The 54,549-nt window shown below is 56.7% G+C and overlaps 2 protein-coding genes across 18 annotated transcripts; one reads left to right on the top strand and one right to left on the bottom strand.

Moving 5' to 3' along the window:
- Positions 1-2,174: 2,174 nt before the first annotated feature.
- IQCE (IQ motif containing E) lies at positions 2,175-40,427 on the bottom strand. Of its 9 annotated transcripts, none has more exons than XM_072943418.1 (23): positions 40,263-40,427; positions 35,497-35,553; positions 34,283-34,328; positions 31,538-31,666; positions 30,918-31,052; positions 29,967-30,037; positions 25,695-25,808; positions 25,513-25,563; positions 23,012-23,082; positions 21,875-21,947; positions 21,571-21,650; positions 20,012-20,175; positions 18,388-18,443; positions 17,017-17,225; positions 15,827-15,931; positions 14,519-14,609; positions 10,799-10,981; positions 8,316-8,339; positions 6,118-6,228; positions 5,511-5,632; positions 4,730-4,857; positions 3,692-3,799; positions 2,175-2,434 (listed from the first exon to the last, which is right to left on the bottom strand). In XM_072943418.1, the coding sequence occupies exons 1-23, from the start codon at positions 40,422-40,424 to the stop codon at positions 2,298-2,300; spliced, it is 2,427 nt and encodes an 808-aa protein (XP_072799519.1). In that variant the 5' UTR covers positions 40,425-40,427; the 3' UTR covers positions 2,175-2,297. The 9 variants fall into 9 exon arrangements, with proteins under 9 accessions (XP_072799519.1, XP_072799520.1, XP_072799527.1 ...); XM_072943419.1 differs by having other exon boundaries at positions 21,601-21,650; positions 40,263-40,426; XM_072943426.1 differs by lacking the exon at positions 40,263-40,427 and adding an exon at positions 39,975-40,102.
- A 2,183-nt stretch (positions 40,428-42,610) lies between these two features.
- BRAT1 (BRCA1 associated ATM activator 1) lies at positions 42,611-54,170 on the top strand. 9 transcript variants are annotated; one of them, XM_072943409.1, is made up of 15 exons: positions 42,742-42,849; positions 43,406-43,590; positions 43,677-43,820; positions 46,643-46,797; positions 47,682-47,829; positions 48,327-48,699; positions 48,978-49,094; positions 50,128-50,219; positions 50,899-51,017; positions 51,092-51,278; positions 51,502-51,581; positions 52,252-52,354; positions 52,474-52,572; positions 52,735-52,910; positions 53,262-54,170. In XM_072943409.1, the coding sequence occupies exons 3-15, from the start codon at positions 43,694-43,696 to the stop codon at positions 53,958-53,960; spliced, it is 2,475 nt and encodes an 824-aa protein (XP_072799510.1). In that variant the 5' UTR covers positions 42,742-42,849; positions 43,406-43,590; positions 43,677-43,693; the 3' UTR covers positions 53,961-54,170. The 9 variants fall into 9 exon arrangements, with proteins under 9 accessions (XP_072799517.1, XP_072799513.1, XP_072799512.1 ...); XM_072943410.1 differs by having other exon boundaries at positions 42,792-42,849; positions 43,513-43,590; XM_072943416.1 differs by lacking the exon at positions 43,406-43,590 and having other exon boundaries at positions 42,611-42,849; positions 51,502-51,575.
- Positions 54,171-54,549: the final 379 nt, after the last annotated feature.

Below are 54,549 nucleotides of genomic sequence, written 5' to 3'. Positions count from 1 at the left end.
GTTTCTTGATTGATGTCTAAGTCCTCGTGCGTGAACCAGGAAGAGAAGCTTCAGACAGATGCACGAGGCCAAGCGGGGAGGGGAGCAGGCTGCGGGGTCCCCTCCCTCCAGTTGCCTCTTCACTCCCAAGCCGGTGCTGTGACCAGAGCAAAAGCGGGAAGCCCAGAAAAACGGGGTTTCTGCAGCATGAGCTGCAGCAGTTGGAGGAAACGGAAAGTCTCAGGTTTGCAGGGCGACCAAGACAAGGGCCTGCAAAGCAGCCGACAGCGACGAGCAGCACGGAGAGAAACGCTCGCCCTGCCGAAGAGTCACAGGTAAACCACGCGTGAGGCCAGGACGCTGCCCGGGACAAATGTGGGACCGCGGGTCCACCAGCGCCACCCGGGGCCACCCGGCGCGCTCGCACGTCAGCTCCCAGATGCGAGTTCGGGGGCGCTGGCAGACCCGGGGGGCTTGGCAAGGCTCCGCCTGGAGAGGCAGGTGGCAGGTCTGTGTGGCAGCGTCCTCTCCTCAGAACTTCCGAGCCACCCGGGAGCAGGCACTGCTTCCAAAACCACAGAAGGGGTCTGAATGGGCTGAGACAGGGTCTAAGGGAATTTAGATTTTATCCAGATCTTGCGGGTGAATGAGGCTTTCGGCAGAGGGTATTTCTTTCTTGAAACTGAGGCAAAGCTCTGTGGCACCCATGCTAGGAGAGCTGAGCTCGGGGGCCAGGCTTCTCCTAGTGCCACTGGTCTTCTTGTTGGGACGGTCTTCCTGAAGGGCCGTGGGGCCCGTCCAGCGGGGCAGCACCGGAGGCCAGCACAGGGGCAGGTGGGCCCTCTAGGCCCCAGGCCCGTCTCCTGCCCCTCCCTGTGCGGCTCCCACAGCCCTAAAACCCCAGCCCTAGGCCCCGGGCCCTGTAAGCACCCTGGGCACCTGGCATTCTCCAGGGGACAGCTCTGCGCAGTGTCTGAGGGTCACAGAGCCACAGTGAAGGGCGCCAACCACTGGACATCCGCTGAGGTCACGGCCCTGAGCTACGGCTTCAAGACTGCTTACTTTTTCTAGATCAACACCCGAGGAGCAGAGGCAGACCCATGTCTATATTTACAACGCTCTGGGGCATTTTCTTAGAAAACTCAGGTCCACGGGCAGACCTTGCCTTTCTCAGCTCTGCTGACGGCCAGGCCCCTGCAGTGACGCCAGACCTGGGGTGTACAGTGGTCTAGATGCCCTGAAGCTTGCACCCAGGCCTGAGGCTTTTCCTCTTCGTCCATCAGCAAAGCCTAATCTCACAAAGAACCAGAGCCCAGCTTCTGAAAAGACCTGTGTGCCACACCCCTGGGGCTGTGGCCCCTGGGAGCCGAGCCAGGGTCTGCACATGGCGAGGGGCAGCGGTGGGGGCAGTGTGTGTGTGTGCCGGCGGGACACTTCTCCGCCCTCCCTCCCTCCCTCCCTCTCCCCTGGCAGCCCCGTGGAGGCTGCCACACCTGCCTCTGGTCTTGGGGAACAGCTTTCCCTCTGCAGGTTTCAAAATCAGATGTGATGCTACTTCTGTGATTATAATTTGGTGGTTTTTTAATCCACCCAGTGACAAAACCTACCACCCAACTCCTTCCCAGGAACAGCAGCTCTTGGGGACGGGGTCCCAAGGGGATAGGGAAGATGACAGAAGACAGGTCCGTGTGGTGAGGGGCGGGAGTGGGGAGCCCGAGGAACAAGAACCCATTTGGGGACCCTGATGTCATCCAAGTCTCAGAAACTTCTGACATGGCAGCGTTTCGTCACAGGGATGAGGGGAACCCACCCCCTACCGCGGGCCTGCCTCCTCGCACACTCCTCCAAAAGGTTCGGCATGGCGTGTCCAGCCTGACCTGCTGCACTGAAGGCGGGGCAGATTCTGGCCGGCGGGGACGTCGAGGAGGATGAGGGGGGCGGTGTCAGCGTCAGCTCCACGTGGAGCAGCTCTTCCCAGTTGCGGCCAAAGCTGGCCAGTGAGGTGCCAGGAAGGCGTCTTTCCGGGGCTCCCTGGCTGCCCATCGATAGGGGGAGGTGCATCTGTCTGGCACTTAAGGCCACCATGTGAGCTGCCCCTGGGGAGGCGGGAACGAGGCAACCACCCCCAAGGGCACAATAAAGGCACCTGGGATCCTTAAACCCGCGAGGCAACAGGCAGAACAAGAGAGACCGGGAAGGCGTGCAGGCGCCAAGCAGGCACTGTTCTTTTCCTAACAAGACACACTACTTTCCAGTTTTAGGTATCCTGTCCTGTAGAACACGCCTGGTCCTCTCAACCTAACCTTCCCCTCAGAGCATCACCACGTGAGGGGCGGGGAGGCAGTTTTCCTCGTGGGCAGAGCTGGTGCCAAGACGACCTCGTCCGAGTCGTCCGAGTTCACTTCCTCCGCGGGTGGAGGCATGGCGGGCTGCAGCCCCGAGGGAGAGTGCTCCGCTGAAAGGAAGCAGAGACAGGAAGGGGGTCACCCCAGCGCTCAGGGCCGCCAGTCCAGGGCACAGACGTCCCGGATCAACTTCACGCCACGCCACCACGCCACCCTCACTGTATGCACCCACACCACCTCCACCGATAAGCTCAGCTGCAACATTTTGGTCATTTCCAAAAAGCAAAACACCTGCGAAAGGTGAAGACTGGGGCGGCTCAAGTCTTTGGCAGGAATTTTCCACGAGCCACCCTGGCAGCAGCGTCCAGGAGCCTGGGGCCCTGGGCGGCTGGCTGTGACTCGCGGGCAGATGCGGCCAGTGGCCGCCAGCTTCCTTGGGAGGACATGGGGGCTCGTGCACTGCACGCCCCCGCAGGTGGGGGAGGCGGGACAGACGAGCCAGCGCCCGGTGACACCCCCACTTCCACTCCTGCCATCACACACATCCAAACCCTTCAAATCCCGTGACAGATGCTGGACGGGGAGGCTGCCTGCAGATCACCGCCACCCTGAGTGCCACCTGGACAGCATGTGAGGAGGGGCAGGGCCCTGCCGGGCCATCGCTCCCAGCCCCAGGAGGGGGCCTTGCCCTTACTGCTTCATAGAGTGAAAAAATAACCAGCCACTGATCTGCGATTAAAAGGGAAGGAAATTGGGACTCAGCCGTGCTGCGGCTGCTCTGGGTCAGCTCTTCTTCTGTAACTTTCACGAAAATTATTAAAGTGGAAGCTTATGAAATTAAAAACATCAGTTTTCCAGGTTATTTTCTTTTTTCCTTAAAAGCACTTCCACAGTCAGGCCACACCAGGGCTTGATGTCCACTTTTCAGAGATGGTTTCTTTGGGTGAATGAGAGCTGGACGCTGGAGCCTGGTCTGAGGTGGATCTTTCTGGGCAGAGGCCGAGTGGCCGCTTTAAAATGACACACATTTAACAAGAGGAGAGAAAGGTGGCATGAACGACACTCTAGCCCCAATCAGAGTCTAGAGGTCATCAAACGTAGGTTCTGGTGACATCAGTGTGAAACAGGCTTTTGGAGGACAATGTGCAGCTATGGGGGCTGGAAGGTTCTGGGGCAGCCCCCTAGCTCTGTGAACTCCCTTATCTTCCCTGCACACCCTCTGCTGCCGATCTGTCTGCAAACAGAGGCTCTGGGGAGACCGTCCAGATTCAAAGTTACCAGCTCTCCCAGAGCTGGGGCAATGGGGTGAAGAGCCGGGGGCTTCTCCCAGACACGGAAGGGTGATGCCTTGGGACGCCTGCACTCACCGGGGCCGGGTGGCGGGGCTGCCGGCTTTCCTGGGCCCCTGGGTGCTTCGTGCTCGGGAGCTGGCCCCTCCGCCGGCTCCCCGCTGCTCCCCTCACTGTCTTCCTGACCTGAAATGACACACACAAGAAACTCCCATCTGCACGGAGACTCACCATACCCCCCGCCTTCCTATCCTCACATTTTTGGCCCAGAAAAACTGCTTCCTTCTGTAGTCTGTCGTTGGCATGAAGCGCCGTTCCCTCCCTGCACCTGTCCTCCTCCGATCTCATCTCTGCCACCCCAGACTCGGCCCTGGAAGCCCTTCATGGAAAGGTTCCCACGGGAGCCACGTGCGACGGCGGCCCACTGGCCGCCAATCACAGAGGAGACTCGGGCCTACGCTGCTCTGTCTGTGACAGACCTCAGAATGCCACCTGTGTGCCGTCTCTGGCCTTACAGAGATGGCCCAGAGCTTCCCAGTTACAGTGCGAGGCAGCAGCACCGAGGGACAGTCAGACTCGCAGGATGTGGGTCCTGAAAGTGGCTTCCAAGCGGCCTCACACACGAGGAGTGGAGGCCCCGAGGGGCCCGCATGTCCGGGGAGTGATGGAGCGGGGCCCAGGCCCCGGAGGGCGGCGGCGCCCCCGTCAGTGCCAGGACTTCTGCGCTGACGGGTTTCAGGTTGCAGCGAAGCAGGAAAGGAAGCACAAGTGAGCCTCACTTAAAACAACCACCAGGAGAAACACCGGCCCAGGGAGGAGCTGCCTCGCTCCGGTTAGACTGAGATAAAAATCAAAGCCATGAAGCTCCACCCGCGTGGCCCGTGGTGGTGGGAGCACCACTGTCACCGACCAGGAACCGGCTCCAGGTCAGGCTCCGGGGAGTCCTGTGGGGGCTGTCCCTTCCCGCTACAACCCGAGGCACCAGGGACGAAGCTGTGATGGGGAGACATCACTCGGCCTGCAGGTGGCTGCGCAGGCATGCCCCTTCACGCGTCCAGCTTCAGGGACGGTGGCAGCACTTTTGGCTTAAACCTCAGAAGGTCCGCAGCTCCTTACACGAAATCCGAAATGAAATGAAATCATCAGGAGAAGCTGCAGGGAGGGGTGAGGACAGGGGTTCGCTGTGCGGGGCCCAGGCAGATCTGTCCGCGCATGCTGCAGCAGTGGCTCTCTGACCGGCGGCACTGGGGAAAGCAGAGAAACCAGCTGAATCTGACGTCAGAGCAGGCCGGCCTCGTCTGCGGCCTGCTGCCAGGCGCACCCCCCGCCGGAGGCCCCTGCCGCACAGAGGTGCCCAGCATCCCTGCCCGAGCCCCGGGCCGCGTGCTCTCAGCCTCGCTGTAAATCCCACTCCTTGGCCGGGTCGGCGTACACGGGGGTCCGAGCTGCTGCGGCTGGACAGTCCTGGCTGGACCCTGGTGGCCCAGCAGGCACGGTGCCGTGGACGAGGAGTGCGGGATGCGGCGGGAAGGCCCCTGACAACACCCACGTCTCCCTGAGCACAGGTCACGCCACACTTCCTTCAGGAAGGGGCAGGGCATCGGGACAGGGGGCCGCCCAGCTGCGAACTGATGGTACCAGGACCACAAGGTACCCACGCCTTCCCTCCGTCTCTCCCAGCAGGAGGAAATGCTCCTAGAAAGGCCTCTTCCCGAGGCCCAGAATTGGCGGCCCACCCCTCCCCGGGAGCTGCGGGAGGAGCCTTCCACAAGGTGAGCTAGGTCCCAGGCCCGGCCCCACCCCCGTGCCTGGGCGCGATGTGCCTGGGCGGGTGGACAGCCCCTGTGCGCGCCCAGCACCGCCCTCAGGACAGAGGTGGCCTGCCGGGCGGACTTACCTGTGCCTGGCCCGTGCCAGGTGTGCCCGGAAGACGGACTGGATGGTGGTGATGGCCTCCTCTTGCCCCGGGTCACCCTCGGCCTGGACGACGGGGCTCAGAACGTGGGGCGGGGGGGAGTCCTGCGGCAGTGACAGTGGGGAAGGCGCCGCTGGAGACCTCTGCCACCTTCCTCCTCCAGGCCCTCAGCGCCAGGTGAGAGCACAGCTCCGAGTCAGGTGGTTCCCCTCGTTCCTAACTACTTCGGCGGAGTTTCCCGATTGCAGGTTAATTCTTAGACTCCAGAGATTCTTAAAGTGCATGTCTGGGTGTTTTCACGGGGGGGGGAGGGCTGCTACAGAACGCTCCTGTCTTTGCTGTGTTTTCAGCTTATGTCTCAACTGCGAGGCGGACGCGCTGCTGCTGCTCCTGCACTCAGAGCGGTCTGCAGCCTGAAGCCCAGGCCAGCTGTGACCCCTCGGGCAGCTCAGGCCGCACGCGCCTTGGGGCGGGGGGCGAGGCGGGACGCGAGGACCGCAGGGTGCCTGCCCTGTCTCGTGGGGATGTGTGAAGAGAAACGGGGGCAGAGCTCAGAAGGCGGGGTCTGTGTGCAGCCCCCGAGGGTTACCTGGCTGGGAGGGCTTGGCACGCTGGGGGGACGCGAGCCGCACGCTCTGCTCGATAGCAGCTTCGCCCGCGCTAGGTGCCCCCGGAAAGCCGCCTGCAGCACGGTAGCCGCCTGGCAGGAGAGGAGGGAGAGGTGGAGTCAGCTTCCCCGGAAGACGGCAGGCGCAGCTCACGGGAGGTTCCAGAGGGAAGACGCCTTCCCTTCCTCCTGCGTGATCACGGGCATACCCGAAGGAGCCCCCGTCTCCTCTGCTCACCCAGGATCTCCTACAGCGAGAAACACCAACCCTCCGGGGAGAGAAAGGCCCAGACGCCCGAGCCCACCGTAAACGATCTTGGAGGGTGAATGCATCACCCATTGAACGCGATTAGGCGGCTGCTAACGTTAACCCGCATCTCACACTCAGTTTGGTTCCCACGTAGAGACGGTTATTCCGTGTGGGAGCAGACTCTCCTGCTTCTGCTTTAGAAGGTGGACACCTTCTAGATCAAGCAGGGAGGAGCACGATCGCAAACTGTCGCCAAGGGGTTACTCATCCTTCGACCTTAATCTTGAATGTTTTCTTTAGAAATACACATGGATGCTGAGCAAGATCAATGCTCTGGATTTTCAATGATCCTGCCTCCAGCCCCGGTTAAAACTACCCCTGACGGGGGCCACTGGGGAGAACGGCCCTCTACCAGCACGCTGAGTCCCGGCACTCGGGCTTGCGTTCAGCGGCTCAGACGCTTCCACCATCACAGTCCCCCAAAGAAAACACCTTTGTTTTTCTTGAAGGCAAGTTGGGGGAAACGCCACAGCCTTGGGGGTGGGAAACAACAAAGGGAGGTGAAAGAACGTGGTTCATTAAGGACAAAGCAACCCGCTAAAAGCAGCTGAGTACTGCAACTAATGCACAACACCTGGCTGCCAGGGCAGCTTCTGCCTCCGCTGGCAGGCGAGGCTCACTGACCAGAGACCAACAAGCAAGACAGAAAGGGGACAGAGTGTCCACCTGGGTCACAGATGCTCCACACAGCCCTCTGAGGAACCCCCAACCATTCCCGCATTCAAACACTGAAGGTACCACGCTGGGAAAGGGACAGAGTGGTGGCAGAAAGATAGAGAGTGTCCCCAAGTCCACGGAACTTAATGTTCTCACGCGAGAGACAAGCAATTTTAAAAAAAAGGTCAAGTATCAGGCGGGGGTAAACGCCCTGAAGAGAAACAAGGCAGGGCGAGGGGCTGGAGAGTGACAGGGTGCGGGGCCCAGAGAAGGCCACGTCTCAGAGGAGACCTGGACACAGTGAGGGAGCAGGGCCAGCGAACATCGGGAGAAAGGGCCTTCTAGGCAGAGGGGGCAGCAAGCGCAAAGGCCCTGTGGCAGGAACAGCCTGGGTATTTTCAAGGACGCCAGAGATGCCTCCGGACCGAGCAGGGCTGGAGGGCTGGCCAGAGAGGGTCGCAGGTAGGACTTCAGGGAACAGCTCGGGTCTGCTCCAGGTGTGAGAGGAAGTTGCTGTGGAGTGATGTGATTTACCACTTACAAACGCGGCCCTGGTGTCTGCATGGGGAACGGGCCGTGGAGGTGGGGCAGAAGCAAAAGCAGGGCGGAGAGGGGGTGGTGAGACGGTCCCGGGGCTTATATCTGCGCCGCCCACAGCAGACCCCGTCGTCCGCTTCGAGTTCCAGTCACACCCCTGTTCTCTCTTCCTGAGCAAGACACACCCTGACGCTCACTGGGGCTTTGCTGGAGCGAATTCTTCCACCCAGGAGGCCCGTCCTCTGACTTCCCAGTCCAGTGAGTCCCTGCTGGTCTCCAGGGCCCCCTGCAGGGACGGTCCAGCGTGGGCAAGCAGCCCCTCGGCCGTGGGTGCGGCCCTGAGCCCACCTTCTGCCCTGGACTGGAGCTGCCTGTTTGTCTCAATGTCTCTCTGTGTCCTGAGGGCCCCCGGCTTGCTGGACACAGAACTGATGATCAGTAAAAGTGTGTTTAGAGAGTGAATGAGTGACTGCATTCTGAAAGTGTGAAATTATCCAAGTATTTATTCGGTGTTAATGTCACTCATGTGTTTTAACTCAATGTTGGGGTCTGCCCCGACCTCGTGAAAACAAGCACGTAAGGATGTTTCTTGAGGCCCGCCCCCGCCACCCCACAATCACCTGAAACAAAGTAAAAATACGCATTTTTTGAAATTGGTGAAGTAAAACTTGCTTACCTCACTCAGAACAGCCTTATTTTTCTGAAATAAAGAGATAAGTTATGAATTAACACGATGAATTTTTTTTTATAATACAGTGCTCATTTCTTGATTCTGTCCCTGCCACAGCCAACAGTGATGGAAAAGCAGAGTCGGGGGCCCCTCCCCACCTCCCACAGCCGAGGGGCTCCGTGCCTCCCTGACGCCTGTTCCGCAGCTGACGGAGCTGAGGGAGCCAGACACGCCTGCGACAGCGAGGAGGCAGTGGCCGTGATTAGGAAGGAGAGTCACAGTCGAAGACGAGGGTGTGTTGGGGGCGTCTGCGCTGCTCGGCCAGCTGTGTGGCAAACAAGTGACTCACGGGGACCAACTATGATGTGGGCGTCCTGGGCTCCAGATGAGGAAGCCGCTTCCCTCAGCTTGAGCTGCCCTAACCCGGGGTGACCTCTCTGGGTGCTCACAGAGCGGCTGGGCGCTGCCGGCTGGTGATGTTACGCAGGGGATCCGCAGGCAGGGGTCTGGGTCGCCGGCTCCCAAGCCTGAGCAGCCATCAAGACCGGCAGGGGATGTGAGAAGAAAGACCCAGCCGCACCCCCGACACACTGAAGCAGCACCACCAGGGTGGGCTCCGAGGATGTGTGCTCTTAGGGATGTGCGTGGAGCCCAGTCCTCCCGACGTGCAAGCCCCGAGCACAGGAGTCAGGAGGTCCCCAGGCTCCAGCCTGGAGGCCAGTGGGGGGAAAGGCCTTGGTGGTCTGATGGGAGCCGTGGGCTGGGGCAGGGCTCTTACGCGGAGCAGAAGGATGGCATTTGCGGAGGTCACACGTCCTGCCCGCCCCCACCCTGACCCCCGACGTTGTCTGAAGTGACCGAGTGAGGTAAGACCAGTGAAGGAGGCAGCGCTGGCAGCCACGACGCTACCCAGAGACCGAAGTTAGAGACACAGCAGGGGACCCCTGGTTTCACGTGAGTCTTACAGCGAGGCATCACCTACGAGTTCTTCCCCCAGATCGTTTTCGACCTGAATTGAGTCAAGCCTGTGGACCTAACTTCCCATTTACGGGGAGGGCAGGGGACAGGGAAGCACTGAAAGGGCACCAGGAGCCGTCTGATCCCAGGTGGGGGACAGGCTCCAGGACATCCTTAAAAGGGTAAGGGTAAACGACACTGAGGAGACCTCAGCAACTGAGTGTAGTGCTTTCAGCGGATTCGGGCCCGAGTCCAACCTTGGTTGGACCCTGGTTTGGAAATGACAGTTACGAATGGCGCCTTTGGACAGGTGGGAACTGGGACCACAAAGAGGATGCTAGATGGGACTGTGAAACTGTTCAGCCTCTCAGCTGCAGTCATGGCTCTGTGGTTAAGCAGCACACCTCATTTTCAGAAGATACACGCTGGCCTCATAACGCCTAAAACTTACTTTCGAATGGTTCTGGAAAAAATAGTCCGTATCGAGAAGAAACACGGCTAAGTGAACTGTTGCTGACTGGAGGTAGCAGACAGGAACTAGTACACGGCGGGAGGGTGTGTGTGTGTGAAGACACTGAGCTCTTTCAAAACTTTTCTGCATTTTGTAAGTTTGCTTAATAAAAGTCAGGAGGAAACAATGATTAAAACCCTCCACCGGCAGCCTTTGGAGCTAAGATCTTATAAAATCCAGACGAACAGAGAAGTCCAGTTCCTGTCTGTTTGATCAGCTGGGGAACAGGGCTGTGCTGTGCTTTACAGAACTGGGGAGCTCGTCCACAGCGTTCAGTCATTGCAGAGCAGGACGGTCATCAGCGAGCCGCCCCGGAGCTGAGAAAGGAAACCGCGCCTCCCTCCATGAGAGGACGCCGGCCGTCCCCCTCCTGGCCTATTGCCCGACGTCGCCCCAGGCACACAGGGAACCCAGTGCAAGCCCACAGCCCCTGCTGCCCCCTGCCCAAAGGTCCAAGACTCACGAGCGCAGCCCTCCTGTCCTGTCACCCACGTCATCCATGCCACCCACGCCATGGACCTCTGAGGAGCAGCCCCGAGGCCTGCAGTGCCAGGAAAACCCCTCAGCTTGGTCCCACGGTCCAGTGGGCTGCACCCGGAGCCGGTGTCCCCGGACTCAGCTCACTACGTGTGTGCCCAGCAGGGAGGGGACAGAGGCCTCCGGACAAGCCACTGCCTAGTCCCATCCAGCAAACGGAGCAGGCTGCTTCTCCAGGAGAGGGGAAGGGACCCCTTGGCTCCCCCTCCCCGGCTCAGCCCCCCTACGCAGCTCCGCCTTCACTCCCCCCCCCTCCCCCGCAAGGCTCCAGGTGTGGCTTCCTCGCTCCCCTCCGCCTAGGTCCGGTCCCTTCTCTGCGAACATTCTGCTCCCCTACATTTCCCCACATGTCAACCGCGTCTGGCACGGAGCCCGCCCAGGGAAGGGGCCCAGTAGGTATGGGCACATCAGCACGTGAACTACAAAGGCGCGGCCGCGGCTGGCAAAGCCAGCAGGGTCGCGTGGGCGCGGGCAGCTCGCTCACCTGGTACACCTGCCACCGGCTCTGCAGGAGCCGGGCGGCGGCGTCTCTCCTCCCTGCAGAGCAGGCGGAGGGCGGTCGGGAGGGGCCGCCCTCTCTCCAGTCACTGTCGGGCCCCGGCTCCGGCTCCGAGTCTGGCTGGGAGGGGCTGACGGCGGGGCTGGGGGGCCGGGGTTCTTCCTGCGTCTGCAGAAAAGCCAAGGTGTGACAGGCGTCAGAGCGGCAGCGGGGAGGGCCCCGGGCGGGGCGGCAGGACATCAGGGCCGCGCTTGACCTGACGCGGGGAAGCTTATCAGACTAGACTTTCTGATTTACAGGAAAACCTGTGTCCTCACCGCTCAGCGTGTCAGACGACAAAGAAGTCTCTGGAGAAACAACATGTTCGCTAGTGAACAGGGTGACGCTGGGTTTGGTCAGCCCGGGGGCTCCATCCGGCAGGGCTCCCCGCGGGAGGAGGGCGGTCGCCCGCCAAGTGTCCGGGAGGCGGCTGGCTCCCACAGCCGAAGCGCACTTCCCCAGCTCAGCACATCTGTGCGCTAGCGCAAGAATGACCTGCTTCTCCGGGGTCCTTTTTCGGTCTTTTATAGCCCAATGCTGGACTACACGAACGGGACTTCTGAGATGAAAGGCTTGGATTTTAAGGCAGAAAGAAGCAAGAACTGCTGCTGTGGCCATCAGGACATTACTGACTTCTGCCACTGAAGGGGCCAGATTCATTACCTACAGAGCACCTTCCCATAAGCATAAACACTTGGACGTGTCCTCACGTGGAGGGTGGAAGGCCAGCTCAGCGCAGACGCCCTTCTCAGTGGAGGAGGCCCCGTGAAGAGATGCCGTTGCAAGCGCTCTGAGTCCGTGCCCTGTGAGGCCGCGAAGCTGCAACCCCACGCCCGGCCCAGGAGGCCTGCCCTCCGACTAGGCACCGTGCCCCGAGCCAATCAGCCGCTGTCATCACTCTCCAGGCTGCTCCAAGTTACTTCTGCCAAGGTTCCCCACACAGCCTCTAAGACAAGCCTCGTCTCCCCTCCTCCCCGACCCAGCACAGCTCCAGCCCTCTGCTCCATGGAGGAGTCCATTCCGCGTGGCCTGTGCTGCTGTGAGCAAGAAGGCAAAACCCGTGACTTAGAAGATAAAGAAAGACAAATTTACTCAAAGAACTCCTGCCAGACAGCTGGAAGGATTTCAACTTTGATACATACAAAAATTCCTCGAAGCGCTATTAAAAACGGACCCATGTCACCTTGTTTAAACCTCTGATTACTCATCCACAGCCGAATGCTGGGAGCTGGTTCCCCTGTCTGGAGGAACACAGAATCTTCCCAATTAATTCCATTCTCTTTCCTTGAAATGGAAATGCTTTCCAAGCAGGGAAAAAACTCAAAACTAAACTTTGAAAATAAATATTGAGGGTAATTTTGACACCCAGCAAATCTCCTAACCCCGCCCCCAAACAGGGGAATGGCAGACACTAAGGCTGCAGCCCCTTGAGGAAAAGGACTCTCATCGGGGTCTCTGCCGGCCCGGCCCCCGGCTCCCATGAGCCAGGGGTAACGGAGCTCAGGGAAAGGAGGGGAGCCTGCTGCACGGGCTGGACCCTGTCCAGTCGGTCAGCGCCGGAGGCCCTCAGGACAAGAGGCTACACCCGGCTCCTCTCCCGGGCGGGATCTGTGTCCAGTGGATGCATAGGGAGGAGGTCAGGGCTGAGATGACCTTTCCTCCGTCTCCAGGTCAGCACCTTGATAAGACACCAGGACACACTTGTTTTCCTTCTGTTCTTGGTGTCTGCGGAAGGCCTGAGCGGCAGGAGGGAGGAGTCCGCGAGAGCCAGAGGGATTCCTCAGACAAAGCTGTTATGTCACTTCCGGGGGACGTGGAGAATATTTTTCTCCCTAAGGGAAACATAACTTTTGGGGGTGTGAGCCTGATAAATGAGCACAGCCATCCACGTTCCCTGGTGTTGGGTGCCTCCCAGGAGTCAGGGCTGCCTGAGGCGGACAAGTCATAAGTCGGTCAGCACCAGGAGCACCTCACTTGGAAAGGAGATTTTCACAGCACCCGGACAGGGACACGGCACCTCCAGAAGACACACAGTGCAGCTCCGCCCACGACACGCCCCGGCCGTCAGCGGGTCCCCTCAGCCTCCCGGCATCCCCCTGGGGCCACCAGCGCAGGCATTCGGGGAAGCAGGCGTCTCCTGAAAACGGACCATGGTGCAGAGTGGCCCGGTTCCTGGACGCAGGGACAGTGGTTCTATGGCACCCAGAACGTTATCCAGAGCACTGGAAGCTCCACCATGGAAATGCGCCCACGTGGATAACACAAGAAGTCTGCTTTAGCAAACGACAGCTTCAGAAGGGATGGAGGCGGACTCACACTGTCCAGTCCACCCTGGCCAGCAGGACACGCGGGATCGCGGGCACGGCACGAGCGCCGGGGGCTCCTGCTAGCACGCGCCAAGAGAGCCACCTTCTTTGGCCTATCGGTGGCGCTGTGGTGCTCCTCAGCGTCCCCAGATCCCCTGTCAGCTCTTCCTGAGCCGGAGATGCAGCACCTGCAGCGTCTTCGGCTAGAAGATTCCAGCTAAACAAGAAAGCCTTGGAAGGGGGGGCCAGTCCAGAGTAAAAAAAAAAAAAAACCCTTCTGTTTTCAGCTCTCAGCAGATAACTCCATGCTGAGCCTGGGACGCCTTCCTTCTGGTGGCCAGAGACAGTCCGGTCAGGATCCTGGCTCCCGAAGCAACAGAACTCTTGGCTAAAAGGTGTCCTAGGTGAAGCCCCGCCGCCCAAGGGGACTTGGCGTGTCACTCGAACCTTCAGTTGGGGCCGCAGAAGAGGGACGGCAGAGGGGCTGCGGCACTGACTGTCCCTCCCCGCGTGCCCCGGGCGGGCCGCCCCGCCAGCTGGCTCTCCCATTGCGCACGCACGCCCCACGGCTCTCCTGGAGCAGGCTGCAGCCGCGGGTTCCAATCCCTCAGTTACTGGTTTTCTGTATTAACAGATACAGGATCATACCTGCCATCTGGAGAATCCACTAATTGGGAAAAAAGGATTTGTGAGGAGGCACATTCTAGCCACCAGAAGTCTGAGTGCAGGTAGCACTGGGCCAGCGGGAACCAAAGGGCCCCCCGGGACCCGCTCGCCTTCGTGTCCGGAGAAGTGGAGGGAGCAAGGGGCCAGGGATGGGGGGAGGGGCTGCCCAGACCGACCGCCTACCTGCCCACAGGTCCTGCCGAGGGAACCACCACTCAGCAGTCCTTCAGTACCCAGAGCAGGTGCGGGGACGGGAGAAGCCACGCTCTCCCCGCCCGGCCTGTGTCAAAGGCAGACGCTGAAACCATCACTAAACACGCAGGGTTCCTCACTGAGGGTTCATGCCTCCCCTCCAGCCCTTCTCAAACTCTTTCTCACTTTCTAACGGACAACCCTTGTTGGATGTTTAAACTTTTCATACATTTCAAGTTTTGGTTAAGATCTTCACTCACCAACTTAACCATCTAAGACGCAAATACTCATTTGAAAAGTCCATTAATGGGCAATCAGTTAGTCCAGAACTCCAGGATTCAAGACACAATTGATAGAAATCGACGGTGATGATAAAAGGAAACTGGACTGTCAGTGCTGGAGTCAGGAAAAACTCTGGGTACGGAAACAGCCAGAACCGTCACGCGTCAGCTTAGAGTCCCACCATGCCTGGACAGGAGCTCAAACCGCAGCCACACCATACCTCAGGAGTCATTTCCACGCGGCCATCTTCCTCTTCATTCTTCATTTCTTCCAATTCTCGAAATTTCTTGGTGAGTGCTCGAATTTCTTCTCTAAAGTGGGACGGGAAAAAAGGACTCCTTACTGGTCGCCATGCTGTGTAAGACGGCTGTACGTGACAGGAGGGGTGGCAGCCTGTGATGTGGGCACCGGCCAGCACCCGACTGCCCTGGGGACCGCACCGGAGACCCCACTGGGCCCCACGCCTGGCACAAGTAGGTAGGAGCGGAACAAGCACCAATTGCTTGAATGATGAGTAAGAGTCACTGGGGGTCTTTAATGGAAGGAAACACGACTCTTGTCCTCGCCACAGATTTTAAAGGCAAAGCGAAGATAATTCTGTGCTGTGACCTGCCCCTACTGATTTACCTGAATTCTAGCCTTCTGACAAAATCTAGTCACATTTATTCTGAAAATAAAGTCTTTACTTCATCTCAGTAATTTGTTTCTCACTAACTACTCTGAGTGCTAAGTATTTCTGCTTAGATTTCTAATCTGCTGGTTTTGGGTGATTGAGATAAAATCCGTGTAACACAAAATTCATTACTTTAAAGTATGCAATTAAGTGGCTTTTAGTGTGGCCACAGTGTTGTTCAGCTATCAGTGGTATCTGATTCTAGAACATTTCCGTCATCCCGGAAGAAGCCCCTCACCCGTCACCCACTCCCTCCCCTCGCCTCCCCCGCAACCACTAATTCAGTCTGTCTCTACAAACGTGCCCCCTTTGGAAACTTGCGAATCACACAACATTCGGGCTTTCCTGTCTGATTCTCTCATTGAGCCTCATGTTTCTGAGGTTCGTTCACATTGTAGCAGGTGTTCAACTTCATTCCTCTGAATGGATACACTTGTTTCTTTATCTACTCCTCAGCTGACGGACATTTGGGCTGTTCCCACTTTTTGGCTGCCATAAACAGTGATAAACACAGGAGGGTGGGAGCTGACTGACAGCCGGGTGGAGCCCTGACCGGGGTATGGAACCTGGGCACGCTGAGCCTGCCCATGATGGACATGCAGGAGGATGTGGGCAGGGGAGTTGGCCGTGATGCCAAGGGGGCAAACGCTGGCCCAACCATGAGGAGCCTTTCCCCAAAGTCTGGATCTTTACTCTGGAGGGAACAGCAAACCACTGAGAGACGTCAGAGGAGGAGCAACGTGATGGGGCCTAGGCTTTGGAAGTCGCCCTTGGGGCTGGGCTCAGAGCAGATGGAGGGGCGGGGCAAGGGGCAGGGAGGGCCTGGAACTGTGTCTTCTGACTTAGTCCACTCACCTCAAAGCCTCCTCTCTCTCTTTTCTCTCCTTCTCAACCTCCTTCATGTTTTCCAGCTCCTTCTGCAGATCCGCCTTTGTCTGCAGGAGCTGCTTCACTTCCAAACTGAACAAGGAACCAGAGACATTTCAGCACCATTAAAACCTCTGCTCACCATTACCCAGGTCATCACAGAGCAGGAAAAGCTTTCAAGAAAATACGTGTGTAACCTCCGTACTCATGATGGGAGGGTGGAGAAAAGCCCTTCTTGGTAATGGCAGGGAGCCGGGAGCAGACCCGACTCCTGATGCCAGCTCATTCAGGTGTTTACTGGGCACCTGCTGTGTGCCAGCAACTGTCAGGTGCGGAGCCACTGGGTAGGTGCTGGCCCTGCTCTCACAGGCCTCACTGTCCTGGGGGAGAGGCATTCACCCAGCGGTCTCACAATTAGTGCCTACCTGTCCCTGAGATGAGTGCTGCCATAGGCCCGCCACCGACTGGGTGGTGGCACAGCCTGAGCTGAGGCTGGAGGACAAGGGGTACCAGGCGCCTCCAACCAAATGGCTTAGATGGGCTTCCTGAGCCGCAAGGGTGACACGTGGCTTTAAGACAGCCACTGCTTACTGTGGTGCTGACGTCAGTCAGCGCTCCATGAACAGGAGCTGTTCAAGCGACGGGCTAAGAGGTCAGAGATGCTAGCTACCGTTCAAAATGACAGCCTGTTTCTACAAGACCCCATCATTGCGTGGATGTTACACTTGGACTGGAGGTGAAAAAGCAGGTGGGGTGTGACACACTGTTCTGCTGTGACCAGAAGGCAGCAGAGACAGGTCCTTTTCAGATCTAACCGTGTGAACTAGTCACCAGGGGGTCTCACTGTGAGCAGAGCTGGAGTCAGGAGATCTGGGCCAGGCTGACATAACCAGCCCCAAGGTGGGCGGGGCCCGAGGGAGCACATCTCTCCAGCCCCCAGGTGGGTGGGGCCTGCCTCTGCCCAGCCCCCAGGTGGGTGGGGCCTGCATCTCTCCAGCCCCAGGTGAGTGGGGCCTGACAGCCTGCATCTCTCACAGCCCCTGGTGGGTGGGGCCTGCATCTCACAGCCCCTAGGTGGGCGGAGCCCGAGGACCCCCATCTCTCCAGCCCCAGGTGGGCGGGAGCAGGCCCTCTCCCCGAGGCCAGGCACCAGCGGTGCCGCACAACGGACAACGTACTCCTTTTCCTGCAGCTGGGTGTGCAGGGCATTCCGCTCGCCTTTCAGACTCTTCACCGCCCCCCGCAGACGCTCGCTCTCCTCCTGCCGGTCCTGCCGGTCTGGGCGCATCTGCCGGGGCCCCACGGAGCTGGACGTGGAGTGAGCAGGAGGGTTGGACCTGACCACCTCTGAGGCGTGGGATTTGAGGCTTTCCATCGAACTTATTTTCTGGAGGCAACAGACATCTGTTAGACGTTATTTCTTATTTCACTCTCCCAGAAAGGAGACCGTGGCCATCCCGAGCAAGGGACTGGGAAGAGCTCTGCGCAGGGCCTGAGGGCCTGGGACGCTGGCCGGGGGCAGCTCTGCTCCGCCAGAGTCCCGGGGGCAGAGGGCAGGGCGCCCACCAGCACTCCCTCCCGCCCCCGGAGCGGAGCGGGGAGCGCAGACCCGGCCTTAGAGAGCGAGGGCGAAGGGAGGTGAATCCATAAACCGCTTTTCTTTGCGCTCATCGATCCTCTTATCTCCCTAAACGTCTGGAACTTTCAGCCCTTCTGCTCTCCCGTCAGCCCTGCTCTGCCGGCCGTGGACACCAGCAGCTTCAGGTTCCCGCCGGGCAGCATCTCCGGGTGTGTGGAAAGGCGCTGCCCTGCCCGCTCCAGGACCTCTGGGGGCCTTTCTTTCCTAACAGGCTTTATTTTTAAACTACCCTCAACTAAACTTCTTAAGTCTTCTGCTTTGTAAACACGTGAAATTGTTATTTTTTATGTTCCTCTCTCTGTTTATTCTGCTCAGCCAGACAACTGACAGCTCTAACTTGATATCTGACCAGTACTCGAAAGACATCGGCCGTTCTGATCAACTTCAACAGCATCGCCCTGATTACACGTGCAAATTCACGGGGTCGGGGGCTGCGAGGAAATGTTAACTTCCTAACTTTTCTGGATGGCAAAGTGTGGATGCACAGTTTTCTGTGAGTTCAGACAGTAAACAAGTGGTGAGCGAAACCATCTGGTAAGTGACGGGCAGTAAAAAGCCCCCGGGGCAGGTGGATGTACGTCGGGCTGGGTTTCTGACAGGCTCTGGGATTCCATGCACCCACTACGGTTGCACACGGAAGTTGGAAATGGTGTGTGGGGTGAGCACACCTTGACACCTGTGACGCGAGGGACAGGAGTGACACGGCCGTTAGGTCTTGCCTGGACCCTAGGAGCCTCCTCTCGCCAGCGCATCCCGTGTGCCGTCCGGAGACAGACAGCCACTGTTTACACGCTCCATGAGACCTGTCTCCCTCCATAAGACCCCCATCTGTCCCCCGCATTCTGATGCCCCAGCACTCTCGCAGGGCGGCCCTGAGCAGGGAAGGTGACGTGACACGCCCACCACTCACTTTCTCCAGCTCTGCGATCCGCCGGAGCAGCCGGGGCTTACTCCACTCCACGTAACCTGAAGGCAAACGGGGTTGGACGGTCACTCTTCGTACAGCCCTCCCGAGGGGCCCCTTCACGAGGACCCCCCCAACCCCCTGTCTGGAGCGCAGCCTGACAGCTCCCCTCCACTGGCTGGCCCCTGCAAGGCGGGAGCTCCACACCCAGCAGATCTGTGGCAAAGGGCGGCTCCAGGGTGACACAGCCATCCCCTTCCCTGCAGTCATGGGCACTAATGGTCTCCCGATGCTCAGAGTGACCCCTCCCCTGACTCTGTCCCCAGCAGGCTAGGGCCCCACCAGCCCATCAAGATGGTCCTTCTGAAGCTCACTGGTGGGGTCACTCTGCCAAATCCAAAGCTCCAGTCTCAACCCTCATCCTCCTGGGCTCATCAGCACATCTTCCCCCCAACACTTCCTTCCCCTGGCCTTCCAGACGCCCCCAGCACCTCTGCCCTCTGGGCACCACTGTGTGATCCCTCCCCTCCGCTCTGCCCACTCACTACGGGGTCTGACTCTCACCAGGCCCTCTGGCCCCTGACGACCCGCAGCTTTCTCTCTCCTGCCGAGGCCCTGCCCTGACTCACTGATGCGTCTGACCCCCCTGGGCCCTGGAAGAGGACACCCGCAGACCCTCCCCGTTCCCCCTCGCTGCAGTCAAGGGCACCTCTGTCCTCTCAGGAGCTCAGACAAAAACTGCAGAGAGACTCCCCGTCTCACAGGCCACACCCAATCTCCGAATGCATGGAGCACCTGGCCATCTCTCAGCCCTCAGCGCCACCTGGTCTGGGCCACAGCAGCCCCTACAAGGACCATGAGGAAGCTTTTGTCTTCCCGGTCCCCCCTCCCCCACACAGCGTCCACCCAGCTCAGAAGAGGGGGTCCTTGAGAGACAAGTCAGACACTTCTCACCTCTGCTCAAACCCTCTGTCCTTTGAGTGACCATCAAGGCCCTGTTTCTCGCCTGCCCCCACTTCTGTCTTCATTGCCACGACTCCCACCGCTACCTGGCTGGGCACGGGGCCGCCTCACTGGCCTGCAAACCTGCCAGGCACACTCAGGGCCTCTGTGCCCGCTGCTCCCCAGCCTGGAGTGCCCTTCCCCCGCTGTGGGCGTGGCTGTCCCTCCCCACCAGGCCTGTGCTCAGCTGTTGCTGTGTCATGGGGCCTTCCCGGACCCCATCACAGGTGCACACCACAGCCCCTGACCCGCTGCCTCCTTCCCGTTACTATGCTTCACAGCACTATTCCCAGCTGACGCACGCGCATTTGACCTGCTGGCTTCTCCTCTGTCCGCTAGGACGCACCTCCTCGGGGATCCGCACATGTTCCTTCTACTCTACCTCCAGTGTCTAGAACAGTGCCTGGCACAAAGCACCACGTTTTGGAATACACTTTGAAGCAGTGTGGCCCAGTGGTCTGCATCTGCAGACAGTGAAACAGGCCTTGGTGGCTGGGAGGGAAGGAGGGAGGGAGGGCCGGGACCCTCTGGCAGGCACCACATCTTCCCGCTGGGGGCATGGGACATGGACCCTCTGCTGGCATCTACTCCCCCCGCCCCCACCTTGGTGGTTCTGGGAAGCAGGTACCCTTTATCTTGGAGATGGTGGGGGAGTTGCTCAGCATGCGGTCCAGGTCTTCCTTCAGGCTCTGGTTCTCCTCTGTGAGCTCCTGGACGCTGCGGGACAAGCTCAGGAAGGCACTGCTCATTTTTTTCTGCTTTTTAAGGCCGATTTTCTTCTCCACTGGAGGCCTAGGAGCAACAAGACCAAGTGGCCAAGGCTGAGTTCCTCAACTGGCTCAATCCACGTCCAGACTGAGGGGTAGGCGTGTGATGTCCTGGGGGCTCAGAGCAGTTTCTGCAGACTAATGTTTGCAGCTTAACAGGGAACACTAACTTTGAACTCCAGACGGGAAGCTGTTATCCCCCCCAACCCTCCTCATTAGCAAACCCGTGTAGCAAAATACTGCATCCAGCCATTAGTAGTCGGTTTTAAATAGTGCCACTAAAAAATGCATGGAAATTTCTTGTCTCTATTGTTCCAAACGTACCGAGATACTAGTTTTGATTTTGTCTCTTATTCCACAAAGTCTAAAATAGTCGCACCCCATTATTCATAGATTCCAAATCTGCAAATTCGCCTTCTCGCTAACATGTATTCGTAACCCCCAAATCGACAGCTGTGTGCCTCTGTGGTCACTCTGAGGCACGGGCAGAGGGGAGGTGTGTCTGAGCCCTGGGCGGGCACCTCTGGTCTCAGATCTTGTGCTGTCAGTAGGGTGGTTTTCGTGGTCTACCTGGTGCCTCACGTTTGTGCTCTCTGTTGGCGGTTTCACCATTTTAAATGGTCCTTGCAGTGCAGTTTGCAGTCACTAAAAGTAAGTGACTCAGGAGGAACCACACATGTGTGTTAGACCAGCTTTGTTCAGCCCGAGTCACAGTGCAGCTGGTCGTGCATGCAGCGTTGATGAACCAACAATGTACACGAAATACGGTGTCCGTCAACAGGAACACACACAACGGCAGGTTTCATGCTGCCTGGCTGACGGAAATGCTGTGACCACTCCGGGAGCAACGGGAATCGACTGTGACTCCTGCCTGGCCCTTTACAGAGTTTGCCAACCCCCATTCTAAACGACTAGGGGGAAACAGAAAAAGGGGAGAGCGTGCCTGGCAGTGTCCGTGCTCAGCAGTGTCAGCGACTCACTGCAGGGGCCGGGGCCACAACCAAATCTATGACAGTGGCCACTCCATCCTGAGTCTGTTAAAAGCGCAATGTCGTCTCGGAAAGGGCCAAGGGGTACAGGAAATCGACCAGATAAGGAAACTCTGCTGTCTCTCCTAGGAAACCTGCGTGGCAAGGTGAACTCATACTTGGTACTAAGTGCCTTCCTGGAAGGAAGGTCTGCTTTGAAATTAGGTCTGTTTCCTAATGCTCTGCTGGAAACGTTAAGCAGTTTGAGCGCGGAACACGCTGTCCGGCGTCAGCGCGTGGCTGTAGCGAGGCCACAGCTGCACCGTCCCAGGGGGAAGCATCGGCTCTAGCCATGAACACAGCAGGGCGCTGCTCCTAAGTTTTGGGCAGTGTCTGCGGTCTCCACGCAAGGCCTGCACCACTGAGGGCAGCTGACCGGGAAGGCAACCCACAAAACATGGCTCCCAAAGAGAGGCTCATACGTCTTCCCTGTCGTTTCAGAACTTGCCAGGAGAGTCTGGAGACGACGAGTCTGTAAACATCAAGGTAAAGTGCAGTAAATACAACACGAGACCAGCAGAGACCTTCCTCTGAGAACCCGGGGCTCAGTCCCAGCTTCTGCCCGGGCAGCAGGTAAGCGCTGTGTTCAAGCTGAGATGGACCAGAGGAGGTTCCCACGGCGCACGCAGCCAGGCCAGCACGCACCCTCCCGCACTCTCCCAGCCCGCACCCTGCTCTGGGCGAGAGGGCACACACCTCCTCGTAATACGTCTCCATGGCGACCCTCATCTCCTCCAAGTTGGTAGTCTTCATGTCAGTCTGCAGTTTGCTGAAAACCCAAGTTCAGAGTTAACGTGGCAGACTGCCAGCACTCCCAGGCACAGCAGGAGGAAGTGTGTTTCCCAGAACACCGGACAAGGACGGGCTTTGGAAGAGAGCCGGCTGGGTGGGTGGGGGGAGCCTGGGCCGGCCCTCAGCTGGCAGGAGGCCTTGCACAAGACGGATGAGGAGAGAACTCCCGCCCCCACAGGGCCCTTCCATGTGGGACCAGCCACTTTCCAGGCTGAGGTAACAGACTCCCAGGGGACAGTCTCTGCTTTAAGAGGCTGTCTTTAAAAACTGGAGTAACTATGGAGAAAGACCTCAGGGTTAGACAGGACAAGTCATCTTTGGGGAAGGTGGGGAGATGTTCTTGTCCTCAACTTTTCACAGACTTTAGGCACAAGGCTCTAACAGAGAAAGGAAAGTCAAGTCACCGAGTGCAGCAATCTGAACCAGAAAAGCCCAGCCAACAATAAATGCTTAAAGCCGACAATTTCAGCAGAGACAAAAGGGAGGGAGAGCTAGTGTATAAGAGGGTACACGGGGCAGTAGAAAGTGAAAACGTAGATTTCCTTAGATAAACTCAGACACAGCGGGGAAAGACTCTCCCTTGGTGACCCAACAGCAGGAAAGGAGTCTGTGTAGCAGCACTAGAAACAGCGCCAGGGTAGGTGGGGCACCGCACAGCAAAGACAGGCAGCCGGCGAGCGCGTGGCCGAGCGCTCACGGCTCGCATCGAGGTCCCTAAAGTTCACGCCGGAGTAAAACGTGGTCACAGAAGACGACGGAGGGAAAGCGTTTCTCCAGCGTAACAGGACAAGGAAGGATTAGGGAGAAGGAACACTGTTCCTTGGTGACGTCTGGAAGAGGGAGCAGAAAGGTGAAGCTGGGACAGGGACGTGGGCGGAGGATGGACGTGGGAAGCGCAGCTGCAGCTGCGGAGACGGCGAACGCGGGTGGTGAGAGCCGCAGGATGCGCGTGCACGTGCGTGTGCGCATGCGTGCGGCCCAGCCGGCCTCAGCCCACGCCCCGCCCCGCCCCGCCCCGCCCCGCCCGCCGCCTCCCCGTACTTGATGGTGCTGTCCTTCTCCTTGCACTGCTGCTCCAACTTGAGAATCCGCTGCTTCAGCCCGTTGATCACCTGCCAACGGGACACCACCGCGTCAAGCTGACCGTCCCTGCGGTCCCCCCCAACGCCCCCAAGACGCAGACCGCCCTGTCCGCAGGCTGGGTTGGGTGTCCCCTGCCGGCGGACAGGGCAGCATCCCCAGTCCTGCCCGTTCACTCGCCGGCGTCTCTTCCAGGCTCCAGGTGCAGCCAGGAGAGAGGGGGCCAGCCGTCCCGCCCACCAGAGCAGAGTGGAGAGTAAGCGGAGGTACGGGGGTGCCCCCACAAAGCTGCAGCCTTCCCCCTCCAGCCCACTCCACACTCGCACTGCGGACGGGGGACAGCACCTACACTGGGGTTTAGATACAAAACCCAGGAGCCGAGGCCCGTGACAACTCGGTCCACAGCACCGCGCGGGGAGGGAGCAGGGCTGGAGGCGGCCGGGCCGCGGGGCCCAGGCCAGGGCGGCCCTGAGGGCCCTCCCGCCCGGCTGCTTCCTGCTCCGTTAGTGCAGGCTCTGGGAGATAACACCCGTATATTCCCCAAAGAACACCCCGTTTTTTCTTCTTCAGCAGTCAAACAACTTTTTAATTGGATTTTAAGGTCGTTTTTCGTTATCCTAGTAATACTTGAATATATTTGCTTGTAAAAAGAATTATAGATGAAACTACAGCCTTTGACCTCACCCCTCTCAACTAAATGTCATTATCAACTTTGTGTATAGACCTTAGCTTACGCATGCACACACGTGTGCACAACCACAGAGATTCTGGCATTTGTACATCTGTTTACATAAGTGGGATCCTCCCACACATATCTTTCTGCAACCTGCATTTTTTTTTCCACTCAACAAACTGTCTTGCTACTCTGCCCAGCCAGTTCCTGCGGACTTATGTCCTCCTTCCAGGACAGGAACATACACGGTCCAGTTCCCCACCCTGCTGACAGATACTGATACGTTACCAGTTTGTGCTACTACAAGCCCCTTCAATGGAAACTCCCTGTGCGCACACGCAAGTGCTTCTCCAGGGCAGATGAGGACGAGCACAAGCGTTCCGTCACAGGGCAGAGGTCTGGCAAAGGGCAGCAGAGGGAAAACTGCCCCCACCCTTGCGATCTACAATGTCTACTTTTAACCCACTTTAATTTAAAAAAAAACACAGCATCAGAACAAAAATGCAAAAAGCCTTTTCTCTGTACAAGCATTCATTATTTATAGAATTCTACATCCTCACCAAATTAATCATATAGACATTTCTAAACGTAGCTGTGCTATTTTATATACATATATATATATATATATATATATATATTTAAAAATGTCTTTCGGAACATGTTTTGATACAGCGGTATTCCAATGTGACTGGCTTCACCTCAAGTTTCCCCCTAAACTGGACAGCTATAAATATCCTTGTGCAGATGGCTTCTTGTACTGGATTTCTTTCTTGAGACATAGTCCTAAAAAGAGCATTATTCAACCACCAGCAGGCACAGTGTCACAGATCGTCACTGCACACGGTCACATCGTCCCGGCCTTCACAGAGCTAACGGTCACTCACTGTGAGCCGTTTGGGTAAAGCTCTCAACCTCAGCTTCCTGATTTTAAAAATGGGAATTGACGTCCCCATGACAAAAAGTCCAATGTGCAAACTGTACAACTCTACAGCGTTTAAGAGTTCTGTTATTTAAAAACTACTTATTGTGGAAATACATCGATTGGTTCGCAAGCACTTAAGCATTTACTTTGTGCTGTTTCAGCAGAGAGCTAGGCTGTAATCCTTTATTCAGAGTAGACCGCTTTTATTCCTTATCGATTTGCAGGGATTCGTTGCATATTCTGGAGAAAAACTCCGCTGTGTTCATCAGCAGTGCCCGCCCTCTGCCCCCTCCCCCTTACACTGACCCACTTTCCTTTGTAGTCTTATGGGTTTTATTGTAAATTTTAAATTTATGTTCTCAAACCCATTAATCACATCATTAATGTGATTTTGTGTTCAACGATCTCAACGTTGAATCCCTGCCGGTTTTCTTTTAGCATTTTTGATTTCTTATAAACATGTGTTTCCTTGACTCATACGAGATTTATTGCGATACGTTTTTCTCCAACTGCTATAGTTTATTGCCACGGCATTATGGTACAGTGGTTCCACTTTCCATAATTTTGTTCCATTCAATCTGTGATGTATTATTACACAACACACAAGAGGGGTTCGTATGTGTTTTAAGGCCCTAATTATATTCCTGCTTTGTTTCCCTGTTTTAAATCAGTGTCATCTGTTAAGTCTGATGTGTTTTTTTTCAGTCCCCCTCTGTGATGACCCTTTCCTACAGCAGCCTTTGGGCCAATGGTAAGCCTACTAGCCTCCCCCCTGAGCCCCTCCTGAAACCTGCCACTCCTCTAAAGGCTGCTTCTAACACCAGATTTCAGAGGACAGGTTACCTGTTCTGCTGAGATTATACTCACCCAGCCAGTGTCAGGCCTTTTCTCTGCCAGAGTCCGAACAAAATCCGGGCCCTGCAGTGAGCAGATGGAGAAATGAAGACAAGGTGTGGTTTAGCGCCCCCTCGTGAGTCGGCCGAGGGCCCTGCATCCCCCCCACCCCCCCCACCAGCATCTGGACACCGCCGCGGAGGCCAGGAACCTACCCGGGACGGATCCAAGAGCTGTTCTATCTGCCGGTCCTTTCGGCTGTTTTCCTCTTCTAAGCGCCGAAGCTTTGTTCTCATCAGATCCACATCACTCTTCTGCATGTGTAATGACTGAAGGACAGAAGGACCACACGTACGGACACACACACCGTGCACACAGACACCCAGTGAGACACTGAGTTGAGAGGCGTTTTAAAAGCCGTCTAGTTCCCAATCAGGGCACTGTGTGTGCGGGGGCGGGGGGGGTGAGGGAGGTCTGGATGTCACCTGCCTCATTAGGGGCAGGACCACCCACACAGCTAGGAACTGCCACCCAAAGCGCCAACAGCACCCACCCCCGCCAGCCGCAAACGCTGCTCCACAAATCAGTCCTGTCAGCAGCGAGTCTGGAAGGTGCCAACACGACGTGTTCTCCACGTCCGCGTGGGAAAGCCCATGTTTCTGACACCACACCTCATCATAGTCTAATGTCCTTTTAAAATTCTTCTCAACTAAGGCTCAGTTAGTCCGAGCTATGGTTCCCGAACGCTTATCTGTGGATGAATTTTTCACCAGCCCGTGGTGAGTTTAGAAGAAAGACTATCAATTTTTCACAAAACGAAGTTTATTTAATGTTTACAACTCTCCTGTATTTTGAAATTGTGTCCTTCCTACTGTTTTGGACACATACAGTCCTTTTATGAAATGGTGATGGAAGGGTTAGGGTATTCCAAAGTTTTGTTTTCAATGTCCTCACTTGAAAAAGCCTTTTCCTTGTCTGTGAAGCCACACAACCTGAAAGTGTACGGTTAAGACCGTGCTCAGAAGCCTCATGGGGAAACGGCCGCACAGGTCGGCCAGTGCTACAGTTACCCCACTTCCAGCATCGGCCCGCACCCGAATTAGCCAGTTATCTTGGAGGCGTCCTTCTCCTTTCAAGGGGCTTGTGGTGCTCAGAAGAGTCTGAATGTCTGAACAAACCCAGCTGCCACCACTGAAAAGACAATTCAAAGTGTGCGTCCCACTGAGGGATGCCTGGAAAGCCAGCCACATGCCCACAGTTGGCAGGAGAGATGCCTGGCTCTTGATGAGTGTTCAGTGAGTAAGTCAGTTAATACACAGTCATTAGGAAAGAGAAGAAATCCGGTCATGGGAATTCTGCTTCCAGAAATACGGAGTACACTCACTTTTCCCTATTCCTCCTGCTCAGTACAGCTAAAAACCTCGGTCACTGCATGTAAAGCAAACACAAGAAGACTCGGAAAGGTGGAGAGGAGGAGGAAGACTAGCCGGGACCTCAGGATCCAGACAACGACAAGCAGGGGGCTCCTCCAGTTCTCCTTTGCCTCGCATGCCCTGGCCTGGCTGCTGCAGGGGCCCACGCTGGACAAGGCAGTGGGCAGGGACAGGAAAAGCCTCTGCTCTCTGGCAAAAAGGGGCAGCCTAACAAGGCAGAAAATGCACGTACAGTAACTGCTCCGGCCCAGGGAAAGAGCGCAGGAAACACTGCTGGGGAGCCTGGACCCCAGCCTGCCAGGCTGCAGCAAGGTGCCCACCCCTCCTCACTGGGGCTGGGGGTGGGGGAAGGTGTGTCAGAGGAGGCCAACTGGAGGGCCAGGACTCTCACCATCCAGTGGTGACCAGGTCACACACAAAGCAAGATTGGCGAGTTAGATACTAACATACCAATAATTACATTAAATGTAAACGATCCAAACAAACCAATCAGAAGACGGAGACTAGCAAAGCGGATGAAAAAGCGTGACCCATCCACATGCTGTCTGTAAGAAACTCGAAAGTAAAAGGATAGAGAGAGATGCCATTGAAACATTCATCAAAAAACATTCATCAAATCGTTAATCTGAACTAACATCAGACAAAGCAGAGAAGGGAAACTGACCGAACAGAATGGGACATTACGTAATGATTGTAAGGGTCCGGCCCCCAACAAGACAGCAGTCCTAAATGTGTGTCCACCAAGCAGAGCTGGAAAACACGTGAGGTGACACCCGACAGAGCTGACAGGGGAAACCAAGAAACCCACAATTACATTGGAGACATCAACACCCTTCTCCCAACAACTGATGGAGCAGCGGGACAGAAGGTCAGCAGGGGCACGAAAGAACTCAGACCACCAACAACCGACAGGCGCCAAGGGACATTCGTGGAATGCTCCACCCGGCCTCAGAATGCCCGTCTCTCCAAATGTCCACGGAGCCCACGTGTAGACAGACCACATCGTGGGCCACACAGCAAACCTCAACAAACGTCCAAGAAATGAGGTTATTGAGTGCATTCTGTGGAGTCAAACTAGAGGTCGACAACAAAAACGGGAAAATCTTTAACTCTTAGAAACCAAACAACACGATTCCAAACAATCACGGGTCCAAAAAATGCATTAAAAATGCATTAAAAAATACAACATATCACAGTGGGCAGTAGGCAGTAACACAGTCTGAGGGGGAGGAACTACAGACACAAGCGACAGCCAGGATGGACCTCACGAGAAAGAACGGAAGGAGACAAGCCCGAGGTCACACACCACACGACTCCATTTACATGACACTGTCAAGATGCCAACATTCCAGAGATGGAGGAAAATCAGTGGTTTCCAGGAGTGAGGGGTGGTGGGTGGGGAGGGAGGTGGGCGTGACATCAAGGGGCAGGATGAGGACATCTCTGGGGTGTCAGGGCCATCATGTGTCTTGACTGCAATGCTGGTTACACAGGTCTACACATGAGATGATGTGACCCAGAACTACATATGCACCCTGCACCCCGACATCAGTCTCCTGGTTTCGATATTGCACAATTGTCACGTGAGGCGTAACCACTGGAGGAGACGGGGTGAGGGTGCCAGGGCCTCTCTGCCCTAGCATCGTGACTTCCTGGGAGGCTGCCATTGTGTCACAGCGAGCGTATGACAGGCTGACCTCGGACTGCATGTTAGGCAGGGCACTACCGCCCTTTCGTGGGCTAGTCTACGAACCCTCACAACAACCCTGAGAAATGGTACTGTTATTATCATCCCTGTTTTTCAACAGGAAACCGACGCATCACTTGCTTGAGGAAAGCTACCCTGGACGCTCCAGATCCTGGAGCAACAGTGTTGAAAGTAAAACTCTCTTCTGTCGGGACTGAGAAGCTCAGGCTGACTTCGTTTGAATAAAGTCAGTACGATGCTACCCAGAGACTTGTTTCTGCCCCAGGAAAGCTCCTTCCGAGAGTGCTGCTGTGGGGATTAGTCGCAGTTTCAGGGACTCTGAGCTCACGCAGTACAGTCTCCGAACCCAGATAAGAATTCTCCTGTGGCACCCTGGGGAAAGTCACCCCACGTTCGCTGAACACCTCCCCAGACGGGGCTGCAGTGACCCCTTGGGCAAGACTTCCACTGCTACACATCCCTGGGCATGCTTGGACCCAGGAGAGGGCAGTGTCCCGCTGCTCAGGCGCGACGGTTGCCAGGCTCCTCACCGGGCCCTGGGCACGCTGGCCGCCAGCACCCTGCCGAACCCCTGCCGCCCAGACTGATCGCAGCCCTCGAGGTCCAGCTCGCCTGGTGGGGAAGGCAGGTCTGTGCACAGACCAGCGTGGCGGTGGGGGGAGCCCCAGCCGCTCCCCCAGCGGCACATGAGTATGTGCAGATATTAAAGAGCAGGCGGCAATCCTGGCGGTGGTGAAGGTGACGAGGGTGGTGATCATGAACTGCAGTGCCACGGGTGCTTCAGGGAGGGCAGCAGCAAGGGTCAGCGAGAAGAGCCTCAGCCCCGGGTGGCAGAGGGCCTCGCCAGAAAGCCCGGTTCTGCTACTGGTTGAACTCGGCTGGACGCCTAACCTCGCCGAGTCTCCGGGTCATCACCAGATGACAGCTGTAAGCTATCCAGGGGCTCCTGCAGAGCCCCACTGAGGTCGGGCGTGCGCAGTGCCGTTAACACCAAAGAATTACACACACGGGAGGTTTCTGGTAACAGCACCCCCAGTGACCTTATCACAACGCCGAGCCTCAGGGCGCACAAGGACTACCCCAGTCCTCTCCACCGTGCCGGACAGGCCGGGCGCAGGTGGGCTCCAACCACCGTCGGCCCCTCATGCCCGCCGCTGGTGCGAGGCCTTCCTCTAGCCAGTGTCGCCCAGCTCCTCAGACCCCAGGCCAGGCGTCAGACCCAGGTGTCCCTCCAAACCGCGTGTTCTTTCCCCACAGATAATCCCAGCACGGATGCTGACTTCCCAGCCACTGTCATTAGCAGGCTTTCCTGCTTAAAATCAACAAAGAAAAGCTGGAAACACTACCTTCTTCAGCTCGATGATCTCATCATACATGTCCTCCTTCTCTCTGTGGATGGGGGTCCCAGGAACGGAGCCTGCAGGGAGAAACACAGCCCTCTTACAGGGCCGTCTGAAAGGCAAGAGTTCTGGGCTATACCTTAAGGAAAACCTGCAAGTTAATAACATTATCCCTTTTTTTTTTTTAAAGGAGAATAAAAAAGAAAAGCAAAAGTATTTCCACATTTTTAAACTGATCGTGCTCTTTCCCCAAAAGTGAGGAAATCCAGAAAGATGAAGGAAGAGAAAATGAAACATGTGAACTCGGGGCTTAATTATAGTAAAGGAGTAAAGACGGGAGTCTAACGGGGAAGTGATATGATAAACAGCAAACATAATAAAAAAACAAACACACATGCGCTCACACTGACGAGCACGCCCGCGTCTAACGGACGGTGTGCGGGGCGCTCCGCGCCGTGTGATCCCTGAAGGGCCAGGACTCTGACACACAAGCCCAAAATGGCCCTGCCAGCGGCCGGTGCAGCAAGGGGATGTTGCGGGCACTGGGACACGCTGTCTCCACACTTCCCACGGGGCGGACAGGAAAAGCAGTGCCAGCCGAGGGAGGAAACACCCAGCTTAACACCAGACAGGAGGACAGAAACATGAAAACTAACCAACTCTTTCTGGTGAGATTTGGGCTTTTTAGTACTCTTTACAGTTTTTATCTCTAAGACTGCTTATCCAGTAAATTGAAATAGGACCCCAAGTGTCAGGAGGCAGGCACACTGAAGCCCCGGAAGATGTCCCCGCCCACATCAGGGGCGGGACGGACCTTCAGGGGCTACCGTCCTCAGCACACCCGCAGACTCCTACAGATGGAACCCCAGATCTCACTGTCACAGCTCACCCCCAAGCCCCAGAGCCCTTCCTCTCGCTCTTCCTCAGTGGCGGCCATGTCACCATCAACATGCTCACCGTGGCTGGCAGAACGCCTGAGATTTGACCTCCTCATTCTTATGGCTTCTGTCAGATAGTCGGGGGTGCTGCTGGGGGGGGTGGTCCACGCACGCTCCAAGGTGAGGTCTGATCTCAGGGCTTGGGTCAGACTTCCTGGTTTGAATGTGCACGGATTTAACAGAACAGGTACAAGCAGGTACAATAGGAGGCGTGGTCTCTATAATCAGTCTTCCGGATGAAGAACACTCAGGGCCACCAGCAGCGTGTGGCACACGTTCGACCACCAGCTCTCAAGACAGATAAAGCCCCGATCGGTCGCATCTGCCCATCTCGGTGGTCTGAATATTCCCTCCGCCCCCAGCTGAGCAGCCGGCTCCTGCAAGCCAGGAGGGGCGCCGTGGCACTCCCCGGGGCCCCACCCCGGGCGGGCGGCGGTGCCGGGCCAGCTGAGGCCCTCGCACGCAGACCACATGCGGACTACACTCTGCGCTGCGTGAAAGCAGAGGCACTGTGTCTCTGAGAACGTTCAGAACACTGTCATTCAGGCGAGCGGTATTTAGAGCTCTATCTCAAGTCCCCACCCGCCATTCTTAGCACTCCTCTCTGGGGCACGAAGGGCTTCTGCGGGGACCACATACCTTGCCTGGAGCTTCCCAGCCACAGCTTCTGGGGGGTCAAGGACACTCTGCTGCCGAGGGGCATGCTCGCTGCTGTCCTCAGAGCTCTCCAGGAGGCCACTTTGCTCGGCTTAGCATGATAAGGTGATTCTAAAAAGCCAACACATGGTTTTAGAGGCGCAAAGTATCGATCCCCCTTGACATACATGCTTTAGAAAGACAAAAATGGCAAAGCAAAACATTCGCAAGGACATAGTAACAAGCCCAGAAGAACACGTTCTGACAAAAATAAAAAACATGTTATAACACGTTATAAAGTGCAGCTCTGCTGCATATGTGTACTTACATCTGTTTTTAAAATCCTATTGTAAAGAAATAACATAGGGGAAATTTATTTTAAAATATGAATCCGGGGGAGGGGGAGGGTATAGGTCAGTGGTAGAGTGTGTGTTTAGCAGGCACCAGGTCCTGGGCTCCATCCCCAGCCCAAATAAATAACTAAACACATAAACCTAATTACCTCCCCCCAAAACAGAGACAAAAACAGAAAACAAAATAAAACATGGATCCAAAATTCTACCAATATTACATTACTTAATTTCCCATTCAACTTTTTCAGATATGTATGTATTTTTACAGAGTCGCAGTCATAGCGAACACACAATTTTATATCCTTTATACTTAACACTGTAAATACTTCTTTCATGTTGCCACAGAATATGCAAGTAATATTATTTAGAACTTAATATGTAAAATAGAAGAAATGAGAAAAAAGTATACTTTTCCAAGTCATTTTTTATTTTGTCATCAAAATGAGGGAGAGATTTTAAAATTATATTTTAATCTGGGATTTTACTCTTTAATTATGTAAAGTAGGGAAATTACGCAAATTTATGCATAACCAAGTTGTTCATAAAATGTACTTGTATTTCTTAAATACCAAAGAAATTTGTATCTGTAGAAGGTCCTGAGATTCTAAGTCTAATATATTTAATTTCTTGAAATTTCAAAGATTTTTCCACGGTTTCAGGATTTATGGAACGTTTTCCATTATTGTTCAGGACGAGGGAGTAAAGGCACATTGGACCCTGAGGCCCCTCCAGCCCCAGGACCACTGTGCTCCATTTCCAGGGTATTTGGAAGGCCTTCCAAACTTTAAACATGCATGTAAGTGCTCATTCATGAAAGCCAGTGATCAGAAAAAAGCCCACAAACGACATTTCCCTCCTAAATGGCTGGGATTCACCAATAAATAGTAAGAACCCTTCAGCGAAAGGTGGCCTATGGAGAAAGCCGGGAAGAGGGAAGAGGGGACGCAGCAGGAGGTGGACATCGGTGGTGGCTGACACGCCTGAGCACCAGTGAACCCGGGAAGCCCGGAAACATGGCCGCCGGCCCGCCCTCCTCAGGGGGCTCTGCCCACTGAAAAATCGCAGAACAGCGGGAGCTACAGACCCACAGGGACCGAGATTGGGAATTAAAGTAAAACACTAATTAAGTGAACAGGACAGACATGGCTCTGCTGCTCTGGCCCGGAAATCAGACAGGAGCACACCTACTGAGAGAGGATAGGGAAGGGGGCGGCGGGGGCCCGGGACAGGGCGGCCTGAGACCTGGGGAGCATGGCAGGGCCCTGAGAGAAGAGGCAGCTCAGCGGAGGGGACACAGTGCGTCGTGTCAGGTGAGCACTGTGCTGGGGGCCAGAACTTGTGCAGGGACGAGAGGTGCCCGGCGTGGCTGGGGTGAGCACGGCGAGGCCACTGAGTTACAGCACACCCCCTCCAGTTTTTAATGCTTTGGGGGGTCTGGCCACTCTAAATTACGTGAAAACACAATTCTGACATTCACAGAAATCAAGATAAAATTTGATTGTTAGTATTTTCAACGCTTGAAATGTTTGACTTCCAGGAAGAATAATGAAAGATGGTCTAACCTTAGGTACTTTCTCGACAAAAAAGACTTAAACAAAATGGTCTGAAACGAGGAGGTCTAACACACAACACCCACACTGTCACTTCACATCTGCTCTCAGTTTTCTCCAGGGAAGGAGAGCAAGACACCCAAAGCCCAAACTGCTGGATGATTTCTTCCCAATGTTCATATTTACTTGTAATAATAAGACACGCTTGCTTTCCTTTGCAGGAATTTATCTTCCTAATTATGTTTTCTGGGGCTAATATGAAAGCTCATTTGTGTTCTCTGAGTGTCATGCTTAGGACAGTACGCTGGAAATACATGTGTACATAAGAGACATACAGACACACGCACACACGCACTTAACAAGGTCGGGCCAGGCTGCAGGACTGCGGGCAGCAAGGGGAAGCCAACCCAGGGCCTGGTCTGTCCCAAAGACAGCGGGAAGCAGAGAACTCAGCCCAGCACCCGATGAGCTGCTCTGGGTCTCAGGGAACAAGTCCTGCCTTTCCTTCACTTTGGTGGCCTTGGGAAGAGCGAGGCGACTCCAAAAAGAGCACACAAAAGGCTGGAAGCACTGCGTCTTGTGGAGGGGCTCCCTGGGACAGTGACAACTCCGGACCTCAGCCCCTGCTGGGCCTCCTCCCACTGGGACACCTGGGGAAGGCGCTGACCCAGGAGCGTGCCCCCAAGGTCCCAACACAAAACGGAGCAAACCGGCAGGAAGGTCCTAAGTATTCAGAGAAGAAAACATTCCTGACCCTTCTCGCAGGACACCAGGAAGGACAGCTCCCGAGAACCAGCCTCTGAGTTAAACTGGGAATTCGAAAGGTGGGCCCTGGTCATACTCACTCAGGGATGTGGGCGGAGGCTTGTGGAAACTTCTCCTCCTTGCTTTCTGAAAGAAAGCAGAGACCGCGTAAAGCAGGCGGAGGCTTCCCCAGCAGCCAGCATGTCCCCGCCAGGGAGCACCGGCGTCCCCGGTGTGCTCAGAAGCGCCGGGCTGGTAGGCTAACCCGCCCAGACTAGGCAGAGCCTGAGCAAAGGGAGACAGAGTGCAGGGAGGCCCCGACACGGGCAGCGCAGCCCCAGCACAGACAGGTGTACCGACTGAGACCCGCACTGAGGGCGCCCACCGGCCGTCCCCACGCCGGGGCGGGACTTGGGGGTGAGGCAGAGGGCAGGGGCGGCAGGACTGGCCTGTCTGGGAGAGCGCTCCCCCGACAGCCGGGGTGCCCCTTCCATGCCTCCTTCCCCCATCCGTGTCGCACTGGACAGAGAGCCCTCTCACCCCCTGCCAGTGGGCGCACTGGACTGCTGCATGCAGGCCGAGCTTCCCCTGGGAGACTGGTTCGCATCCCTGCTCCTCCCGGGAGCATCGCGGGCCCCCGTCCTCAGTGGCGTGGAGGGAGGACTGAGCTCTGCAGAGCCCCTCATCTCAGCCAGCAGGCCCAGGAAGCCGCCCTGGAGTCCTGGGAGCAAGGGGAGGCTTGCTGGCGGATTTCCGCTGTGCTGCGCTGTGCGCTGGGGTGAGGCTAGAATTCCACCTGCTCCTGCTTCACTGCCCAGCACAGCTTTCCAAACAAACCCCAGGAGGCCGGGTTGGGGCACCAGTGTGCCTGTGACCCGGGCCCTGCCCACGCCCGCTGCCCAATCTCCGTCAGGCTGGCTCCCAGCCCCGGGGCCGTCGGCCAGGACTGGGCACAGTTCTGAGCCGCAGCTGCAAGGTCTCCTTTCTCACACCTCGGTCACTTCCACCTACGACACTGCCTACGTCACCGAGCTCTGCTCCGACCCCTGGCATGTCAGGGTTTGGGGGCTGGGGGTTGCAGGCCAAAGCCAAATGCAGGACAGGAACTTTCATTAGCTTCAGATGTACTCTGCTCATAACATTTTAAATTATAATCCCAGTTATTCAGATCCAGCTGAGGCCTTGGGACTTTTCAAACGCCGAGCAGCATTTGGAATTGGGGATCTGGCCCTCAGCGCAGCGTTTGTGGGGGAACCGTGTGTAAGGGGAAGTGGCCAGCCCTGCCCGGCGGCCACTGCCACCCCTGCGCACTCACCGCACTCAGCTTCTCAGGGTCAGAGTCAAAGGTGATCGCAGACAGACTGTCATCTCCCTGGAGGAACAGATCAGACAGTGAAACCTTCAGGCACCAGTTGGCTCCACAGTCACGCTCAGAGCAGAATCAGCCCCGCCGTGCTGCTGACGCAGGACCCCAAAACTCAGCTCAAGGAGACAGCATATTCAGAGCAGGCAGCGGCCAGTGTGTTCCATCGCGCCTGAAGGAACGAGTGGGGACACAAAACCAGACTGTGGGCCGGGCTGCTCCAGGCCTGTCAATCTAGCAACATCATTCCACACATGACAAAATATCCTTTTTAAAAATTTTTTAAATTAAGGTATAGTTGGTTTACAATATTGTGTTAGTTTCAGGTGAACAGCAAAGTGATTCAGTTACATGTTCATCTTCAGGTTCTCTTCCACTATAGGTTCTTCCACTACACTGAATGCAGTTCCCTGTGTGCTACGGGAGGACCTTGCTGATTATCTGTTTGTGTATCTGCTAACTCTTAATTGACCCCTCCCCCTCCATTTCATCTTTGCGTCAAAGCACAGGAATCTGCGACTGCACCCTGGTGAGGACAAATCGAAGTCCCACGCACACCCACCCACGCGGGCGCTGTCTGGGCATCCAGAGGGTCCTGCCTTCTGGCTCCAGGGAGCTGCCCTGGCCCGGTGAGCAAAATGGAATCTGCACTGTCTGACGTCAGTACTTGTGTGTCAGCGAGGGAAGGGAACCTTCCCAGGAGAGTCGTGTGTCTGTGTTAGGCCGCACTGTGACACGGACAGGGGCGGCCGTAATGTCGGACACCCTCCAGCATGCCTCCCAAACAAGGAGGGTCCAGATAAAGGTGCGGAGTGACTGCATTTGGGTTACGAGGGGACGGCAGTCCATTCCAAATAAACAAGACTCTAAAAAAACCAGCCACTGAATTAGATTTTTGACATCATTAAATAGGTGGTATTTTAAGGTATAAATAGCCAATGACAATTACAGAGAGCAGTTTTCATTTAACGAAGTACATGAGAACGGTGTGCAAAATCCAGGAAGCAAGGCAGGGAACTGCGAACAGATCACGTGGGAGACGAGGGAAGCAAGGTGGTAACTGAGCGCAGGCCCCTGGCCTCACAAAGGACGTGCCCGCCGGCCATGGAGGCCAACTGTTGAAACCACACAGAAAAGTAGCAAAACTTTCTTTTGTGAAGGCTTGTCACTATTTCTTTTTTGGGAGGAGGGGGTGTTAATTAACTTTATTTATTTTCTTCGAGTGGCGGTACTGGGGATTGAACCCAGGACCTCGTGCCTGCTAAGCATGTGCTCTACTGCTGAGCTACAACCACCCCTCCCCATACTATTTCTTGTTCTGAATAAAGTCCTGATAACTTCCAGAAGGAACCAAGGAAGTAAAATATAGTCAGTATCTGAAATCACAGAACAACCCAAGACCTACCCCTTCAGTCAGCAGAGTGAAAGAGGCCATACACAGTATGAAAAAAGCAAAGAAACACATTAAGGGCCAATTCATTCTCCCTTCTCCAAGCACCATCCGGCACCACCCCCTCCACCGTGGGACCTGCGCAGGCGTGTCACTCCAGGGAAACGGTGCTGCCCCTGCTGTGCAGTGGCCCAGACGTCCTCCCCAGGGGAAGAGGCGGGCGGACAGCTGTGCCTAGGGGACTGGCTATGTACCAGGGACTGGAGCGCTCCGCCCCTCCCTGATTCCACTGCCAGGTCGCAGACACCGTGAGCAGCCATCACGCGCCCCCGACCCCGCTCCATGACCACAGCAGCAGGAACGCCCACCGGCAGAGCTACCAAGAGCTTAAGAGCCGAAAGAGCAGAGGCGCCTTCCCAAGGTCGCGGTGGGCCCTGCCTATCAGGGAGGTGCCTGCGGGCACTGGGGTGCCCCCACTTGGAACGGGCTTGGGCAGACTCAGAAACAGCCCCCACGCTGCACCCAGATCAACCGGAGGGCACGAGCCCTGTGGCGCTGGGGCTGCCCAGACCCTGGCTGAATGACAAGCCACCCCGACCCAAGAGCAGGTCCCAGGAAGCCAGGCTTACAAGCACGGCGACACACATCCCAGGAGGTCCGGAGGACGCCGCTCAGGTCCAAGGCTGCGCTCTCGGGAGAGATGCGAGGGGGAAACCATGCACTAGTCCCTGGTTGCACGGGGCAAAAAGGTAACCCCTGAACCATGATAGTGTCCTCCACAACACAGACGCACACACATGCACACAGTGGTTCAGGGCAAAAGTCTGACTGGCCCAGGGGCCGAAACACCACCTCTGGCCAAAAAGTGGCTTCTGCTAACCCAAGAGTAACCCCTAAGTAGTCGGGCTAAAAGATTTAAAGAAAAAATCTGAGTGGGGAATCAGAGGCCACACCAACACACGATGCAGGGAAATCGACTTCACAGGGTTAGCTCAGCCATGTCACTCACCAAGTGAACGAACCCCCCAGCAAACCACACCAACTCCCCAGGGAGGCGCTGCTGTAACGTACGACCTAAATGTCCAGTCAACAAACAGCCGAGACACACAGAGAAACGGGCAAGCGTGATGACTACGTGGGGGAAGGGCAGGCAACGGAAGCCACTTCTGAAGCCTCAGACGATGGGCTTGGCGCACAAAGGCTTTAGAGCAGTGTCATTGTGAGGCTGGAGGAGGACTCAGGAGGCAGGAGGGCACGGTGGCTATAAGCAGGAGGTCCAGAGGGGGACCTGAGCAGCAGAGCAGGTGACACAGAACCCTAGAAGCTTTTATTATATTATATTATATTGCTCTAGAAACTGTGAGCCCTGTCGTAAGTGCTGGCTCACAAATACTGGTGACAGTGCCCAGGCTCCACGTAACGCCTGTGGGCCAGTAAGGCCAGCTTACAGCCATGGCATAGCGGGCTCCCCGGCACCACGGAAAGTGCTCCATGAAGTTCACGAGCAAGCCCAGAGGTGACTCTGTGCCAAGGGACTTGTGGGACTGGACAGACTGGACAGTGCCTGCCCTCAGGCGGTTCCTGCCTGCTTTAGAACAGCTCTGAACTTAGCAGAGAAACCACCAGTTAGCCTGGGCCAAGGGCTGCGAGTCTCCTAAATGCCCAGAGAGCCCTGCACCAGTCTCTTCCACAAGACTGAACTCGAGACCATGGCACGGGTGCTCAGCTTTTCCTTGCGTCCTCAGAGCCTAGCACATTTAACTAGAGCTTACATTGCATATTGACAGCAGCATTACTTCCAGCACAACCTGGAAAACAAAAGAGTAAAAGCAGGGAAGTGGACAGAAAAAAGAGGAGTATCCAGAGCTTAGAGTTTTAAAAATCATGTTTTTGAAAATACATGGGTATGGGAGGATGCCAACAATGAATTAAACGGCAAAGGTCACTAAACAATATAAATACGATCTCAGTTATTGAAAAGCACGTGGGAAAAAGAAGGAGGTATTGAAAAAAGACTGGAAGGAAATGCACCGAACAGTAACTGTGGTTTTCTGTAGGGAGTTAGATGGTGGGTAACTGATTTTCCAAATCTTCTCTAACGGGCATGAGTAACTTTCACAATCACTACGTGAGAGGTTACTTTTCAAAGATGAAGGAGCAGTAACTGAGGCCAGCGCAGACAGGCGGGCCTTCTAGATGAGGCAGGACTTGGCGCCCTGAGGGACAAGTAGGCAGAGTCAGCAGCTCTGGGTGGCCAGCAGCACTGAGCCTCTACTAGGGGTGAGCTTTGCGCAGCCCTGCTGGGTACTGCCATCTCCCGGAGAAGGAAGCAAAGCGAGCCAGTTCCCTCTGTCTGGAGCCCTCCAAAAGCTTCCCACTGTGGCCAGAATAAATTCAAACTCCAAGCGTGGCCTGCAGCTCTCACAGTCAGGCCCATGCCTCCCTTCCACTCACGTACTGTCCCCACAACGAGATCTCAACAAGCGTTCTTTCAGGCCTTGGAACCACTTCACTTTTCCACCTCAGGACCTTTGCACTTGCTGGTCCCGCTGCTCTGAGATCTTCTCAGATGGGAAGACTGCCTCCTTCTCATCAGTGACATTCAGGGTCAGAGTGGCTGTCCCCAGCACCCAATCTGGAGCAGCCTCCCCGACCCACCCCGGTTACATGCCTGCTTTATTTTCTCCAGGGCACTCTCCACTTTCCCACTTGATCTACATGATCTGCTTTTTGTCGTACTTTCCCCCTCAACCCCGCCCCCCGCCAGTGGAATGTAGTATACTCATCCAGTGATAGCTCCAGCAGATGGTTTGCGCGCCAGAAACACTTGATAAAGGAAGAGCTGAGAGCCGGCTTGCCCGGACCCGGGGGATGTAAGCCTGGGGGGCACCTCCTCCGGAAGGACTTCTCTGATCAGTGCTGGTCAGGGCCCTGCTCCCGGAGCCTGGGGCTTCCTCCCTCACACCCGGCACGGCTCGGGCCGGTCGCCCCGTCCGACGTCCCCTGCCCTGGAGGCACGGGGGGTGGGGCGGGCACTTACACAGTGAGCTCCGTCACCCCGCGGGCCGCGATCGCAGGCTCGGCACAGGCCCGGCCTCGCAGGCGCCGAGCGGCGAGGGCGCAGCGTCCGGGAGGGCTTCCTGGAAGTGGCGGCCAGTGCCAGGGCGAGCGGGGACTAGAGGCGGCTGGAGGCTGGGCGAGGGGCGGCGGCGCCGGACCAGCCGCACGCGGGCGGGGGCCGGAGGTCCGCTCTTGTGCGGTAACAATAATGGCAGCTGTCACCCGGCGAGGGGAGGCAGCGAGGGGCCCGCCCGCCCGCCGCGCTTACCGTCTCCGAGGCCGGCTCCCCGGTGCCCAGCGACATGGCGGCGGCGCTGCCCGATCGCCCCCGGCCGCTGCGGCGCGGCCGTCCGTTTCCCGGGCTCCGCCGGCCGCCCGCCTGCCGCAGCCTCCGGGCCAGCCCGCGCGCCCGCCGCGCCCCCGCTGCCATGGCAACCGCGCCGGCCGCCGAGTCCCGGATGTGGCCGCGTCGGGCCGACCGTGCGCGTGCGACGCGACCCCCGCGGGCCGACAGACCGCGCGCGCGGAGAGCGGGGCGGGGCTGGCGCGGCGCCGCCGGCTCCAGCGCTGCCCTGCGAGGCCGTGTGTCACCGGAGTCGGACACTAAAAACAAGTATTTATTAGGCTAACATTGAAAGGGACAAGGGGCTTGTGCAGTGTGCACAGGCTACGAGCTCTGAATGCCTGGCGTTCAGAAAACCATCTTAGGCCCAAGGGTTCTGATATAGCCACAGGACAATAAAAAATAATTGTTTGCTTTCACTGCACTCAGTGTGCATCATGACCATCTTTAGGAACGTTAAGCTGCAAAGTTCACTTAAGTTATTAGCAAGCATAATCTGCCCTTTGTCTTCAGAATGGCCTCCAAGGGCATCGACTCTGTCCTCTTACCCTGCTTTATTTTTCCCGCCCCTGACCTTTATTATCTACAAGAACATCCCACGACTAGAATGGAAGCTCTCTGGGTCAGGGTTTTGTTTCGTTCTCGGCTGTATCTCCGTCCCTTGGAACAAGGTCTGACACATAGCAAGTGCTCAGTCAATAGGTATTTGGCACCTGGCAAGTCATATAACTTCTCTGTGCCTGTGTCCTCAGATATAAAATGGAGAAAAGGGTTGTTGTGGGGCGCAAGCGAGTTGATATCTCTGAAGTGCTTAGTGCGGTTGCCCGGTCCAGAGTGAGCGCAGCGTGACAGTGTGCATACTGTTACTTGGTGAATGAGTCTGTACGTGGGGTAGCAAGGTGTAGAGGGAGGAACGCCTGGGAGGTTATTACTGTGCTACTTTTAGCACTACGATTACCTTCCATGTCCCTCTTTTCCTCAGTTTCCTCATCTGTACAACAAAGGGGGTGAACCAGATTGTAGCCCAAGGCTGTCTCCCTGCAAGCAGGGAAGACTGAGCTGGTGAGTGGTCAGCAGCCCAGGCTTAGCCTCACCGTCGTCACCTTGTCTGCAAAGTGGAGACAGTTTTCAGGGCTTTTGTTGGCACTGGAGGAGATAACAGAGATGAAATTCAGCATGGTGCCTGGCACATGATAGCACCTCAGAAAACAGAAGCTGCCGGGTGACGCTTTGCCACCGGTCCAATTACCTGAATGGTATTTAAAACAGTAAAATTTTATTTGTTCTGAAATTATCCACTTCGCTCACTGGCGCTCCTCTGCTCTGAGAAGCCGTGTCTCCTGAGCCGGGTCAGGTAGAGTCTGACCCCCAAGTTCTGGTTCCTCATTTTTCATCTTCTGTGATGCACCCTAAGAGAAAAGGACTCCCGTGCCCTCCTTTGAGCTCCCACCAGAATTGTTTCTAAGAGATGAGTGTTATCCGCCTCTCACCTGCTTAACAAATCCCATTCACTTCCCCAGGTCTTGTCCACGTGGCACAGGAGTGCTTTCACCACCGGAACTGCCTGTTTAGAAGTACCTCTTGCTCCTCTCCCACTCCCGGGGGCTCCTCAAAGTCCCTACCTCTCCTGCTTCTGTTGTTTCACTTACTTTCTCTTCTTTAATTACACATAGTTTCGGTTTCTGAATGTCCATGGTCCACTTACAATTTTTTGACTTTACGATGGTGCAAGAGTAATACACATTCAGTAGAAAGTGTACTTGGAATTTTGAAGTTTGGTTTTTTTCCCAGGCTGGCAGTGCGTGGTAGGTTACTCCCTCGTGATGCTAGCAGCGGCGTGACGGTGGGCAGTGGCGGGGAGCCGCAGATCCCAGTCCGCCGTGCCGTCATGAGGGGAAACAACTGTACACTCACAGCCATTCCGCTTTTCCCTTTCAGTACAGTAGTCCACCAGTTACACGACATATTGAACATTTTATTGTAAAGCAGGCTTTGAGTCAGATGATTTTGCCCAGCTGAGGGCTAATGTAATTGTTCTGAGCAAGTATAAGGTAGACTAAGCTAAGCTATGATGTTCAGTGGGTTAGGTGCATTAAATGGGATGAGACCCCACGGTAAGCCGAGGAAGACCTGTTCAGACAGAACACGTGTTCCACCCCGCAGGAACTTTCCTTCGCTGGCTCTAGTAGCCTTGGCGAGCTGGCTACGCCCCTTCGCGCACGGCCACGCCTTCCACCGGAAGCCCCGCCTTGGGCCGCAAAGCCTGCCGGACGCCCAAGCACGTACCATGAGCGTCCCGGTGGGGGTGATGGGTCCGGGCGACGGGCTTGGCGCTGGTCTGTCCCCCTCAGCCTGAGCTCGTTCCCCGCGCCTGGGCCCTCTGGGCTCCCAGACTGGCCTCTAGGGGCGCGTTCGCCGTTCCCCCGCCCGCCGTGTCCGTCCTCGCCCCGTCAGGCTCGGCAGGTGGCGCGGCCCGGGGCGGGGCGTGCGGCGGCTGACGAACGCGAGGCGGGTGAGGCGCGCGCGGGGGGAGGGGTTGTGGTCTCTGTGGCCAGGCCGGGGTTGGGGGTCGGGGTCAGGGCCGGGGAGCACGAGGACCCCGCGTGCGCGGCCTGGGCGCGACCTGGTGGGGGGCGGTCCGCAGGGAGGGCGCCCTCCTCCGCAAGGGCTCAGCCTGGCCGGAGATGGACAGACGGACGCCCCAGCCCGGGCAGGCCTGCTCCTGACTCCGGCACACAGACTCCCTGGCCAGCCCCACTCTCGCGAGAGCCCCTCTGACCACAGGACAGACGGGCTCCCGGGTCCCCTCCCAGGCCGGACACAAGTGACTTGCCGGCCGGGAGGCACCGGCAGTGAGTGGGCAGAGAGCCTTCTCCGCGCAGACTGCTGGCGGCAGGGTTTCACACCGACCCTTGCGTGGGGGAGGGGGCGGACGACAGACAGACACTTCCGGTCTGGACTGAGACGTCTGCCCCTCTACACGTGGCCGGCCCCAGAGCGTGCACGCACCGCTCCCTCTGGCCCACCTGCAGCCTACCCAGGCCAGCTTCATGCTGTCCTCCCTCCAGAGTCCAAGGCTGGCCGGCTTGGAGCTCCTGAGACCTCACGGTTTACTCCAGGCTCCCATCTCCGGCACCCTCACTGAGGGCTCTTGCTTGTTTTTGACAACCTCCAGTCCCACCTAAGCTGAGGCTTTACATCCATCCCAGCAGCTTGGAGTTTCTGTCTGAGAATCTCAGTCATCTGGCCTGAGGTGAAAGTTCTGGGGCCCAGGCAGGCATGGGGGCTGCCGCCGGTGACTAGGGCCTGTCAGTTCTGGCCCTGACATTTCCTTTGCAGAAACCCCCAGCCTCATCATGGACCCAGAGTGCTCCCGCCTCCTCCCGGCTCTCTGTGCTGTCCTGGTAGACCCCAGGCAGCCCGTGGCAGATGACACTTGTTTGGAGAAGCTGCTGGACTGGTTTAAAACAGTAACTGAAGCAGGTATGGGTGAGGGTGTCACTGTTGACTTTCCACAGAGGCCAGACAGTGCAGGGCTGCCCTGTCCTGGGGAAGGGCCGTCCATCTGGTGTCTTTCCTTCGTATCTTCAAGATTCCCCCTGGCTTTGGGGACATGGCAAACTGAGCCTGATGGGGCTTGGGCTGTAGGCCTCCTGTTTCTCTGGTCACGCTATGCGGCTGCCAAGGGCATGGACAAGCATATTTTGTTGTTTGCATTGCACTTTTTGTTTGTTTTAAGAAATCAGTTTTTCTTTCTGATTACGTAAGTAGTATGTATTCTTGAAGTAAAGTTTGGACAGCACAGAGGAGTAAAGATGAAAATTAAACCACCCCAAACATCTTTTATTTCCTTCCAGCATTTTTTCTTAGCACATCATAGAGAGATATTTTTCTTGTAAAAATGAGGTTGCACCGTAAGTACACCTTGCTGTCTTGCTTTTTCTTACCGTCGTGTGGGTATTTTCCCCGCGGACACATTGGCTTTATTGACTATGTCATTCGCTCTGTGAATGGATCTAAATTTTATAATCACTCCACTGCTGTTGACGTTTACGTTTCTAGTGGGACGGCATGGCTTTCCTTATATATTTGCTCATGTAGTGTTCTCTCGGCTGATGATTGCCGTAGGATAGATTACATGTCGTTAACTTCTGCTGCTTTTGGCTTTGGTTTACCCAGTTCTTTACTCCCGTTTTAGTTGAATAGCAGAGTCTGTCGTGTTTTCTAATAGACGCATTTGAGGCTACACATTTCTCTGAAAGTATCACTTTAGCTGCACCCTGCAAGTCTTACTGTGCAATGCTTTTGTTGTAATTTACTTTCAAATATATTTCATGCTTTTCACTGTGATATCTCTTCACCCACAAATTGCTTAAGAGAACATCTTTTAGATTTATGATATGGAGGTCACTATTGATTTCTAATTTATTTCATTAGAGTTAAAAAAATCTGTATTTTGATTCTTTTGTATCTGTTGAAGCTCTTCTTGTGGCATGGTGCGCAGACCATGTTTCACATGTTTTGTAGATTTCGCCATAGGATATTGCTTTTTGGTATTTAGTCTTCAGTTGTGGCCAGTTAGCCACATTTTAAAAATTATTTTTAAACAGCTTTCTCTGAGGAACGATTTATGTACCGTAGAACTGATCCGTTTAAAATGTGTAACTCAGCTGTTTTTAGTAAATTCACTCTGGATCCACCACCATCCCACAAACCAATTTTGTAACATTGTCGTCCCCCTTGGGAGAAACCTGGTACCCATTCACAGTGGTCTCTTTTCCTGTATCCGTTCCCCTCAGTGTTCTGCGTGATGAGAACGTCGTCTCCATCCTTGTTCCCGTTGTTAAAGCCTGCAATGTTCTTGCTAATTTGTTTGCTTCATTGTATTTGGGAGGTGTGTGGAAATCTTATACTAAGATTGCAAACTCAACAATTTTTCTTTGAAATTCTTTCCCCCCCTTTATATATTTTGAAGTTAGGTTGGGTATGTGTAGGCTTAGACTGTTATTTCTCTGGGGTTTGTTTCTGTGAGCAGCGACTTTCTTCCTAAAGCTCTGATAGTGTTTCTGTTTAAAAGTCAGTTTTGTCTGACATTCTTCTTGCTGTTCCCAGCTGTATCTTTTCACCCTTTACTCTGGCTTTCTGTGTTGTCAAGCTTCATTGTTTCTTATCAGCCTTATGTTGCCAGCCTTTGGTTTTTAATGTAATCTGAGCAGCTCTTTATTGTAACAGACAACTTGATCTGTTTCATTTGTTGAACTTACTGGTATGTTTGAACCTGTTTTCATGATATTCTTTTTTTTTTAAGTGATAGCAAATTTATTTAGAGAGATACACATTCCATAGGCAGAATGTGGACTATCTCAAAAAGTGAGAGCAGCTTCTTTTGTATTTTTAAAACCTTTCCCGTTCATTATTGTTGCTCCTTTTACCTCCTTTTCTGCCCTCCATTGGATCAATAAAACTTTTGTTGTTTCAGTCTTTCTTCCTCTGGTTTTAAAGTTATGCATTCCACTTAAGTTCTTTAGTGGTTACTCTTACACACAAACTGTATTTAAAAAGTCGAAAGTTAGTTAGAATCTCTATCCTCTGTTCCAACAACACAAGGGTCCCGAGCACTGTAACTCCAGTCCAGACAGTCTTCCATGGCTCGTTGTCTTTATTTTGATTCTGTCTTGTTCTAAGCTTCTTCAGAGTTACTTATTTTTAATTTTTAAAGTCAGTGCTTTTTTAGATTTGCCCACATGTTTACTGGTTTCTTTGCTCCTTGCTTTTTTCTTTTTCACTGTTCTTTTTCCTTCTTACTGAGCCATAGTCCTTTCTAAGGGCCTCTCTGTGGAAGCGCTCGGAGCCCTGCCCCGGGTCGCCGGCTCCCGCCGGCCCGTCTGTGGTTGCGCGCGGACGTGTCAGGTGCCGGGTCTGGAATCAGGGCCTGCTTGCTGTGCCCGTTGCTTTGGAGCTCAGTGTAAGAGAGAGGCGTCCATCGGAGAGGTGAAGCCTGCCTTCTGCTTTAATTTGCGTCTCTTTTACATGATGTGCAAGGCAGAGCGTCTTCGCAGGTTTCTGGTCATTTGTATTTCCTGTCCACGTCCCTTGCTTGTCGTTGAGGTGTCGGCTTGCGAGTTTGTCCCCTCGTTGAATTAAAGTCACCGTCCTTTGTTGCAGTTTTGCAAACATTTTCTCCCAGTTGGACTGCTCAGTTGAACCTGAGAGAAAGGGTGTCTGGGAGGTGACAGGAGAATGGTCCCCCAGGGAGGCAGGCACTGCGCCCCGGTGACACGCTGCCTGGCTGCGCCTGCCTCCAGGGCCCAGTCTCCTGTTGCTGCAGGAGAACCCTTGCCTGGTGGAGCTGCTGTTCCGCGTGCTGAAAGCCCACGACCCGCATCCCAGAGTCCTCTCCTTCTCACTCCGCCTCGCAGGGCTGTTTGCAGCCCAGGAAGACTGCTTCCAGTATCTTCAGGTGAGCCTGAGTCGTCCCTCTCAAGGCCTGCTGTGGCTTTAGAGGCTTGACAGGCTGCAGGCTGCCCTTCAGTCTGGCGGTTGGCCCCCTGTGTGCGGGGACGAGGGACACCTGCAGGTTCAGGCTCTGCGGGGCAGTGGCAGGGTGCCCTCCCATCCTGCATCCGTGGTGCTGGCTTGGCCTCCTGCCCCTTCACAGACTCCCGGGGGATCTGGCAGCCCCCGGGTTTGCTACTCACTGTTTTGAGACCTCTGTGGTGAACAAGAATCTTGGGCACATGACGGGAAATGAGGACAGTGCATGACTGTACCATGGATGTCCATAAGCCAGGGGGGGTTGACTGAAGAGTTAGTCACTGCCAGCTAGGGGTCAGCTTCATGGGGGCGGTGGGCTCATAGCTGGGTCGTAAGGGGTTTGAGCAGTGGTAAGTGCAGGGCAAGCCTGATACATGGGGCATGTTGGGGAATCTGGGGTGGGGGACACCTGGAGGAGGGCAGGGGCCCTGGAAGACCCCACTTCCCAAGTGAAGAGCCCAGTAGGCTGTGGGGACCTTTGGGGGTCCTTGAGCACAGGATGTCCTGGTGAGAGGGGGGCCTTTGGCACCGTAGTTGGTGGACCATTTGGAGGAGGGGTTTTTGAAGTGAACTGTGACAGTTGGTGAGCCTTTCTGTAAAACCCAATTCTCCAGAAGCTCTTTTCCCATCAGTTGGTTCTGGTGGCCACCTGACACCTCCCAGAAGCACAGCTGCCCACAGGCACTTTGTGTGGGCAGCTCACGAGAAAGGTCCCCCAGAGAAGTGCTCTGAACCAGCTCTGAACAACAGAAAAGCCATCTCTGATCTGCGGAACTTCCCCAGGTTACCCCTTCCTCCTCTGTTTCCCAGCAGGGGGAGTTGCTGCCCATGCTCTTCGGGGAGGCGGGGCCCCTCGGAGGGGCCGCCTGGACCGCCCCCACAGTGCGCAGTGGGTGGCTGCAGGGCCTGCGCTCCCTGGCCCAGCACCCCAGTGCCCTGCTCTTCCTTGCTGACTGTGGTGAGTGCCCCATCTGCCCCTCCTTCAGCCTCTGTCCTCACTCTGCCTGATGCTGTGTGACTTCAGGGAAATCGCTGCACCTTTCTGGGCCTCGTGCTCTAAACGTGAAAATGGCTGTGGTATCACAGGGCCGTTGTGGGGAACACTCAGGGTAACCAGGGGTTGGAGGCCCCTCAAGGGTGTGTGGTGCCCTGTGGCTCATTGGTCGGACCCAGCAGCTGGGGTGGCTTTGGAACTGACTGGAAAGAATCAAAAGTGGCCAGACTTCTAAAGCCCCTCGCACATGAACCCTCCGTTCTGGTTCCTTTGCCTCTGAGCAGAGGGGAGGCTGGGCCTCTCTCGGAGCCTCCGTGGTGCGTGGCATTTGAGCTCTGGCCGTGAGGTTCTGAAATCCAGTGCTTAAAGCCGCTCAGTGGTTTCAGCGTCCCTGCTGTCCACTGTGGACTCACTTCCAGCTGAACCTTGTTTCTTTCCCTGCCCCTTGTCCCCTCCCCCAGGTGCTGTTGACACCATCTTCTCCCTGCAGGGAGATTCCAGCCTGTTTGTGGCCTCAGCAGCTGGACAGCTCCTGGTGCACATCCTTGCCTTGGCGATGCAAAGCCCAGCCGAGGGACATCCCAGCCCCCAGGGGTGTGACTGGCCAGCGTGTGCCCAGAAGATTGTGTGTCACGTCGAAGACTCCCTGCACTCCACAGCCACCCCGCAGGTCACGCAGGCCCTGAACGTCCTGACCACCACGTTTGGGCACTGCCACGGCCCATGGACACAGGGCCTCTGGGTGCGGCTGAGCCCCCTCGTGGCCTGTCTGCTCGAGAAAGACCCCATCCCAGCCTCACACTCGCTCATGGATCTCCTCCTCAGTGTGGCCCGGTCAGGCCCCCGGGGTGCAGCTTTGGGGGGGGGTGCGGGCAGGACTGGGGGGGCTTGTTTTCCTCGGGAAGTTTTACACCTGGGGCCATGTCTCATCAGCTCCCCAAGAACGCTGCCTTGAGTAGAGGGAATGCCAGAGGATTTCAAAGCCTGCACAGCTGGGGTGGGCCTCCCGTCTCAGCCAAGCACGCCGGGCCACAGCAGTCCCGCTGGGCACCGGTGGGCTTTGGCGGGCTGGATGGAGGAATAACATTTTCTTCCTGGGTCCTCTCCTGCAGTTCTCCTGTGGGGAGTTCTGACTGTGGCCTGTGGGAGACTTTGGCACAGACTCTGAGCCATCTGAGCCCCATACAAGCAGGGCCTCTGGCTTTAGGGATCCTGAAACTGCAGGACTGGTAAGGATTGGGGTTCACCTTCCGTGAGGCAGGCAGAGAGGTCAGAGAACTTCAGGGGAGCTCCTGGAACCAGGGCTCAGTCAGGCGGCTGTCCAGGGCATGGCCAGGCAGTGCGTGGATGGTCACCAAGGCACTGGCACACATTGTGTCTTCTGTACTCTTAGTGGCAGAATAACTTTTTCATTGGCTCCGCAGAGATAGAAGGGACTCTTGGAGCAGCCCTGCTCAGTGTAGGGCTGGGTTCGTACCCAGGATCTGCTTAGCTGTCTTCTGACCCCTCCCTGGTGGCCTCAGCTTGTGGATCCTGGGCCTCCCAGGGCTGTGGGACAGCGGAGGGGGGCCCAGCAGGCAGGAGTGGTGGGACAGCTTCCCAGAGGGCAGGGTGTGTGTGCCCTTCCTGGAAGAGGGTGCGGGGTCCAGAGGGGTGAGAAGGGAGAGGGAGTCATTCCAGGGCTCCGTGTAGAGGACAGCCGGTCCTGTCGGCCCGGGCCAGGTGGCGTGGCCACGGGACCCGCTCGCTGGCGTGCTGCGGGTGTGGGGCAAGCCCGGATCTGGGCTCCAGGGTCTCCTGATGTTCAGTGAGAGGGAGTGGTCCGAAGGGGAAGGGAAGGGTTGGGCAGCCGACTTGGGAGGAGAGTTCTGGGCCAGCTTAGCCTCCCAGCCACCCCAGGCCCAAGCACGGCGGCGAGAGCGTGTTCCAGAGTCTAGGAAGGGATATCAGCCCTGGGGGTACTCCCGGGAGGTGGGGCAGCCCGACCCCTTGGCCAGGGCAGGCGCTGCCCATTGGAGTGGGTGTGGCCGGGCCTTACCGGGGCTCCTCCTGGGACCTGGGCCGTGCTTTCTAGCAGCTCCTGTGGAGTCCCTGTGCCAGTGATGTGAGTGCTGGTCAAGGTGCTTACAAGGAAACTGTTTCTCAGGGGAGTGTCCAGAGCCCCAGCCCCAGCCCCTTTGCCCCAGACCTGCTGGGGCTGTTAGGAGGGCAGCCAGGTCACCTGCAGGTGGGGGCAGCACTCACCATGTCCTCTGTTGCCAGTCCACAGGCACTGAAGACCCAGGCCTTTGGTGTCCTCCTCCAGCCCCTGGCCTGTGTCCTGAAAGCTGCTGCTCAGTCCCCTGGACCTCCAGGTAGGCTGCTTGGGGGAAGGGTGGGCAGGCACAGGAGGGCAGGACCCTGGAGTCCTGAGCACGTCCGTGGGGCCGGGGCAGGCTGATGGGCAGTGGGGTACCTGGCTCGCCGCCTCACGTAAGAATGAAGGTGGCGGAGGTGTAGGCTGTCGTTCCAGGTGTGAATGCCGCTCATGTCTTCATGGCCTGGAGTTACTGGGGCATCATCTGAGGTGGCTCCCAGAGAGGTCAACCTTTGTCCCCTACCCCAGGCCCTGGCAGTCGGTGGTGGTTCTCAACCCAGAACGGGCTCATGGGCCTGCCACTCGTCCTCCCAGACTGTCTGGGTTCTGTGCAGGGGGCTGGGTGTCCTCTCTTGTGCCTTGTCTCGCTTCACGAGGGTGGAGGAGTAGAGAAGGGACCCGGCTGTGCCTGGTGGCCCCGTGTGAGCATGGAGGCAGGCCTCCTAGCCAGTGGGAGCTGGCCTGGGAACACAAAGGACAGGACTCCGTTCACGAGCCTTGCAGACAGGTTCAGACTGCAGCTCCAGCCAGCTGGACGTCATCCTGGACGAGCCACCTGCTCGGAATCTCTGGTCCTGGTCCCAATCTCTGGTGTGGATCAGTGGCCGGTGGTTAGGCCTGCAGCAGCCACACAGGAGGTGCCCACTAACCAGGAGCTGTTTCTGGTCGGCCTCCAGGTTTTCCAGAAGGGGCCACAGGCGACTCGATGACAGTGGACACGTTTCTCTCCTCCAAGTCGGCTTGTGTGGGTCTCCTGTGCCAGGCCCTGGCCCACCTGGAGCTGCTGCAACTGCTGGTGGGTGTGGCCCTGGCCTGCGTCCACCCCGGCAGTGGGACTTGCGGCCGCACTGACTCTCCCTCCCCTCCCAGCCCCAGCGCCCCTCGCCCTGGCCCCAGGCGCCCCTGCTTCGGGCTGCGGTGGCAATACTGCGCTTCTGCAATGGCTCAGCAGCCCCCACCAGTGACGTGGGGGGCCACCTGTGTGCGGTCCTGGCGGGCTGTGTCCGGGTCCAGCGAGCGGCCCTGGATTTCCTGGGGACGCTGTCTCAGGGGACGGGTAAGTGAGGCTGCCTTCTCTTGTACAGCTCAGTCGGGTAAGCCCTACAGCTGCTCAGAGACGTTCCTGAGGCTGCTGTCCTCTCATGTCTCCTTGGGGGCGGGGCTGGCATTCAGCTGACCACTGGCTCCTGTCCCCTGCTTTCCTTGGATTGACATGCTCCTGGACTGAGGAGGCCCCAGAGTGGGAGGTTGGGTGCTTCATCCATCCACGTCTGTCTCAGGCCCCCAAGAGCTGGTGACGCAGGTGTTTGCCGTCCTCCTGGAGTACCTCACAAGCCCTGACTCCAGCCCCACGGTACAGGTGCAGGGTTCAGGGTGGAGGGTGGGGGCAAGGAGGGAGGCAGGGGCACCCCCACAGGCCTCTTGGGGCCAGGATTGCTTCTTAAAGTGAGTTTGGACAGGCTGGTGGCCCTGGGCCTGGCATTGGTGGAGATGGAGTGAGGGGGTGCTGGGCCATGGAGAGCAGGGAGGGGGTCCAGTCTTACAGGGAATTCTCCATGAGAGATGGAAACTAGAGCCAGGCGGGCCCTACACTTAGGGTCCAAACTCTCATTGACGTTTGCTGCGAGTTATCCATTTTCATGACACTGCGGTTGAGTTGTGCTCTGTGGGTGCAGAATTAGCACCATGTGCACTGAACAGCAGTGTGGAGGTTTGGACGACAGGCCTGGCGGATTCCTGGGACTTTAAGGAAAAGGTGCCCTGAGCAGTTTCTTGTGTTCTGGTGCAGAAATTTCATCTCACTGACAGTGGGAGGTCCTGACGGGAGCCACCCTCCTCCTCTCTCTCTTGGTCTTGGATCCTAGTCCTGCTGCTTCTAGAGGCTTCTGTCTCATCAGAACGAAGCCCAGCATTCCTCTCCCCACACCCCACTTTACCCCCAGGGCAGGGGCAGGAGCGCGGGGAGGTGGGCAGGGTGAGCAGGCCAGCTCAGCCCTCCTAGCCCTGCAGCCCTGCTCTGCCCGCTCCAGGTTCTGAAGAAGGCCTTCCAGGCCACACTCAGGTGGCTCCTGGGCTCCCCCAAGGCCCCTAGCTGCTGCGACCTGGACCCCCACACCCAGTTGTTCCTCAGAGGTAACCCTGGCCCCTCCAGGGTAAACTGAGGGAGGTGTGGGGCGGAGGCGTTGGGGGCTGGACAAAGGGCGGGTGGGTGTGACGGGCTCTGACACCCCCCCACCCTCCCCCTGCTGCAGAGCTGCTCCCTGTGCTGAGGAAACGGCTGTGCAGCCCCTGCTGGGAGGCCAGGGACTCGGGCCTCGAGTTCCTGACCCAAGTGACCAGACACTGGGGAGGTAAGCGAGGGCGCTGGGCAGGAGGGGAGGCTGGCCTGGCCTTAGTGCCCCGTTGTCCCCTAGTAGGCGGGAACTCGGGCCACCCAGGCTGCCCTCGGGGAGGGAGGGGAGGCTTGGGCTCAGCCCTTGGTCACCGCTGGTTGTGGCTGTTTGGACTTCCAGGGCAGGCCGCCTTCAGACATGCTCTCCTTGCTTCAGAGGTGCCTGAGCTCACCAGGCAGCTCCTGCGAGACCCTGAGAGTTACGTCCGCGCAAGTGCAGTGACTGCCACAGGGCAGCTGTCCAGCTGGGGGCTGTACACCACCCCCACCAGCCCAGAGCACCCAGAGGTCCAGCAGGTAGGAGGCGGGTCCTCTGGCTGTGCAGCTCACACCTGGCAACCGTCCTTATGCCCAGGGAGGGGTGGGTCTGCCGCCCAGGCGTGGGCGGTCTGGGGCCAGGGCTCTGTGGGGCATGTCTCCTGAATCTCCGGCTCAGCCTTCTGGCACCCTGTTGCTTGGACGTGGTTGCCCTGGTTTGGTGGATGAGCACACGGAGGGCCAAAGGGGATGTCCCCTAAAGGAGGCAGAGCAGTTTGGGCCCCAGACCTGCCCGGCAGGGGCTTCTCAGGGCACTCCTGCTGCGCCCCAGCATGCCAGCAGGCCTCTGCCTTCCCTGGCCCCTCCCACCCCCCCCACTCTGTCCTCCAGGAGAGCCTGTTCACGGAGCTTCTGCACATCCTCTCCACGGACTCAGAGGGCTTCCCCCGCAGGGCTGTCATGCAGGTCTTCACCCAGTGGCTGAAGGACGGCCACGCTGACGTGGCTGAGGACCTGGAGCAGTTCGTGGCCAGAGTGCTGCAGGTGGCGAGCCGGGACCTGGACTGGGAGGTGCGGGCCCAGGGCCTCGAGCTGGCGCTGGTGTTCCTGGAGCAGTTGCTGGGCCATCCTGGCTCCCGCTGTCCCTATGCTGTGGCCCTGCCCGAGGCAGCCGCGCCTGCCACGCTGGCCCAGGTCCTGCAGGCGCTCTGCCGGGTACAGCTCTTTGAGTTTGCCCTCCGTGCCTTATTTGACTGTGACCGACCTGTGGCCCAGAAGTCCTGTGACCTCCTGCTTTTCCTGAGGGCCAAGGCCACTCCCTGTGGTGGCCCACAGGAGGCGGGAGCCAGCCCCGACGTGGTCTCTGTGGAGGCTGCCCTGCAGAGGTGGCAGGCAGGCGAGCAGGGTCAGCCCCTGGGGGAGCTGGAGCCTGAGGCTGTCATGGCCGTGCTGAGGTCCATGGACCTGGAGGGCCTTCGGGGTACGCTGGCCAAGAGCAGTGACCACATAGAGAAGAGCCCTCAGTCGCTCCTGCAGGACCTGCTGGCCTCTGTGGGTGTCCTGGGGGAGAATGAGGCCGACTGTTACTGAGAAGCCTGGTGGCACCCTCCGTGGACCCTGCTGCTGCGCCGTGTCCCTTCCTCGCACTGCCATCCTGAGGGCTCTAGCCTGGCCTGACTGCACATGGGATCCTCCAGGCAAGCCAGGACCAGGCAACCCCACAAGGTCAAAGAATTCCATGTTTTGTTGTATTATTGAAGTGGCTTATTTTCTACTCAAAATAAATGTCATTTGACAGTGCCACTGAGTCGGCGTACTGACGTGGGATAGGTCCCAGGCCTGCTGGGGTTTGGAAAGGCATTTGGGGAGGGACCCTCTGCACAATGGCCACGTACTTCATGGGCCTAGGGGAGATGTTGCTCTGCTTGGACCTCACTGTGCCCCAGGGACACCCAAGGGTCAGAGAGCAAACAGTTCAGGCTGGAGAGTGGCCTTCGCCCCTGGCCCCTGATGGTAGTGACTCCAGGTCTAACCAAGCCAGGTTTTCAGTCTCTGAAGCCCCAGGGTCACCCTAACCTCATAGCAGTTTAGAGCTCACTGTCCCAAATGACGAGGCAGGTCAAGTTGGCCGTGGTACTGTCAGGGGAGTTGGGCTGCGGGCTGGTCCTCAAGGGACCAA

This window comes from Vicugna pacos, chromosome 18 (genome assembly GCF_048564905.1).
Source record: "Vicugna pacos chromosome 18, VicPac4, whole genome shotgun sequence".
Lineage (NCBI taxonomy): Eukaryota > Metazoa > Chordata > Mammalia > Artiodactyla > Camelidae > Vicugna > Vicugna pacos.
Note: the sequence above shows the minus strand (reverse complement) of the source record. Positions and strands in the feature narration are given on the sequence as shown.

Coding starts and splice junctions, on each gene's coding strand:
- BRAT1 (XM_072943412.1), top strand. CDS start 43,694: ATGGACCCAGAGTGCTCCCGCCTCCTCCCGGCTCTCTGTGCTGTCCTG. Junction 51,582..52,251: donor ACTCCAGCCCCACGGTACAG/GTGCAGGGTTCA, acceptor TGCCCGCTCCAG/GTTCTGAAGAAGGCCTTCCA. Junction 52,355..52,473: donor CACCCAGTTGTTCCTCAGAG/GTAACCCTGGCC, acceptor CCCCTGCTGCAG/AGCTGCTCCCTGTGCTGAGG.
- IQCE (XM_072943418.1), bottom strand. CDS start 40,424: ATGGCAGCGGGGGCGCGGCGGGCGCGCGGGCTGGCCCGGAGGCTGCGG. Junction 35,554..40,262: donor GGGAGCCGGCCTCGGAGACG/GTAAGCGCGGCG, acceptor CTGTTCCTCCAG/GGAGATGACAGTCTGTCTGC. Junction 34,329..35,496: donor ACCCTGAGAAGCTGAGTGCG/GTGAGTGCGCAG, acceptor GCTTTCTTTCAG/AAAGCAAGGAGGAGAAGTTT.